Source organism: Chiroxiphia lanceolata, chromosome 1 (assembly GCF_009829145.1).
Source record: "Chiroxiphia lanceolata isolate bChiLan1 chromosome 1, bChiLan1.pri, whole genome shotgun sequence".
Taxonomy (NCBI): domain Eukaryota; kingdom Metazoa; phylum Chordata; class Aves; order Passeriformes; family Pipridae; genus Chiroxiphia; species Chiroxiphia lanceolata.
This window is the reverse complement of record NC_045637.1, coordinates 41,391,054-41,463,142: the sequence shown is the minus strand read 5'-3', so window position 1 is coordinate 41,463,142 and position 72,089 is coordinate 41,391,054. Positions and strand designations below refer to the sequence as shown.

Sequence of the window (72,089 nt, the reverse complement as noted above, 5' to 3'; positions counted from 1 at the left end):
ACAGTCAAAAGAAGGCAGGCATATGGGTAATATACTTAAAATATAGAAAAATTCTAAACACATATCACGTGTTCTCATATCATACGGCATCGGAAGACTTCAAATACCAGCAATGGTTGCACAGTTTCAAGAAAATGTGACAATAAACTCATTGTTTTGGAGGTGGCTCTCCTAGGAACAGGAAAAAAATATCTCCTCCTGCCCTTACCTTCAAAATACCACTTTACTTTCTTCTAACTGAACAGTCCCTTTGACTAAGGGAGATTTTTCGCTACACAACACTGGCATAATCAATTCAAGAGCTGAAAGACAGCTTTTAACAACTTTGCGGAGAAGGGGTCTTGGGTTGTCTGATCTCCTAGACCTGAGTTAACTGTCACCCTACCTATGGCACTGTATGTTGTCAGGTTACCAAGGTTACCAAGTTGATTTTAATATTCATTGATGTGTAGGATAAGAGAGTTCACCTCTGCTGAAGTTTGGACTGTAATGCGTTTCCTGTAATGGAAATAATTAGAAAAGAAAAACACGAGATAAGAAAACATAATTCCAGACTATATTTAACAATTCATGGCTATTTGAAGAGCCTCATCACTTTGGCTAAAAGTGAGGTCGACCATTTAACCTTTACTCTCTTCTGGCTTCTCTTACGACGCAAAAAAGCTTTGAGAGCTGACTACTTCCTCTTCCTGGTATTAAGAGGTGGATTTTCTTTTCCCTGGTATGCAACCCATATGAGGGGCAGACAGCTGTGCTTTTCAAGCCTTCAAACTCTGCTTCCACTCCGCAACTTTCCTAATTTTCCTATTCTGTTTACTTCATTTTGATTATTTGTTCCTTATTGTCTGCTGCCTCCATAACTAGTTAATGAAGAACCATGAGTTAGACTACATGACCCCAAAGTTTCCTTCTAACTTCAGGTACCCTGAAAACATCAATATATTTCACACCTTGAAAAACTGTGCTTATGGTAATCTTACTAATCTTTAAAATATGGAAAAATGACATAGTTAACAAGTCCATGTGTTACATCTGTAACACAGAAGCAGTTGAAACCAGATTTCTGAATATAACAACTCAGGCAAGCATCTTGTTTGAATGACATTGAACCCAACAAGGGCTGGCTTTTTTCATTTATGGATATGCAGATTGTCCTAAATTTCCCTATGGACACTTACATCTCCTGTCCAGTTTGTTTGCCTGAGGAAACAGAAAATCAAAGGTGGATTATAACTGAATCAAACCAGCTTACTGTTCTAACCCTAGGAAAATGCAATTACACATTTCCTCTATAGATGGAATTTGCAAACAAGTTATACTTGACACTTTGACAAAAATTTTTCACAGTATGAAGCATGTGCTCTTTTCTTCCTAGAGTATAGTAATCCTATCTTTCCTATGTAACAATTGTGCAGCCAAATTTTAGGCTTATAAAAAAAATTGTCCTAAATTACATGCAGCTTCACCCTTTGAGTAAATATTAAAAGAATATTTTTATACTGTATAGTAGATATTCTGGATTTTTTTTCTGCCATTAATAATCCATTTGCTAACTGCTTATTCTTTCTAAATCTGAACATCTGTCTAAAATTTTACTTTAGAGATTCATAGTGTGACTGTACTATCTTGGGAATATTGTGCCAATTTCACCTGTATGCACATCCATTTCCCCTGAATCACACCCTTAGCCTTTTATGAAAGACAATTATAAACTGCAGCACTAAACACAGTATTTACTCATACCCCATGTCAAGAATACACAGCTCAAGTCTATGTAAAGAAATATGAGGTCTTTGTTTCTATAGGTGACTGGATTGCCCCGTAATGCCAGTTGTGTTACTGAGGGCTGCAGACATCATGCTTCATCCAGTCACTTTTATTTTTCTTTTGCCATCTATTAAACTTACCAGACAGTTCATTCCAGCTGTTGCCTTACAAGAAGTTTAGAATGTAGCTTTTTGGGCTTCCAGGAATTAATGTATTTTTCAAAAATCTGTTTATTGCAATGTTCTGGCTGAATCTCTGTGATCCCTCAAAAAACAGACAGCCATCACACACTATGAAAGAACAGAAAAACTCCCTTTCTTCTAACCAGGATTCTTCAAGTTCTTCTTGCAGATATCCTGCTTTAATGGATGTTTGGTTCCCAAAACATTGCATAAACATTGCAAGGCGGTTTTGCAAAGTCATGTCTGCTTAGCATAAATAGCATGACCTGAGCATGACTGTCTCAGGTCTAAAAAGCTGTAAATGCATGTCACAGGAGGAAAGGACTGCATGGATTCATGCCAACGGTGAAAGAGTTTTGAGTCAAGCAACATAACAGCATCCTATATAATTTTTTGTTTTAATAACAGTTCCCCTTCCTTCAGGTGTTAAGTGTGCAACTAAAGGGAGATAAATCATTTTGTCTGGGATGCTTCTACATCACTTTCCAAGAGTACCTTAAGTCTGTGATCAAATGGCACACAAAAGCATTTTGCGTGTGAACTTGTGGTTCTCCTTTTTCTTTTTCAACACTAAAATAAAAAGATATATTTATTTTACTCCAACTACCTTCAGTGTTCACTGTTCTATTTAGGTCCAATCTGCTGTGTGTTTCAAAGCTGCATTTGAAACCTGTGAATTAGCCATGCTACCATGTGAAGGACAGTTTCCTGATGGTGGGAAAGAGTTTCAAAGAATGAGAACTCTCAAGATTTAAGTGGTGCTGCAGGGTGTTAAGCTCCATAGGAGAGTCTGAACATGTCAGAAGTGTCAGGTACTTTATATTCACGGACAATTTCACAAAGGAGTTGACGATGCTGTCCTCACGTTAGGAAAGGCAATAGGAATCACATGGTTACTGGTTTAAAGACTTCAAAGAACCGGGCCTGTCATTTTGGTTGCTACAGAGCTATTTGCATTGAACTGTTTTAAGGCAAACAATCTTGTCAGTATTTGCTATTAAATTGTTTAATAAAGACCACATTGAGCTTTTACTCAAGGACTGTAATGTTCTCAAAACACTGACAATTTGCATGAAAGCCTTGCGGCAATATGCTAAGTTGATATAAGTTAAAACATCTGTCGCAGAATTTATCCCTGGGTGATTAACTAGAGTTGGCATGGTGGAAAGAAACAGATTTACCACTCAGCTATAGAAACCTGTTGCAGGGAAATAACTGCTGAGCTTCTCTTCTTCTTAATATTTTTCCGAATATTAAGAAGTACTTTATTTCATTAAAATGAAAAGAATGCTGGATATCCTGTATGTTAACAGAGGAAATTACAAGCTGGTTTCTAGCACCTTTTTCTTTTAACTTTCTTTTACAAGTCTACCATATCATATGAAGTAATGTGCAGTCTATTAAAAACTACAAGGTATTCCAGGTTGGGGCTTATCCATAATCTCTAAGTGAAGCTCTCCCACTTGGTGTAAAACACCTAGCACACCACACTAGCAACTCTGGATGTTACATCACTGAACGAGCTTGGATTTTCTCTGTGCAGTCAGTCCACCTCTAAATGGAACAGTTTCGAACAAAAGAGCTGGGAAACCCTGTCCACATACAACTTTGCCCTCTAACTTGGCAATGAGAAGTCTGAATTTGGCGATGGGTATGAATCGTCCCAAGAAATAGAAGGATTTCAGACTGGACCTTAGAGTGATCAGAACTGACCTAATAGGCTATATTTTTCTCTCCTACTGTGCTTTATTTGGGAATAGCATTATATGCTTATCTAACAGAATGCCTCTCTTCCCCATGGGGTCCCGAGAAACATTAATCTACCCGACACATTAGCTGAAGACATCACAGAGTTCCTCTGCCAGCTCTCTGAGCTCACAGACACAAGCCAGCTGTGGCCTGGAAGCTATAGATCCAATTCAGCATGGCTTTGTGCCCAGACTAAAACATCTTGCCTCAACAGAGCTATGTTAATGCCTAGATAGCTTCTGGAATGCAACAGGCAAGCATGGCCCATTGCAGTATGGGCAGGATGAGATCCCTTGTCTGTGTGAGACACCTCTGTTTGCAGTCCTTCAGCTGTTTAAGCTAATGGAGTTCACCAGTTCTGTCGAGATTTCAAGAGTGCTGCACGTGCCAAGCAATAGATGGGCACACACCCCTGGGAATTTTCTTCTGTAAACTCTAACACCTTGAGAAATTTAGACTTCCCGAGGCAAAGGAAAGGTTTGGGGTGTCAGGTAAGTGCTTAGGACAAGAGCATCTTTGTGCCTCTCATCCAGAGTCTTGTGAAGTAGCTGAAAAACCTTAAAGGCATATTAATGTATTATAACCTTGAATAGAATTTAGACTAAATATTCTGTTTATACAGTGTATAAACTAGTGTATTCTGCTCAGCCTAATTAGGATAATAATTATGAAAATTTAGAGAAGATGTGAAACTTTTAGACAAAACGAAAACTAGTTTATTTCCACCCAGTGTGTACAATTATTGCTTGTAACTTATCTGTCTTCTAAATTTCTTATATAATAGCATGTGCAATCTTGAATGTCTTATTAACCAAAATATAGAGAGACATTGCTTGCCAATAGTGTTTTTCTAATCTTACTCGGCTCAGCTGTGCACCATCTGTCTTTAAATCATAAATACACTAATAGGATTTATTCTTTGAGGTTCTAATCACCTAGACTTGCTGATCTCTGTGTTATCTTTGATTATTTTTTGACATTGCACACCACCCACTCAGCAGCTACTGTTGTTGGATTATTATACAGAAAATAAAGTCTTTTAAATGAAATTAAAGTACAGCTCATTAGACCCTTTCTAAACTCACATACAGACATTTTTGTACATAATATATTGTATTGATAACCCACTATTTTGAATAATTCTCAGATCACAGGCTCATATCCAGCTCAAGTCCACTGCACAAACCAGGTGCCGCAGAGAAAAGATCTGCAAGATTTTGTTGGTGAGAGTAGATTCTTCTGAGAACAAAGTCTAATTCAGAAGCACTGGCTTTTAAGTCATGGTATCCATTTTTTGATAGCAGGAGTGTTCCTTACAATATATATTTTTTTCTAAATATTTTTTGAATTAGCACTTAAATATTCAAGCAGTAAGACTTCCACTATATTCATTGGGAGATTATTCTGCAGAAATCTCTACAAAATGAAAATTAGTATATTCGGCTCATGAGTTTCCTTTAGGTTTTATGTTTTACCTCATTACCCCCTCTTGAAACAAAAGATGCTCATACAAATTCTAAAAATATTAGCAGATGGATGAATAACTCAATGGTTTTAACAATATTTTGTTTCTAAAACACTTCACCATCTTCTGTAGCTCAAACTCCTCTTCTGCAGAAGGAAGGAAAGCAAGAAAAATAAGAGGCTGAAAAATGCCAGAGAAAATATTCATGGCCTCTTTATGCCTTCCTGTCAATACTTCTAGGGCCAGATTTAGCACATGACTCTTCCTAGAAAGTCTGCTTCTGACATGGTAATATTTCCTGTGCAATACATTCATAGGGATATACACATTTGCATAAGACAGGAGAAACAAAGGTATCCTAAAGAAAGGATACAGAACAAGCAGAGAAGCTGGGAAGCTGAAAAAAAGACTGAAATAAAGGCCAGAAGAAAGGCTGGCCTTAGCAGAATGTACCCAAATATTTATATTCACTCCCTATGGAAAAACACACATGTTGCATCCTCCTTAGTGATAGTGAAGCAAGTGTGTCTTTTTCACCTTATATGGCAATTTATCATCTCCATGATAGTGTAAGCAAAAAGACATAAAAACAGAAAAGGAAAAGCAAAGTCAGTGCAATTCTCCTCTATCTTTCCAAGTAATACTCCGTTTAACTGCTAAGATTCCAATTTCAGCTGTCTTCCCCATTTTGCTTTTAGTAGAAAAGTAGTCCCTAATTTTGCTTTTAGTAGATAACAGAGCTTATTCTACAAAGAACACTACCAAAGCTGCTGGCCTGTATTCTACTGTTCTTCACAGTTAGTATTTTAAAGACAAAAAATGAAGAAAAGCACTAATGGATAAGTACCCATAGGAGAGATGGAAAATGAAAGATAGACCATTGCCTTGTATGTTTGATGGTTTGCTCAGGCTTACTGTATCTGTTTTGAAGGATATTTTATGTCCTTTTAATGCTTTAAAAGGACATAAAGGAGTATCTTTTCCCCTGAAGTAATTGAAAAGCTTGGTTTTATTATATTTGAAATATTGCTGTTTTCCTATGTTTATCTTACTAATTTATTCAAAGCTCAATTTTTATTGTAGTATAATTAAACCCATGAGAAAAAAGTAAAGCCTACAGCACTTAGGTAGATTTTAGATTTATATCTTTGCCACTAATTATAATAATATTAATTCAAAGCTTAGTTTCCGTGCCTGAATTCAAAGAGAAGACAATCAGTGACTTGTAGTTCAAATCAACCTTAAGAGATACATTCTATTTTGAATCAAAGTTGCTTTCTTCTGTACAAAATTTGAATTTGTGTATTCATATATTATTTTCTCATTCTTCAGTTTCACTTTGAAAGCTATGGAACCAGATTCAAAACCATTTATCCTCAAAGTTAAACCCCCCAACTTTTATACATCCTTTCAGGACTGAAATTTTAACTGTTGTTTCACAAACTTAAACAGCTTTTCAGTTGCAATTTTTCATGTTCTCAATAGCTAATTAAAGTCTATCTGATCTGGTCCTCCCTGACCTGGCTAAAAAAGACTTTCACATGGCTTTTGGGAAAGGTCTGATTTTTTCCACAAGTTCTGGAAAAGTGTCAACCCAACATAAAACTTCTTCCTTCCCCAGAGACTATTCCAAAGCTGGTATTTGAGATTCTGGTGTACACGTGTAATTTCAGAGAAAATGGTCCTCTCACCAAATAATAATCTTTATTACTGTAATGAATAAGCATCTTAAGGAAAAATGTTCACGTGAAAAAAATTTACCGCCATTTCTCTGTGAGCAGTTGGATTTTCTGCCAAAAAATATTGTACAAAGGAATACCTGCAAGATGAAAACTGAATATAGAGGTGTACATAAGACAATGTAAAAATCACAGAGGTATTAGCTGGAAGGAACTTCTGAAGGTCTAGACCAGTCTCTCAAAGCTGAGCTATTGTCAACATTAAATCAGGTCTGGAAATGTAGAGGTCAGATCAAGACATAGCCACTGCCCTGAAGCCCTAGAGGGGCTGAAAGAGGATGTAGGGATGTTCTGCTAGTTGGAAGAGATCTCAGAAACTTTTACACAAACCAGACTGTCACAATTTCAACTCCTGTCTGCAGTGTGCTGCCTTCAAACTCTTGAAAGTTAGAAGACCCAGGTGCTTGCCCTGAGGAGACAGTAAAGTCAATTGTTTGGTTGAGGAAGCCAAAATCAACCTTCTTATCTTTGCTTGCTTTTGGTTTTGTTTGTTTGCTAAGTTATAACAAAAAAAAGTGGAGACTGATGACTAGTATGACAGAAAGAAATACTCAATTTCAGACAGCCACAAGAATGACATTTATATCTTCTGGTGGTAAAAGTGGGAATAAAAACTACAAACAGTATTTATTTTTAAGCTACTCCATGTTTAAGGTACAATTAACCTTGTGGCTTGAGCAGATTTGCACACACCACCTGGTCTTTAAGACTCCATGCCAAAATGACATCAAAATGTGCCATGTAACTTTGCTTGGCTGCTGGAAATAATAAAACGCTGTGTAGTTCTTTATGCTTTACGTACCCATTTAGTCTAAGCAGATATCCACTATCATTTATTTCCATTTTATCAGCTGACATAGACCACATTGATTATGGTAACACAAACTCTATTCTCACAAAAAGTGTTGTATTTTGTCAATATCCATGATGTGTCAGTCATGAATTTTTCACTTAACAGGTAAGAATTTTGCCTGGGCTCAGCTAGTGATTCATTTTCTGAATTATTCACCCAAAAGTATACATTGAGAGTACCTCTTTATCATAAATAATGAAACCATCTTCTGTCTTAGGTGAACTCAGGAAGTTCCATGGCCATGATCCTCTGCTCCTCTTTCCTCCTCCTTGCACTATGCCTAGTGTCTCTCACTCCAGTCCCAAAGACTTTTTGCTTGCTCCAGTTCTCACCCCACTGGCAGTGCATGTTTTGACACATTCATCCTTTCCTCACCTGCTTAAAGCTGCTCTTTTACTTAGGAAATGAACAGAAAAAAACCAAACCAAACAAACCCCAAAGAAACCCCGTGAATACAAAAATGGAACATGCCCTATGCTACATCCAGTGTATTAAATGGTGGCATTAACATAATCTTCTCCTTAGAAATGTAAATTATTTTCTCCATTGCTCCATATTTTACAATATTTGATATTGTTCCCTACTTCTTTCACTTAGAAGAAAACACTTTCACAGCAATTCATAAAACTCTATACCCTCCTTCTTTCTCCTTAATTATTGTCCTTGTGATACCACTGATTTCTCTTTTTACATGTGCACATCAGGATTTAGCTATCCAAGTTCATCAGTTTGATAGAATACAGTTTTCTTTATAAACTCCCTACACATCAACAGAAAGAACAAGCTCTTCCAGTTAGAGTTATAATGTAGATTCTAGTTTTATGTAGACTTATGGAACGTCTCCAACTTTGTGCCTTTTTTTTACTGTGAAGGGAAATCAGACAAATTTATTCTTAATTTAGCTGAGATGCGTTCAGCCCTAAATACATGACCAAATTCCAGGAGTAAACTCAACAACTCCAGCAAAGCTGCTACTTAGAATATGTTTACGAGTATCTCGGTGTATAGAATTTGAAGCATTGCTTTTGGGGGTAGAAATATAAACAAAAGAAGCACTGCTCAAATTATTTTTCCAGCCTTGCTAATTGATTTTGGGCAAAGCAGCCAGTGACAAAAGTAACTAAGTGGTGTCAGAATGTACAAGTTAGGTGGCGCTACTGAAAGTTTAAGCTAAACTATCTAGGGACTTTGGAAATAGTAATTTTACTGTCTTACAAATCATAATGAATTGTTAAACAATTAACAATAAGAGAACAAGAAAAAGCACTCAAATTGCATAATATTCTTTCTTTTCGCAGTCTGGAGCACAGGAAAAATAAGTTGTGTTTTTAAAGATTGTCTGTAGCTAGAGAACTATCAAACAGATAAAATAAGGGATACAGATTATTATAAATACAAACCCCAAATGCTACTACTCCTTTTTCACAAGAACACAAAGGATTTTCCAGAAAATCAGTTACCAAAGAACTGGCTTCCTTTTAAGCACCCACTACACTGGCAATAATTTCTAGATACACTGTCAGATTAAAGAAATTTTTGGACCATGTTCAGGTACCATTTTGATGCTGAACAGTAACTCTTCTATACAGATATAGGACTTGGCTTTCCTACACTTGATTAAAGATACCTGGAGACAAAGACTCAGGGTGATAAGTTCTGTCTATTGTACAAGTTAATTTCCTAAGATTTCTTGCCATCTTTAAAGTAGATTCTAATATTTTCATCTCTGCTAATATATAACAGAAAAGTACCCTGCACTGCCCAGATATATCCAGATTACATAAGTGGTGTCTGACAACAGAATTTTATTTGGAAATAGCAGCTAAAATATTTAGCATTGCCTACCCACACCAAAAAGAAGAAAATAATGGGAAATAGCTAAGGAAATACAAGACTTCAATTAACATACTATATATTCTTTCTAGCAGCTCACTAGAATTTCATTGGTGTATTCTGAGGAAGTAAAGAATTTACATCACATGAACTGTGGATAGCAAAAAGCCAGTTGTGATTCTTACATGAGAGTGTCACTGTGCGGTGTCCTCAGACAATTCTGGTTACTCTAGCACACAACAAGACATGAGTACAACAGAGAAACACAAGTTCCACACAGCTTACTAAAAGACATGTATAGAACAACTCATATACTACATGTAAGTTTGCTTAATGATAAACTAAGATCTACCCTATTGTTTTTGACTGTCTCCCTGTTCTTGCAGTGTTCTAACAAGTCAGAATATTCTTCATAAGACACTGAAGTCAACACTGATGCTCCAGACCACTGGATTTTTGTAACTGGAGTAACTGGTTTTCAAATCACATCTGTGCTACAGAATAACACATTTTCTCAAATCAGGATCTATTCAATCATCCGTAAGATCGAAGTGGCACAGTACATGTGTTACTACTGCAGAACAGGTCTGGTGCAGTGAACATTGTGGGCAAGTGCTGCTGAGTGCCAGTTGGCATAAACATAATGCTAATGTGATGCTCTTCTTCTGTATATAACTGTAGCTTCATTTTCTTTGAAGACACACACCACTGATGTGAATTAGTGCAAATCTGCCCCCTGCAGTCACCAGGTTTTTGCAAACATGGCCTTCATGTCTTTCCTCATGTTTTATATCAGCTGATCCTTGTCATGATTCAGATATACAAAGGACATATGGTGCAGATCTCTGGCATTCAGGGACTCAAATTTGGCCAAATGGGAAGCAAGCCATGCAGGACACAGAGAGAAGGTTACTTTCATCACAAGCCAAGACTGTGGGAACTGTTCTAGACATTAGCAGACCTTTATGTAGAAGTTTTTCAGCATGGAAGAAGATGCATAGCCTATTCCATGTCAGCCAAAGTAAATAGTGTTAGCATGACTCCCTTATTTCTCTATTTTTGTACTAGGCACCAGAAACATTTGTCAATCCGATGGTGACAGATATAAATTCAGTGCACAAAATGCTACCTTCATTGCTATTTATTGGCAATATTTTAATGCTGCTGGTGATCCTCTCCTGTAGTGACCAGTTAGACTAAAAATTTTTGTACATTTGTTTTTTAGATATATCACATTAAGGAAAAGCATGCTTAGAAAAAACAAATATCAGAAAACTTTATTTTTTATGGAATTATTGAATTGGACTCTTTAGTCATAGCCTGATTTTAATCCTCAAATAATTTAATGTCATGGTACAGCAAGCATTCCAGGGTGATTTGTAGTTTAGATCACTCTGGAGAGACTTTGTCTTTTCTATTTCTCTCTCCATAGTAATTATACAGGACTCACATAGCTGTTCACAGTCAGTCACAAAACACACATATCAAGTGTAGCATTGGAATAATGTTGCGAAAACATGGAAGTGTTTTAAATATTTTTAAATACAAAAAGAAATCCATTGTGTTCTGTCAACTTCAGAAAAAGTAAAGTTACACAAAACAATTGTTTCCTCTATCAGATCTCCTGTAACATACACAGCCACTAAGAGGGAAAGCCAAAACTATGTGGTATGTCATAAGCTACTAACTCAGTCATATAGCAGGGATATTGGCTTGTTTGTGACTGTCCTGTGTCTAGAACAAAGCTGTCAAGAAACAACCTTAATTGTAATAGTTTGGGGAATAGGGGAGGAAAAGAGTAATTCAAAATAGTTTTTATTCTTTATCCTGGAATAACAAAGAGGTTTCCAGTAGAAGTGCCTTTGCATCTGAGATTTTAGATATATCAAGATGCTATAAGTCCAGCATCAATAAAATTGCATTTTCTTACAGAAAGGGGTACAAAATCACAGACATACTTACATATCTGTACAAATCACAGAATATTCTGAGTTGAAAGGGGCCCACAAGGACCACTGAGTCCAACTCTTAAAATGAATGGCCCATTTGGGGATCAAACCCACAACCTTAGCTTTATTAGCGCTACGCCGTAAACAACTGAGCCTATGTTTTACAGGACTACCTAATTATAGAGTATAGCCATTGCCAGTCTCTGGAAGTCTTATTTAGAGAGAAACAGGCAGAGTGACAGGCATAGGCTTTAAAGCCATAAAGGATCATTAGATTATCCAACTTTTTATGTGTTGGGTCTTTGTTTAGCTACTTACTTCCAGAGAATCGAGCATACCTCGATAGGTTAACTTTTTTCACAGATCGTTAGTGATCTAGGGCCATTCCAAATTTGAATCTGCATAGCATCGGCTTCCAGCTTTTGGTCTTTGTTGTACCTTTCCATACAAATTTATGAAGCGGTTTTGTGCCTTAGCCTTGGGAAAGTAATTAAACATGGAAATCTATTCATTACTTGGTAGCCTTTAAAAATCAACTAAGCAGACTGAGCCCTTTAATTCTGTCATTCTAACATACACTTTCCAACTTCCAGACATTTGTATTCCTTCTCTGCTCTCTCTCCACTTATGCAACAAATCTACATATCATGGAGCTGTACAGATGAGATACAGGTATGGAGGCATAAAGATAAGTTAAACACTGTGATGCAACATATCACAAAGGTAGCAGCACTTTTTTCTCTCAGTGAAAAACTTCTTAGCACACCTAATATGAACACAGAACTCTTCCCAGAGTTTTCAGGAAGTAATTCTTCATTCTGTATATATGGTCTGTATTCCGTATTTCTATATATATAGCTTTAGTTTTGCTAATATTAATGCAATATTAAAGCAGACCTGTTTTATAAATCAGTCTGGACATCAAATAATCCATATGATTACATTTTTGTGATTACTTAACTTGATGTTGCCAGTAATAACTTCATACTTCCAAATAATAAATCAAAAATATTTAATAAGCTTTAAAAGCATTAGTTGATGTGTAGCTCCTTTTCAACAACTCTCCCAATTAATAATGAGTTGTTGTTGGCAGTTCCTTTCAGATCAGTCTGTTAGCTGTTTGCAATCTGTCTAAAAAGACAAAATGCAGATTATACAGAACATAGAAAGCAAAATATGTGAGATTGTGGAAAAAATAAAGTTTATTAAAATGAGAAAAGAGCACATAGTGCCTTCTTCAAAAACAGTTGATTGAATTCACCCAATGTAGTACATAAAACTCAGATGGATGAATGTCTAGAATTTGGGGAGGTGGGAGAGGGAAACCAAATCAGAGTCTTTATTTCACATTCGGCCCCTAATGTAGTCATTGTCAGTTAGGATTTCATAGACTGTGAAGCAATGAAGTGAATAGACCTGCGCTACTCCCACTTCTAATCTGTTTTTCCAGACTCAGCCTGTTAAAACAAACTGCACTTCTCTGCTTATTTACATATCCGAGTTTGCTCTGGTAAAAAGGTAGACAGTATATAATTTTTAACAACGTCTACAGCCACAGAAACACCATGAAACCTAAAACCAGAATTCACTTTCCAAGATGTGTGGAATCAGAATATTTTAGTTAAAACCTGTGCTTTTACTTACTTTGAAATGCCTGGGCAAGTCTCTTCATTTTCTCCCCATTCCAAAGGTCCCTTCTTCCATATAATTAGATGTCAAAACATACAACAAATTAATCTAACTTTTATCAGTGAGGAGAAGTGCTAAATCTCAGAGTGAGTCAAGGTCATCTCCCAGTCATTTTCTTACCATTGCATATCCTTTAGTTAACAAGTGACAGGAATATTATTTAGGAACAACAGATATAGTGTACAGACAGCTTCTTTTAGTGGAAGTTTTTATTTTATCTTCTTTGAGATATTTTGCAAATATCATGTTGCAAGTTATTATTAGACTTCATGTTAATTTAAAAATAAAAATTCCACATGACAAAAATATTATCATACATGTGCCTCCCCTAGCTTAAAGCTAGCAATCATCATGATGAAGTAGACATAAGTTATGAGATTTCCATAGAGGAAAGAATACTGGACCAATGAGAGAATGTTATAATCCAGCTGTAGCAATAATTCCAAGCAGCTTTCAGGCAGTGAAGTCTTAATAAACTTAAACATTTGTGTAAGCCAGATTTATTGAAACAGCCTCACATACTGTGGTGCTGGTTTAGGGTTTTCTAGTCTGGGCAGAGCACCAACTGGAAAGAAACCTTGGAATATGCACTCCCTAGTCCGCTAGAGAGTCTACTGAAAACATCATATACCTTTTTCTCTGCTCTTCCCTGTCCTTGCACCACACATATTACTAATATTAAATAATAACATAGTTCACTCTTTTATGATGGAAAAGGAAAAATTAAAACAAATTAATAAATGATTGGGGTTTATTCACCAAAAGAGGATAGAGGATGCATGTTACTGAGCCTACACCTGAGACAAAAGCTTTCTAACAGTTCCCATGTGACAACTTGCCATTGCCTTGTATATCTGGAAAAGCTTTTACAGTATTATTTATTTTGGGGGTTTTTAATTAGGAAAAAAATTTTCTATTTGTATTCATTATATATTGTGTCACTCATATCTGCCCTATATTTCTCCCTCCAGAGTTCTAGAATGGCTTCTATTTGGATTTTACATTTTAGTTGTCTCCAGGAGCTATTGACATTTCCATGATCACTCATTCTGTCAAGAACATAGATTTCTTTCCTCCTCCCTGACTCATTCAGAGAAGTTTTTCCATTGGTATCTACATTTCATTTCTGTTTACAAATTTAAAGGCATATAAATTAATTTTGGGAGTTCTAACCATCTTTCCTTCCTTTCAAACTTAAGCCAGTCTGGAATTCATCTCTATTCTTTCCAATAATAATTTACACACATGAAAACAAAGATTACTTCTCTTTCAAAGCACATTAGTCTTCACTGTACTGTGAGGTCTCCAGGACCTCTTTGAGTTGAGCAATATTCTAGCGCAGTTCTACTCTAATAAACTAGAAACCATGTCTGAAATAAGCTGCTTTGTATCTTGCTACTAAATCTCCAAGCATCTTGCTTCTTCTCCAAAAATCAGTATTGTAATAAGAAGACTGAGTGTGACTCAATCAGTGCTTCTTATTATTATTCAAAGTGAGTGATTATTAAAACTGAAAAGAACATTCTCTCAGTTTGTCACTATCACTGATGCTTTCAAGTCTTAATGAAAAATTACTAGAAAAACCTTTCAATCCAAAGCTGCCTTTGAGCAAAGCAGTGACAAGGACTCTGATACTCTCCATTAAACTCGCGTTGGGCCAGAGGAACTGCTATCCCTTCTGGCCTGAGGATACTGGACAGTGGAGAACAAGGTGGTTCCCTCAGTCTGGGAACTCAGTTTGGTGTCACTCATCAGCCGTGAGCCTGCATATGGTTTAACTGCAAAAATTCAAGCAGTATCATGGACACAATTATTTTTTTTGGGAAAATGCAATATAACTCCATAAACTGAAAAAATCCAGTCTCGGTAGGAACAATTCAGCCCCACATAAAATTAAAAACACATTGTTGTTGTTCAGGTGAGAACTAAATATAAGCCAGTGACTTATGTGCTGTGTCAGTCTGCTGTGTACCCTGGGTTTGCGTGTGACTGGGCATGTTAAACTTCTAGTGTTCAGAACCAGTGTTTTTATACTTTGTGCTTGGTTATCACCTTTAAATACACTATATGCCTGTTTAATCTGCCCTGGCAGCTGCACAATTAATGTAAGAGAGGTACAAGTTAATCTCAGAAATGAAGGAACTCTTTAAGAGCAGGTGAAATTTAAGACCCTTCTCTCCCATATTGAAAACTTCAGCCTCTGATGTCAGTAGTGCCATTTACTACCTTTCTTTGTGGTATAGGAATGTGCAGAATTAAGCTATTATAGGAAGGCATCTTAATAACCTTTAAATAACAAAATTTAATAAATATAATTGAGTCCCATAATAAAATTGTTAAAAACTTCAATTAGAAAACTGTTTCAGAATCTGACAGTTAATTTAATTAGGGGTTTAGAACATTTGAAAACATCATCCTGAAGTTTGTCCCCCAGCTAACTCCTGAAGAATACATTATCATATAGATTTTTCAGAGAGTGAATAATGACAAGGAGTTAATGATTTGCACTGTATGGGAATGGCAGTAAAGATGTGGAGATCATGTGAGGACAAATTATTCCCATTGAAGGTGCTAAATAGCTCAAGTTCCCAGAAGTTTAAAGATACAAAACCTTTCAGTAGCATTTCCATATAGCACATTTACTTGCACCACCCAGTAAGATTTAACACATAATTGACATAAGTTTATTGTGTCCAATGAAAGACGAGAAGATCATTAGAGACATAGCTATACTGGGTGCTAGTTGGAAAACAATAGCTAATAAAACCTTCAAATGAACTTACAACATAAGAGGCAATAATTATATCAGTAAATGTATTAAAAAGATAAAGGTACAGGTTATAGTTTCAATAGAATAGCAGAATAAGGTATAAGATACACCATACATAAACCAGTAGGGTGTGGAATGCAAATGCTCAGTGCCTGTGTCTCTTTTAGCACCTTGTTTCTTATCCTGTGCTCTATAGTATCCCTCCTGCACATACTATACATTAGTGTCATGCCATTTGTAGCAGCAGTTTTGATCTTCTCACAGGAATTTCCCATGCAAGCTATTTTCTCCAAACCAACAGCCATGTTAAACCCTGCCAGTTCCTGATTGCCATAGATCCTAAAGGATCAGAGAGACAGCTTTTTTTTCTTGTACTGTCTCACTCCAGGTGTCAGGAAAATTACCAAAGAGCACTGAGTACCAGTTCTACCACATTCCCAGGAAGCTAGACACATAGAAATAGCAAGGTCCAGGCTCCCTGACAGGAGGAATGTGGTAGCACTGAGGCAGGTGGCATGAAGGAGCTCTATTGGTAGTGTAGACAGAACTGGTATATATCCTGTTGAGTTCCTTGTGCAGTCAGATGCAAGTAGTTGTCACATCTTATCTCCACTCTCCAATTTTTAAATGTTGGTACAGTCCTATCCGTGAACCGAATAAAGGCAAATAGCAAAAGCAGCAGTTTGGGTGCTGGCCCCGTGAGCTCAGGAAATTTGTGGAGGGAAACATCAGCTTGTCTTATTTAAGCAAAAGCATGTTGGGAAGGAATAAATACATATGTCCCTATCCCTTCATCTGAACAATGCACAAAGTTGCTATGGAGAATATGTTCAAGATTTATACCTAAGCATTCAAGGTGCCGTGCAGAAAATGCATGAGTTATATAGCTTCTCATATCTTCTAGTTGAAGCAGGGAGGACATTGTAAGGCAGAGGTATATTTACTGGGAGAATCAGGCTTCACAATGTTCGTTCACTTTCTTAGCGCTCTCTTAATGACCAAATGCAAAATATAGTCCCCTCTTATGAAGCAAGATCAAGAATTTATCAATTTTAAATATTGTTGTTGATGATAAGTCACGGTATCAAAGATGAAAGTTGACTTGTAGAAGTTTGCCAAGACCGTAAGATGAGTGACAGGGCAACGATGAAAATAATTAATTTGATCTGGATAATCATAAAGCAATACATATGAGAAAAGTCATATCTTGTGCACACATTTAATGATGGGCTTCGAGCCAACATTTTCTAAGATCTCAAAGTGAGATATTTCCATTAAAACATAAATTCATTGTTCAGCCGTAATTAAAGTGAATGTTAGTAGAAAAGAAATATCATTTACATAAATTGGAAACATTTATTTTATGTGCTATTTAGAAAATGTGTTCAAACAGAGTCAAATGTGATAAATGGAGTTCATACTGCAGAGAACAGAACACTACTGCAAAATGTGCTTCATAAGTAAGAGTGTATTACCATCAGAAAATATTTCAAATAAAGATACCATTTTTATTTGTAATAAATGAGTTAGTAATCATTCATTGAACTCATTGCTTCATCTATAAAATGCAAAAATTACCATATTCAACGTAAAACTGGACAGCAGTTTTAATGACAGGACTATATTTTCAGAAGAAATGTCTTTAATAAGAGGGCACAAAAATTTTGTAATATTGCAAGTACTCAATCAGCTACTAAAGCAATGGGCAAAATTATCACACTTCCATAGAATTATGGGAGTGATAAGGACAAATGAGCACCAAAGTTAAATTAGTTACACTCATTACGTTATGTAATGTAGTTACATTAATAAAACTCTACATGGATGGTAAAGTGACACTGATATGGTTGAAAAAAATACACATCCTTGGGTCAAAAAGCAAAGTGCATGCTATCAAATGGTATAAATTTGTCTGTCAAATTATTTAAGAATTATTGTCTTACAGTGAAGTTACATGAAAGCTTCACCAATTTTTTGCACTCTGTTCTTTCTCTGGTACATTTTTAATGATAATAGTTTATATCTGATTTTTTTTTAATACCTCTCTGTGAGCAGGTGATAAGGCTTTCCTAATCATGGAGACAGTGAGGAGGTTGTATCCAAGACTGGGTGGTAAATTCAGCTGTTATATGGTTCATGGAGGAGGAAAGAAATTAAATTAGGCCAGCAGCAATTATCAGCATAGGGAATTTAATCCCATGCTCCATGGTATTAAGTGTTGCCTACCCTCACTCTTTATTTGTACCTCTCCTTTATTTCTAAACATCTTTCCCAGCTCAGATCCAGAGCAGGTAGCCCCTGACTATGGGATGATGAGAGCAGTGGGACATATGTTAGGCAGATTCTTTCTTTCCCAGTATGGCAGGCACTGATCCTAGTCTTCTGCACCAACTAGTTGTCAGAGCTCAGAGTCTCTCGTGCCAAATGACCTCGTACTGGGTAGTTGTGACACGTCTGTGAGCAGTGTCTCTGTTTCTACTGACCAATGCAAGCTTCTGACCCAGGTGAATTAGAGATCCCACAGTGGATAAGGAGGATCAGGTGGGATAAAAGGAATGCCTGTGAGGTGCTTATTTCTTAGGCTAAGTTGAAATAACCAGGATTCCTATATCTCCTGTGCCCATTGTATTCATCTGTCTGGTTAACAAGTTTCAACTTCATCCATTTTCTCCCACAGCTGAAAACCAATATAGCCATTTATAAAATTTTTTAGATAAAATCTGAGGACCTATTCGTGTTGTTGTTTTACATTCATGTTACTCTGCCATCACTTTTAGTAGCCTTCCCAGTAGGTGACCAGTCCCTGTGTCGAAGGTGATTCTGACAACAACCAACCAACCCAACAAACAAAAACAACAACCCAAAAACCCCCAACGCTTTCTGTGCTTCAACTTTCATTATTTTCAGTCTCTTGAGGAGAGAATGAAGAAACTTTTTTAAAAATCGGGAAGTAAGCAAACCAGAGTAGAAATATAAAAGCAAGAGTAAAGACAAATGCTTTTCTTGGAATTTCTGACTGTCTGTTCTAAGCCTTATCCTTTTTTCTCTGGTTAAAGTGTTTTGGCTGTTAATCCTTCTATGTAGTATTTTACTCACAGAGAAACAGGAATATCCATCTCACTATTCAACCACGAGGATTTCCCATATGCTACTGTACCTTCAGCATGAATAATGCCTCCAACATGGATTAGAAGGAGACTTGAAAATGTTGCTCTTACCAAAAGAACATGATGTCAGAAAGGTTGAAAACCAACCCAATTAATCACAAATAAAAATAGCACAGGACAACCTTCTAGCTGGGACTACAAAGGGAGTAACTATTTCAATGGTCATAGCTAAGGAGCTGGTTAGAAACAGGTGCTGTAACAAATTCTTGCCCAAACAGAACATAACAGTACCTGCAAGAGTTGTGGGTTGGACAGCCTAGTGCGTCAGAGGACATTGCACAACTTTGGTGTTGAAACACACTGAATAAAATAGAAACATGAAGGAAAATCCCTTTGGATAATAAGGCAGCTGTTTGTTATTTGACTCGAAATCCCAGGGCAGAATTTTCCTACTATTCTGTACACAGAAAAGTGTTGGCCATAGAAGTTAAGGGGCTCATAAAGCCCACCCTGAGAGAAAGGATAGAGATAACACCTAATCTGAAGGGATTATTTTGAACGGTCAATAAACCTCAAGTATGGTGATTTGAGCACAGTAATCAATGTGTGTTGTCAATTACTCTGGGCCTGACCATAAAAACCTCACTTCATACTTAGTTCTTTGTAAAGCAATCATATAATCTTACAATAAAAGAGATGAGACAAATGGATAGTAAATGTTACCAACACAATTCGATTTTGAATAAAAAATATGCAGCAGTTGTGGTTTGGATTCTTCCCAAATAGTTAAGATTGATGTGTCACCTGCCAAATTCATTCATTATACCCCTTAGCATTATGATATTATCCTTTAAAGCATTTTCTTTTCTATTGGACTATCTTATTACCCTCTTTTCATCCTCACTGATGGTTTCTATTGTTCACACTGTGGGAGCATGATGCATTTTTGTTTGCACCTCATTCAGCTGCAGAATAAATGGCTGAATAAAGTTTACCACTTGAAAATTAAATGCTGTAAAATCCTAAACCCACAAGTTTGAATTTCTCAGTGGAAAATTATTTGAAGTCCACCAGACAGATTAAAATTATATATTAAAAAAGTGACCTCTTAATAAATAAATAAAACCTCTTGTAAAATAGTTTATTTTTATGTTCTTTATTCCACCAAAACTGCATTGCAGTTTTCCAGTCTTTATATTTACATTATTTGCAACTCTTTCCATAAGTGCCAGTACAAATGTAACCGATGAAAATCCAGAATAGTCATACAAATGTTCCTGAAAGCAAGGTGCATTTCTGAGCAAATTTTTTCCGATGTGCAATAATATATATGTATATATTAACAAAGCTTCATAATATAAAATATCTTCCATGGCAAGTAAAACTTCCCCACTTACAGCTTATTCAGATTTCAGTTACATAGACTTCTGCATTTCAAGTTAGTGCAAATAATGAGAGTAAGAGCCTGAGCAGAACAATGTAAATACAATGGAACAAGAGAAACAGCAAAATTTTACCAGCTCCCTGCATATGGTTATAACATTTAATCAGTATATCATTAGTATTCTTTATATACAATGTATTTAAATAATTGGTTTGTCTGAACTACAGGCAACAAATTTACAAAATAAAATAATGTTTCACACAAATATGGAATGTCCAACAAATATATGAAAATAAAATGCATCTAGTAACAAAATGTTGTAAATCAAAAAGGTAAGAGACGTCTTCTCCATTTTTGAAGATTTCAAGGCACTTTCTTGGCAAATCAGAATTCTCTCCTTGGTAGAAAGTCTGCAAGAGAAAAGGACATGCCATTTTATATCTAATTTCAAACCAGAGAGGCAGAACGCTTAGTTTATTTCTGTTCATAAATCACAGTTTCCTGCAGATTGCATAAATCTTAACTCCAGAATGCCAGTGAGTCTTGCCCTCCCTGAACACTAATGGGTTTTGTCGTGACAAATCCTCAGTGTCCATGCCAAGAGGTTTAACAGATAATGATCTGTGCTGCTCCATCTTGCAGGGATATTTCCCACGCACATAGTCACGTGCATTTCTGTATTCTGGGTTTTATCAAAAGTTTTACTTCCATTTGCAAAGATCTGAATTAGGAAAAAAAAATAATCAAATCCACCCAAACCTCCAAAAGCCATAAGGGCAGTAACGTGCCGCAGCATATGCATGGCACCCCCCGGCCCGGGAGCCATCCCAGAGGATGCCCGGGGCCCGGAACCGCGTCCCCCCGCCGGGCCTGTCCATGGTGCTGAAACATCGCGCCACAGCCTGCGCTACCAGATCGCATGGGAAGATGATGGGCTTTCCCCAAGCAAAACTTCATTATGAAGAGAAAAAGACCACGTCTCCTTTGTGTACCTGGCCATTTAAGGCGAGGAAGGAAAAGATTTGCATAATAGCAGTGCAGATCTTTTTTATGAGGAAAAGGCAGTCTATTTTAGTACTGGCAGGAGAAACGCTTGAAAATAGCTGTCAGTTCTTTGAGTGAGAGCTACCTTTTGCAAGGCAATCAAGAATATCCAAGTCTCTCTCAGATGTTAAAGTGAAGGCAAATTCCCTTACAGGTAACAGGATCTATGACCCTGTCCTCTCTAAGTTAGTGCGAGGGTGGTGAGAAAAACAGATTCCCCATGCCAAAAGATGGAGTAGAAGCAATCACAGAATCATGCTAGAAATTTTGTGTTATTGAGGGATGAACATGTGTAACTCTTTTGCTGCACTCTCTGTTTGGAGGGAAGAGAGAGCAACTCCTGCTACCCTTCATCCTTCTCAGGAAAATGTTTCCATTCCAAGAAGTATTGGATATGAGTAAACATGAAGATCTGAGGCTGTTTTATTTATAATGAAAACTATCCACTCTGCTTGGTGGAGGAACAGGGTGAGGGAGCACAGAGGGAGCTGGGAAACACTCAGATCATAGCTCTACTTTTCTTTAATTTTTTCTCTATTTTTAACAAAGTAGAGAGAAAGCCAGCCTAGATACAAGTTTAAGTGAACACAGTCCACATGATCAGCTAGCAATGCTTACCATTTAAAACCTCCCCTCCCCATTTGTCATGTCTTTGAGTGTATTTTTGGCAGGCAAATTAAAACACCTGGCTTTGAAAATCCTAGCAACTTTTGATCCTTTTGTATTTTAAAGATGGAAATAGAATTAGATAGATGCTTCTGTAGTGTGGATATGTAGGTAGATCTTTGACTCATCCTCTTGAAAGAAAAAGAAAAAAAGCATTAGAACACCCAGAAATCTTTCTGAAAGCCCTGATACATGAATCCAGAGGTGTAAACAGATACAGATGAGGGGAAAATGCAGACTAAATAGGTAAAAGTGGAGAAAACAAAAGCGTGCTGGGATGTTGGAGAAAGCTGAGTTTTGAAAGAGAACACTAATAAACAAATATGAATTTAGGCTTCTTTTTTTTTTTTAAATAGGGAATTTGGAAAAGGATTCCTGCCTTTAGTCATGAAAAGGAGATCCAGGCAAAGTAATGAGATCCCTAGTCAATCTCCAGTTCAGTGCCCTTGATATAATCATAAGCATCTGCAAGACATGGAAGGCAAGAGCCCAAACAGATTGAAAATAGTTAAGAAAAGAGGAAGAGAAAGAAATTATGTCATTTTTTTTTCTCAGTACTGAAATATTGCCCTATTCTTTAAAGCATTTTCTCACAGCCACCAAAATGAGTCCCACCTCCACTTGGAAATCATTTCAGCTAACACTGACTCATATCCTACTCTTCCTTTCTTATTCTTGATTAACATGAATTGAAGTCTTGATGCAGGAAGAAATGACATACACAACTCCCCCAAACTCCAAGCTTGCAGTGTTTGTCAGGCGGAGGTGGTGAAAAGAAACAATCTTTAAAGAAATTTAAATAAATTAAATGCATTGATTTTATACATTTTATTGGTCAAAAATAATAGTGTTGTTTTTCAAATTAACCTTTGAAAGTGTAACAGTCTTATTGATATTCAAACAATAGGAGAAAACAGTTCACTTGGAGATGTTCCTTATGCCAGTGACAATGCTGTTTAAATAACACACTTAACAAGCTATTCATAATCAAGAATGGACTGGGTTCTTCCACAGACTGTTAAGTGAAGCCTTTAGCTTTGTCACATCTTTATGTGCAATTTCTTTGCATCACCATGAAGTGGCATTAACTTTACAAAAATTCTCAGGAGACCACTTGGGAATGAAAAGGGGTCCTGAAGATTAATGAAGTGACCCCTTGTCTACGAAAATTGCATTGGTAGACTTGAGACAAAGACATCCTGTTTCTTCCATGATTTAACAAAAAAGCCCTCTGCAGAATGGCCTTAAATAAATGTGCTGATGAAGTCTTCAGCATTTTTCTTTCACCAACCAGATTCCTTCTTGAAATTTTGAACAGGAAGAGGCCACCCAATGCATAATTATGGACTGTGGTGTCACAAGTGACTTATAGGAAAGTACAGTGGGGCCTTTCAGAGTATCTGTGCTTCTATGTATTCCCATGAGGAACCAGTGAGTCCTGCAATGCCAAAGCACTCTCTTAATACCACATTTTTGTATGCACATATGTTACAAGTGTGAAGCGAACCACTAGACCATTCCACAAATAAAAAAATGAGCGGGGAAAATGATACTTACATAGCAAACATCCTAGGACTGTGTACACAAAGGGCTCATTGCTAATCTTGTTAGCAACCTTGCACACCTTTTGTAATCTATAAAACAAAATTACCCACAGTAATAATGAATCTCTGTTGCCAGACAGAATTTCAGATGCTCTACACAGTGAAACTGTTATCTGATGGGAATTTGTGAAATTATGTGTGCAAGATGCAATATTAGATTGTACCTTGTCCCAGCCAAGGCTCTAGAGAATGTGAGTGATGGTGGGAGGTAAATTTCTACCAGGTGGTTTCCTTCTAGGATGTGGAAGATCAGGTTCAACTCCCAATTTTATGTGAAGAAATTTAACTCATTAACTGTGAGGCTATTCTAACTAGCAGTCTATGACACAGTAGGAAGTCAGGCTGTTTCACTTAGTATTAACCCTAATGGAAATCCGTACGTCTCTTAATCATCAGACTAGAGATACTAGTGTCTCACTTCCAATCTTCCAATCCCTCCCTCTTGCGCCCTTGGTTCAAACCACCACTTGGTTCAAGTGGACCCTAAGCCACTTCCAACCTTTCTGATTGTTGTAACAAGAAATACTTAGGTGCTATTTTATTCTCTTGCTTGATAGATATTTTAATAAAACTTAATTTAAACTCTGCCAAACAACAAGAAACTGAATGCTAACCCGGTTTCAGTTCCTCAGGGAATATTTTTACATTTTAACATGTAACCATGTAACATGTATTTTTACATGTAACCATGTCAGGAGGAGAGGAAGTAACTCACCCTCAAACAACCTATGGTGTCTAAGGTGTTTCTGAAAGAAAATAACAAGCCTCCCTAAAGAGATAAAAAAAGACCTGGGCTATGATCAACCTTGGTAGCAACTCTAAAACCTGAGTGCTGGATAAGGGGAAGACAATTCTGAAGATTTAGCTCTCCCTTTTAGAACTATGGAACATTTCAGGTTGAATGTAACCCAGTGTCTGCTGGGTTTTGTGAATATAAGGGAGAAAAAACACTCTGATTTGGTTTTTTATTTTGCATTTTGTTTTGTTTTAATAAATCAAACATAAGTTCTTCACACCATTCTAAGACTAATCATAGTCTTGTTTGTAATTTTTTTTTTGAAAAAAGCTATTTAATTAGAAGAGAAATAATATGATTGTGTTTCTTTACAAATAAAGTGAAGCACTCAGGCAATACACAGGAATCCAAATAATATCCACATACTCTGGATCCATGTATCAAAGCATACAACATGCAACCTGCATCATATTTTTGTTATGCATCATGTAACAAACCTACTCATGCCTACTTAGAAAGTTATATGTATACTTTTGAGAATCAGCCATGGACATTCCAGCTTCTGATAAGTGTAAAGGTAGATGGAGATGAGGGCTGCTCCATCCCCTTTCAAAGGCTGGATCCTCTGAGGTGCTGAGCTATGATGAGAGAGCATTGTAGTTGCTCAAAAACAGTGCTTCTAAGTGATGCAGTCAAAAAGTGTCATTGTTCTTTCATGTTAAATCCTGAAAAGTTTCTAAAGCACCCTGGTCCATAGTTTGTGCTTACAAATCACTAATGAGACTCATATTTTCTAAATAAAGGATACTGTGTATTTTTCACTCACTTTCTTTGAACTGTCCATTGCACTAGAGAATGTGTAAGCAATTTCTATTTAAGGGGTTTCCATTTTGTTTTGGGGTTTTTGTTTGTTTTTGTTTGTTTGTTTTATCCATTCAATAACATCTTGGAACACTTCTTTTCCAGTCCTTCTGACAAAATTACATTCAGGCTGTGTTAAAGCAAAGCTTCTTGTAGATCTCATAGAAGAATGTTGTTTGGTAAGAACTGAAAGTATCAATAACAGAAATGACAAATCAATTGATTTTATGTTGTTTAAAAATGGGTATATAATAGAAAATTATCCTCACAAGTTAAAATATACTAAAAACCCAAAATATAACCATACTACTGAGCATTAAGAGAAGGTAAAGAATGGTTCAGCTTTATCTTATTGTACAAGCAAATAAGTAAAGCTAAAGGAAGTAGGAAGGAAATATGGCTTCATATCTGCCCTCTGCCTAAGCATACCCTATGTTTTTTTCAGAGTGTAGTTTTCCTTTCATTTATTTCAGTCTCACTTTGAAGGAATTCCATGATATTCAGCTGAAGGCAAGTGTATTAACAGAAAATCTTAGTATGTTAGAGGACCTTGGGTATGTTTCGTAGCATAGTGCTAAACAGCAAACTGTTACAAAAGGACCAGGACACCAAACAGTAGAAAAAGTTGGTTGCTTTTAAACAAGTATCACAGCTAGCATTAGAAGGTACTTTGCTACTTACAGGTTGGCGTTGAGCAGTCCCTTGTGTTGTGATACAGTCGATGAAAGTGCTTGCTACACTCTGATGAAAATGTGACTGGCCCTGTTTGAAAGTAATCAGGAGTTAACCACAAGCTCTCGGTGTCACTGCTCTGCAGCTTCAATGAATGACGACAACATATAGAATTAAGTTCCTTTTTTCTTGACTAAAATTGCATTTAGTCTTTTACTATACCTTAAGCAACTATGATGCAACAGGTATAATAATGTTACTGAAGTAACAGAAATAAATATTATTGCAATGCTTTTATGGTCACGACATGAGAAACAGAAGAATGACCCGTGGAAATGATGGGCTGGCTTAGCCTTGAAATTCCTGTAATTAAAAATTAGCAGTAAAATTTCTTATATGGTGAAAAATAGAAAGGTGCAACTACAATAGAATTTAGTTGACTCAGTAGCTGCCAGTAGTCTTATTTAAAAGTAACAATGCATCTGGAATGCAAACATTACTTCTAAAGATAAATAAAAGCAACATTTTAAGCAAATATGAGTTTCTAATCCCTGGAAAGATGAAGTACTTTCATGTACTAATGCTTCTAATTTGCACATAGATGGTTTTTGAAGTTCTTAATATACAGTGTGGGTGTTGAGGAAAAACACATGACAGCTGAATAACATCTAGGAACCTGATCTGTTGAAATAATCCTAGTAAGAAAGGATGCAGATGTGCAGTGGCAAGATGTGTTTCATTTTTTGGATGAGATAAATCCCTATGTGCCCAGGATATAATATGCTGCCCCCTTCTCTGGGTATAGAGTGTCATCTGCTTACACTAATATTTGATAAGAAAGGTGCCCCTGCTCATGGCAAGGGGGTTGAAACTAGATGACCTTTAAGGTCCCTTACAACCCAAACCATTCTATGGTTCTATGATTCTATAAAAACATTATAGAATGTCAAAGTTATCAGCTTGCCAAAGAGCCCTTCCATAATTGCTGATGGCCCTGGGAAAGTATTACTGATGACACTGAAGTTGCAGAGAGCAAAAATGTAATACTTGCATCCTGTAACCTGCTTAGCAAGACTATCACTGACAGCTGGGGATGAGCATCCTGTGATCTGGACAGAAAACACTGACATATTGATATTAACTAAGACTAAATTTAAATCTAAATTCAGCACAAATAGGAACCCTGAACAAGAATAGCCTGTTTCAGGTAATGCTGCAAAAAGATCTACAGGAAGCACACTGTGTCATCTAACTTTCCTGCCGGAGGAAATAGCAAGCATTTCTGGGCAAAAAATTACTTATTTCATTGCTTGAAAGGTGGTTTATTAGCCTGGTAAAATATACCAAGCTAATTCTCTCTGTATAGTGAAGCCAAACTGCCATGAGCTCAAGAGAAGATTCCTCTCTATGACAGTGAACACACTTGAAGATTACATATATTTTACAGAAGTATATGGACTTCATTAGATTTTTTCAGCCACAAATAAAGTTTTCAATAAACTGAAAAAGTAGCCTTTGCAACTTCGAACTGTAATATTGTTGCCTTTTTTTGTCTGAGTAATTAGGCTCAAGAAAAAGTATGTAGTTTGAAATTACCCAGACTATGTCGAGACAACACTGGGTTTTGTCACTAAAGAAATTCTATGTCCCTTCAGACAACATATGGTTTTCTAGTTTTCTTCCCTGTCATCAAAAATAGGCTGTTGATTTTATTTGTGCCTTACAGAGCACTCTGTGTCAGCTGGTTTTTCAAGCTAAATTGATAGATTGCTTTATGACTCACAAGATTATTTATGATTTTTCCTAAAGTCAAGGACTGTTACATATGCTTCTTGTTTGGCTTTAAAATGTGTCTACTATTCTTGGCATACAAGAGGTATACAATAGTTTTCTTAACTCTGAAACTGTAAAGATAATGGACTGTAAAGATAATGTTGATTTCAGCTTCTCTCCTTTTTTTCACAACTTCATTAGTCTAGGATGTCCTAACTGCTGACCTAGGAAGGACTATAATTGAACAGTTTAATTAAAGAAAGTTGCTAGAAGAAGGATTATGATTGGAGGTGTAGGCAGAAATTCTGAGCCACCAAATAAACCTTCAGTATTTTAGAATGATCCTGCTTTCCTTATTCATTCCAGCTAATGTTAGTCAAATAATTTCAGCAACTTTGATGGCAACTACTCATGCAGAAAAGGATTATTAATTTAATGAATGGCTACAGAGACAGGCCTTCAATTATTTTTTTCTCTTTCTCTTTTCTATGATTTAGTACTCTCAAAATATATTCTGTAAAACTCATGGTTGTTTTTTACTGGTTTTGAGTAATTAAACTCATTCTGTAATCATTATTTAGCTTCCCCAGATTCTTACGCTGAGCTTTTTATTGTAGCTGAGGAGTTTCCAAAGTTAAAAATTAAAAGGAAATGGATTATGTACTAACATAAACAAATCTTTCTTGTCTGTCCTCCCCAGGAGAGGAATATTCTGTACTGCTGCACTACACAGCATAGCATAGTTTGAACCTCTAAGTAAATTTTTTTCTCATATGGACTGAAAATGGGCAGGTTCATAATTCTCTTGTTTACTGGCTCTGGCACATTTCTTGTAATTGCTCTTAGATTACAGTTAGTCATTGGCAAAAAAATCCTTAAAGTTTTGCTTATCCCAAAGATTTAAGTACACTTCCCCCATGCAAAAGAGACTACAAATTCCTTCCTTTCTTGTCAAGACTGCCTGAAATTTCCAGCAAAGAGGAAATGCATAATTATTTCCAATTCTCTTTTTCATGCTCCAGCTGCCAACTATTTCTCTATCTTTTAGTTTTACTAAAAAACTTGAAAATCACCAACAGATTTGCAGTGTCATATTTTGAGACCTTCATTTTCCTGAATTACAGAACAGTTGGAACTGGAGAGTAAAGTATCAGAGGAAGCACCTTGCCATTGGCAACTCTTATTGCATATATTCATAGGGTACAATATTTTTTCCAGTAGCTACAAAGAAAGTCCCAAAAGTAAGTGCATTATACAACTCCACCTTAGTTTTCAAGTCCTTAACTGTAATCATCATAAACTTTTGTATTTGAAACAACAAGTTATCTTTCTTCTCCATTTACTCTGATTTAATCCTTCCTTTTTCTATTTGTTTCCATTGTTAAAATAAGCATTTGCATGTACACATTATGAGACAGATGCAAAATAGCTTCCCAGATGTGGTGAAAACTTGCTTGGCCATACAGGTCTGTTTCTGAAACATACGTGGGGTCTAATGTGAAAAAATAATGGAAAGCATCAATAGGATGATAAAAATGAAACAAAAGCTTTTAAACAATGTTTTGACTTAGCATGTTTTGAAAGTTATTTGATGCTAGACAATTCAGTTAATTAGTCAACTAAAGTTTTTCAAAAATTTCTAGTCCCAATATATGCATATTTAACTTCAAAAATGTTTGACTTGGTGCTGAGCCTCAAAAAAAAAAAATGGTGTGACTCTTGTGGTTACTTAGAATAAGCACATGTAGGAAAATTATGAGCAATCATCTGCCTTACCTGTAAAGTGTTTTATGAACTTGTCTTTTAGACTGGAATCTCTTGGAAAAATTTCTGAGAAGAGAAGAAAAAAGATGTATTTATGTAGCATAGAAATTACAGTAAAAGCCCTGAAAGAGTATTGTGCCAAGATGTCTGATGTAAAGAGACAAAATAGCTTCCCAAACTGACTATGAAATTAATTTTCATAGTTGTGGGTGGGTTGGTGGACGTGTAAACAACATTGTGAAGTATTTCAGGTAATTCACAGATAAATACCAAATGGTCATCCTAAAATGCACTATCAGATTTTCTGACAGTAATTTCTGCTCATCTTAGTTCTGATTGGGGCTATAAGTTTTGAAAGACCACAAATAATACAAATATATTACCATGTTATGAGAAATACATAAGTCCCTCATCAAATCATGTAAAAATATAAACACACATCAAATACCATTTGCTGGGGTTTGAAATAAGAAGTACCTGAAGAGAAAAGTCTCCTAAAGATCACACGGACCATGCATATTTTTGTTGTACTATTAGTCAAAAAATGGCTCTTCTCCTGTGAACACTGCTGAGAATTTTAATATTGCTCCCTTTCCATTTATGGCGATCTTTTCCTAAAAGTGCAAGACAGTAGAAGCCTCAGAACAGCCAAAGGAACCACGAAGAACACAAATGAGAGCTAACACAAAAACTAAAGTCACTTTTTCTTTTTTTTTTCAATAGGATGTTGCCTCTGGCTTACAGCAGAAAATTTCAACACAAGTAAACATTCTAAGAACTGCTACACATGCCCCTCCAGCCACATAAATTCTCCACTGAAAAACTATTAAAAATTCTTGAGTAACTGTAATTATTGCTGCAGACAGTTACTGTATATAACAGCTGCATTTTATGTCAATCAAAAGAAATACCATTCTAAGCAGTATTACAGGGAACGTGATTAACTTCACAGCATTAGGACCTGCAGTTAAATGTATTTATTCACTAAAAATATTTCCTTACAGCTAATGTAATTTTAAATCTTTTTATTCTCCTACTTTTTTTTTCATTTCCCCATCTGAATTAACATTTAGATCAGAAGATTGCAAGTTTTCATTCATAGTATAGGAAGATGTTGGTTATCTGCCAAGATAAATTCTTACCACTGGCTTTAGGCAGTTTCTCAGAGGTCAAATGAGTGTATTTTTAGGTTGGGATTTTAAGCTAAAATGCCCAAGCCTTACTGCAACTCAGCAATGTTAGGAGACCTACTTTTCTTCAGATTCTTCAAAAATATCAGTTTTAACTAACTTGATTCCTTATTACAGAAGAAATGCCATCCCTTCTCCATTAAACTTTGAATTTTACTGACATAAAATGTCAGGTAGCTTAAAAAGACATGGAATAGGCAAAATGGGGAAACAACCTGTGTGAACTTTGAATGAGATGCCTCGAGCAGACAAGTTCTGACGAATAACTGCAGCTTGGTGAAGGTTGGGCTAGGAACTGGCCATTCTTGCTCTGACAAAGAACATTGAGACACAGGCCCTTTCAAAGTCCACAGAATTTGCTATGAGAACAGTAGCTGCCTTTTGCCCCATACGATTCTTTAGGAAAAATTTGTATACAGTCAAACCCCCACCCCTTAATGCCCAGAAGGTAAAACAGGAGAATTGATTTGATGCTCTGGCACTGCAAGCATAAAATTGCAGTTGTAACCGTGTTGACAAGCATGAGAAGGAACATTGTAGAGTCTCCTTTCCACGAGTAACCCACACTGGCCCAAGGTTCATACCAGCCCAGCTTTGCCTTCCCAAAAGGGAAAACTAGGTCAGTTTTGTGTTGAAAAGCAGCTGAGTGATACTGCTTGCGTGCCTGCTGCTCCCCCGCTGTGGCTGCCGTCCCTCCGGGCAGCAATCAGCTTTTCAACATATGCCCATGTTTCAGCTTTCTTCAAGTGCTCGTTTTCTTAATAATACAGTGCATTTGCTGATCAAACACAACCAGTGAGCCCCCACCCCTGCACAAAAACAACCTAAGCTCATTTGTACAAGAATCACGGGTAGTGCAGGTTACTGGAACGCTTCTGTCCGCTGGCTCTAATGGCAGAGGACTGAAGCCCCTGAACTACAAATTACCCAACACAAGCACAGTCATTTTCTTCCATCTTCCAGCAGTGTAGACAAAGTCTTTTCTGTACACAACTGCGAGGTTGAGGTTTCAAAGGACTTAGCATTTCAATCAAACTAATGAACATCTTGTTTCAATGGAATATGTATCACTGACTCCTGATCACACTGCAGCCAGAAGTAGGATATCAAGTCCATACAGTATGCTTTTATAAAGCATCATGAGAAAGCCCCTGACCTAGTTTTTCCTGGCTTATAACAAGCTCTTAGTTACTCCACTTATCTTTCATGTGTTATCTATCATCTACTAAGGCAGATAGCTTAATATCTATTCTCACAACGAATGCTGACATCCTCACAATGCAAGTAAAATTCCTTTAACATATTAATTTCACAAAAGAAAAGCAGAAACATTAATATAATAAGATAGATTGGTAAAACTACAAAAGAAACAGGGAAATGAAAGAATAAAATGTTTTAAGTGTGAAATCCACATAACAGGAGGTATTGAGTACAGAGAGTTTACTCAATCCATTCTTGCCTCAAGAACATTGTTCTTAATCAGCTGGGTGAATATTTAGACTGTGGCATTCTTGTGCCCAGGCTTACAAAATCTGCTTTGCTCACCAGAGAGAGTATATCTAAGTTAAAAGGCACTTGTGCTATTGACCCTCTGCATAATTCTGGGCATGGCATGCTTGTGTCGAATGTGGGTAGAGACCTTTCCCTAATCTTCATTCGTGAAGCCCAGCCATGAATTCTGGGCATAATCACAGTTTATAACCATAAATATAACCTTAGTTCAAGGATTTATTTCTTATTGATATTAGCACCTCTATGTGTATCCCTAGATAATTAGTCATCTGGGACAAAATGTTGCCAACTCCTCACCCCTTCCACAGATAGTAATGGCCATGGATGACTGTTAAATGGTGCAAGGACAGATCTGCCTACTGGATCTTTTCCCTAAAATAGTAGGAATATTTAAGGATAAATCTAGGGACAAGACAAATTTTGAGGTTTTTCCAGCTCTGCTTCACAGACAGAATGGCTAAGTTTATACTGCAAAGTTGATTCTAAACCATCCATATTGTTAATTTTATCAAGATGACACTTCACAGAAGGTCTCACAGTTTCAGGTAAGAGGTGATTGGATCTGTCTGAGTTTTTCCCTTTGCTGGGATAAATGGGATGATGGGAAGAGCTAGCAAGGTCTGAGCTAAGAATCAGTGAGCAACGGCTGCTCCATCTCCCCGTTCTCACAGTTTGTTGTAAACTTTCTGAAGTTGATTTAAACCTCTGTTGTAAAGCTAATTCCCTAGAAAATTATTATGCACACTTTCCAGTTGTTATTCAATACCCGACAGCTGACATGAATGTTTAATTTTTCACTAACTTGGGCACGATTGAAAAGAGGTGGAAGACTAAATAAACAACAGCCTGGTCTCAAGCATGTCCTCAGATTGTAACATACGACATAGTTGCTTCCCCTTGGATGAGTCATTTTACGTTTCTGTGTCCTCAGTTTCTCTATGTTTTAAGCTGTGATAGCAGGTGCTGATTTTTACCCTGGTTTGCACTGTCTCCAGTATCACAACACCATAATTGTGCCTGGAAAATTCATGTCCTGATGGAGTAAAAGTAACAAAAGCTGTGGCCCTGAAATACGCCAAATCCACACAACAGTTTGTTGTCTTGGGACACGAAATCTCCACATCCTTAGGTGACATCACTGTGGTGGAAAAACATCAAGATCTTAATTTGTTTATGTTCCCAACAGGCAGCTTTTGTGTATTTTTAGTTTATTCAGAGAAGCAACGTCCATCAGATAGCAAAAATTACACCTATTCTTGGTCTAGTTCAGGTCTACACCAGGGGGATCTACGGAGTCTCACTGTACAGTAGGTGAGTGCAGAAAATGTGAAATAATAGAGCCCAGGTTCTGCTTCATTACCAAAGTCCTTTAAGATTTCTAAATAAGGAGGAAAAATTTCTTCATCAAGAATCTGTCTTTGTAGAAATATTTACACATCTTAAAAAAAAAATAAGCAAAAAAAATCCACAGACATTTCTTCTCAATTGCTTAAATAAAAGAAGAAAAAAGATCAACTTATGAAGTATTCATGGAAAACTTCTCCATGGCAGGTAAATGCTTCAGAGGTGTGTCCAATAGAACATAAACTCAGAAATTACATCAGTTATCACTATACCTTTGTCTGCCACCTAAATTATATTTGTCAGACTGGCACGTAGGTGCTAAGTGCTCTCCACAACACACTTCAACTACAGTATTTAAAACTTAACATTTTTTACCAGGTTTAATAATTATCTATTTTCCAGAATATTCATAGTAAATTCAGAATATCCACTGTTAAGTTGTACAACATTCCTTGAAATGACATGACACAGGATGGAATAACAGATGTTTCTTGTTTTTATGTTGTTCTGCACTTCAAGATGTTACTTAACAGTCAGGTGGTGTGAATGAATTTAATCTTGCAGAAATTTATTTACAATATAATGCTTCCTCTGAGATAGTCAATAGTAATGATAATGTATCTTAATATTTATTAAAATGATTATATGATCTGATTTGGTTTTTATTCACTCAAGTAAAGCTATTTTAAATTAATGTAACTGTCTATTCGTCAGCAAGAACGATGTTTTAGAATTACTCTTCTTTGTTTGTTTTTTGCTCTTCTTCCCTACTTACATTATCTCTTACTTTATAGTCCTCTTAAGTCAAATTAATTTTAATACAAAGCAATAAATTTTAACAGGTCTTGCATTACCAAACTAATAAGAAATTTTTTCTAGTCTAAAGTAGATTTATCTAAATTTTGCACAATGGTCACACATACAATCCCACAAAAATCTTAATTCCCACATATTTTCTTTAAAATTTTTTTTAGAACTACAGGAAGTAGGTAGGAAGATGGATGAAAGGAATGATCTTGCAAAGCCAGGATGAAATTATCCTCAGCATGGTTATTTAGAAAATAAATGCTAAGTATTTTCTTCTTTCTATCTGTCAAATAGCAGAAGAAAACTGTCAGCAGTAACATGCAGCTGATTCTTCTATTATAAATCCAGATGCAGGTTTCCAAAATGTTTTAGCATGAAAATAGTATGTGGAGGTTTTTAATTTAAATTTTTTTTAGATCATTTCATCTCATGAAACTGCTTAAAACACAATATGTATTAGTAGAGTTTTAGATAAAAGTAACCTTTTAAAGGACAAGACTCTCCAAAGTTTCAAATTATACAAAGGCTGTATTTGTTCACAGTACATGAACAAATCTTGCAGTGGTTGAAATATCAACCTTCCACAAATATTGGAACATTGCCATCAAAACTGTCTTGCGTACTTACATAGACAAGTCACATTGATTTAGATGGAGCTTCTCTTTACAACAAATTCTCCACAGTGCCTAAAGGTGGCAACCCTTGTTTACTGTGACTATACCGCAAGGTGAAACACTAGTAAGAGGAGGCATACTTTCAGCAATGTTTAGTTTGCACAAAAATAAAATGTTTGTTGATAAAAAAAAGATAGTAAAATCTTTCAAGTATTAATTCATAAAAAAATTGATAAGCTCTCCAAAGAATTTAAGCAACAGAGATGAAACTCGACCAGAACATGAGAATAATACCCAAGTAAAATGATATGGTAGGAAGATGGATGAAAGGAATGATGTTGCAAAGCCAGGATGAAATTATCCTCAGCATGATTGTCCTAAATATACATGAAATCCTACAAAATCAATGCTTAAAAAAACCCAGCAATAAAAAAGATATTCAGAAACCTTCCTTTCTCTATATGATTTCATCTACATATGTAATTATTCCTACAAATTTTAGGAAGAGATGTACTTTCTCAGTTAAAAAAAAAAGAGTTTTGCCACAAATCAAAAATTAAAATAGCAAACAGTAAAATAAGGCATCCTATTGGAGAAAAAAAAAAAATTAATGTTCATTTGATAAGAGTTTAGTGTGGGGTGGAGTAAAGCACAGGTATTTGACTACAGTGGTATACGTGGGAATCAGATGATAAAATACCCTGTGAATAAATAGATTACATGTGATTACAGATTTGACACGGGTATTCCTGCTAGAGCTAGACAGAAACATGTGGGCAGCTGTCTGAGGGAGTTGATCTCAATCCCTGAGACACTTTCTACACTGTGGTTACACAGCACCTGGGAGAACTGCTCCTAATACAGCCCTCAGCAACAGATGACACTAAGTATAGTTGAATCAATTAACACACACTTCTTTCTTCAGTACCCCAACCAATTAAGGTCTTAATTTCCTACTTTCACTATTATGCTTTGGCTGTGACCAGATTCCACAAAACTCTTACTTCTGGGCCCATGGCTGGATAAAGTTTTATTACCTGAAAAACTGAGGACTTCCAGCAGCTTTGGCTCAGCTGGAAATGCTATTTTTTCTATGCTGCTATTCCATTTCTACCAGAATGGTATTATTTTTTGTTCTGCATACAACAGCCATATTAATATAGATTGAAATGTTTCTCTGGATCCCCCTGGGGTGTCTGAAACAGCAGAGAAACAGAGTATGCACTTCTTTGTTGAAAATGTGTGACACTTGCATTCCCTACTAAGGGACCACCAATTGATTCTGGGGTCTGTAAGTGTTCAAAATCCTTAGGATGAAGTTCGGGTTGTATTACAACTGCTCACATATTAATGTATTTAATGCCTTCCCTATTGCAGCCTCCCATAGGGAGGCAAGAAAAAACATTGTTTTCTGCAACAAAGAGAAACTCCTTCCATCATTAACAGTCATAAATCATTAAACATTTTCTATTATTTGTGTTAGAAATAACTGCCATATGAGAAAATATCTGCTTAAATGGTGTAATTAATTCTCTTAGACTACTCATCTGTGATTTCTACTACAGAAATAAATTGTATTTCTTTTTTGTCGTTGTTGTTTGTCTTCCAGTTTTTCACAATTAAAAGCTTTATAATAATTTCTAATTTTCCTAGTAATTTTTTTTGCTTACACACACCCTCCCCCCACCCCCATGCTTCCCCCATTAGATCTGCAATTCATTCCTTTAGGCAAGGGAAAATATCTATTTCTGTGTGAAGTATTCCGAGAAGTCACTGTGTTACTACTCCTGTTAAGTAATACACACACAGTTCCCACTTACTGAATACTTTTGTTTTGAGACTTTGATGTGTACATAATAAGCATAGATGGAAAATGAGTCAGTGCTCCAGACAGACGCATTCCTTTCTGTGTGTAATATTACTGTTTGAAATTCAAAACTTACCAGATTTCTCCAAGTGCTGTGTAATGAAGATTACAATATAGTAATTTTTTTCATTTTCTATCAGTCTGCTCTGGCAGGTGAGGAATTATCTGGTCTCTCAATATTTTCTGGGGAATAAAAGGCCTCAAATAAACCCCCAAATCAACACTGCTTGGATTCACAGAGTTGAGAGTGTCTGCTCAAGAGAAAATCCTGAATTAATCTATAGCTGCATACCACTGCCATCTACTGAATGTAGAATATGTTGAATGTACTCATGCATACCTTCCAGCTCTGAGACCAGAGTTTACTAGGCTTGCCATTTACTCTGTCTTATGGGAGCCCTTTCAGTTCCCGCAATACAAAGTGTACTCTAGAGCTTAAGGGTTACAAATGGAGGGCAATTAAGAATTCATAATGAATGATTTGGTCCATTTATCTTCTCAAAGAGTAGACATAAACAGTATTCAAGTCTCTTTGGATTTATTTGCTGTCCATAAAGTTTTTGTTTGGCATTACAACTTTATTTATAGAGAATATTTGGAATGTACATTGTGATATATGATTGTGCCTCATTGGTCAAGTCCTAAAATGCTAGTTCTACTCACGTGTCTAACAAATGCTTCCCTGTTTAATTATTTGTCCAGATTTGAAACAGTGCTTCTAAGGATACTTAAACTAATGACTTAACATTTACTTTCCCTGGTATTCATTCCAATAATATTTTTCAGATGTGAGCATGGCAAATAATACTCTAAATGCTGATAAACTGATATATCTTCAAATTCTCAGTTTTAGTTACGAATACAATATCTGGTGTTTTATATACAAAATTTAAATCTTTATTCTGTAACATTCACCGGGAACTTGAGTAATGAAGTGGGCTGTGACATCAGGCAGTGTAAAAGTACAATGGTATGACCCCAAAGAGAAAGCCTAACAGGGTCTTCTTTCATAATGGTTGATAAAGTTTACCATGTCAGTCAGCACTGGCAAGAGCATTACAGTAAAGAAGTCAGTGTTACTCTTGAATGTGCTAAAGATGGGCATAAAAGGAAACACTATCTTCCAAAATCTCAGTCTGGCATTTAGTCACAATTTCTATTTTTGTCCTCTTTGCTCTGCCAATCATCACTTGTAATGCCAACCACTCATTCTTATCCCAGAAAGTCTACTCAACTATGTCCTATCTCTCTTACTCATCCCTATAAGCCTTATCTAAATCACCTGCTCCCTTGAACCCAGAGGGATTAATATCCACAGGGCATTCACAGGACCATAACCGCAATCTGTTTGGTTCTACCAAAATTGCAGTATTGCAAATACTGAACATTGTTAAAAATGCACAAAGTATTGTACTAAGGTATTTCTAAAACTGACACTAAAAACAGATAAGGACACCTCCTACAAATGGTAGTAAAATAAGAAAATGATCACATTAAAAACATATAAAGAGCAAAGCCATACTGCTTTCCTAATTCATCATGCCTAATTTCTGTCTGTAGGTTTATATGTCCTCATAACATTTGTTTGATGTATTGACATTCTGCACAGTACAGATGTGAATAGATCTGAAGTATTTCAAATTTCTCATTACTCACCTTTTGCTTAGAATGGAACATGCATTATTTCTTTAGGATTTCTAAAAATAGTCTTAAAATTTAGTTTGAAGTGCTGTCTTTTTACAGTGACCAGGGTCAAATTCCACTCTCACAATGGCTGTATAGTCCCCCTCACTTATCAACACCCCATTAATGTAATTGCAAGGGAATTATGGAAGGCATTTTGCACCCAAATATTTTTCAGCTGTATTGTAATTGTGGAGACCTTCAGGTGGGTATTAAGGAAATAGATGACAAACTAGAAACACTTAATTTCAGTTGGATTTATAACTTTATTTGAGCGATGGGGCAGTAAACTTTAGCAATACTCTGTTATAAATAGTATGGAAGATGTTGTACATACTATAATAAAATATAAATAGTAACACAAAAAGCTAATGTGACTTGGACTTTTCTTCAAGAATACAGGGATATTTATTTATCTCTACTAACTGATAAACAGACAAGACAAGTCTTACATTAACTAGGTACATTCCAGTTCTTTGAAAAAGGTTATGAACAAGATTCTTGGATGTGCTGCCTGAAATAGAAGATGGATGGATTTAATAATTCCAATAGGTTTCAGCCAAATGATTCTAATTGTGAAATACCAGTTTGAACAAATCACTATCTCAGTTATGTTTTACGTGCTATTATCCCCATTGGGTCATAGCCTATGAGGGAGGAATTTCTCCTTTAATCCCTGCTATTACCGCTCACATGGAGTCCTTCTGATTAAATGATACATTTTATCTAAAAGCAAGCCAAGCTTGTAAAAACGATGGTGACCCATACAAAGCATCTTCTTTTAACTTGAGAAGAAATATATCTGTTTGTTATAGTGTTTTGTTCCTAACTTCCCCATTCTTTGTTTACTGCAAAACATTAAATGAAGACAGTTTCTGAATTAATTCAATTTACTTACTACTACATTACAAAGGAGTACATGGGATTAGAAATTAAATGTCTCAAGCTCCTTGTCACATTTCTGGCACAAGGTAAATCCATAAGTAACAACCTACTCATTCAGCTAGTTCTTATGAAAAAAATGTCCATTATATAGCCCCTTTTTGGGTTCTTTGGATTGTAAAACACCAATGTTTTTATGAAAATCAATTGAACTTTGGTGTACATCATGAGATAGATAACTTTTAAAGCAGTCCATTTTTTTCAAGCTTTGCTTTCTGAAGCACCAGAGCTACAATTGTGCTGCTGTCTGAGAAGGCGTTATGTGCTCACTTGTATTCTAAATTTATACTCTAAATTTGTGCTCATTTGTATTCTAAATTTTCCTCACTGCTGCAGTTTTCTCTCCATTCATCTGTCATACAAAATGAATGAAAGTGAAGTTCGTCCTCTTTTTTTAAGAAAGAAGACCTTTAGTTCTGTATTCCTTGTGCATCATTGTTAGACCTCACAGGACATATTGAGAGCAGAGTGCCCTGGACAAAGATCCTGTGCTAATACTCTAGTATTATGACACTCTTGCCAACACAGTCCATCTCAAGCACAACCTGTGGGAAACCTGCCTTCTTTCATGCAAGAAGAGGTAGATGAAGTGACACAAAATCCTCTGAGACAAACTGTTGTCTCCAGATTTTTTATGCTTCAGTTCAGTTTTTAAACAGAAACTTTCACAAAATCAAATCAGTAAGAGCAAACAAAACAAACATAATGATTTCACTTGACTTTGCTCTTTTTCGTTTTATTATGTTGCATATGGTAATATGCTCCTGGGAAGGAGACAGAATTTCTTTCCTTTTTAACCCAGCTTTCTGACTTGAACTTAAAGGACCATCTTTGAGACACCACAACAGCTCAAGTTGTCTCAGTTTCCCACTCTCTGTGATCCACATTACCATATTTTACAAAAGTGAAAGTACAAGGGAGGAGGCTGGAAAATGCATCCAGAGGTAAGAGAACAAAAGTAAGAGAAACAAGCATAGGATCATTGAGGAGTTCCTCTTGTATCACTTGGAGCATCTACAAAGGATACAAGGCACAGGAGAAGGACACCTATTTATCATTCCCATCTTTACCCAAACTTAGGTCAAGTCTTCAGAAGCTATGGAGGAAAACTAATTTTGAACTCAGTCCCTCCAGTAGTCTTAGCAGCAGAAAAGGTTTACTTGCAATCAGGGGAGGATGATAAAGATCTGTTCACATCCATGGGAAGGACCCACTCTTTCCTGCCCATGCCCTACTCTTGCCTTCTCCCCTCCCTTGTGCTCTGTTTGGACTCCTCGCCTTGTCTGGTCTCTGCTGAGCTGCGAGTGGGAACAGAGAGTGACAGGAATAGTTAGCAATCGTTGCTATGAAGACAACTAACGGCACGAACAGTAATTCCAGGGAGGCCTTCCCACCTCAGCAGAGCAATGACTATTTACGGCCTGAAAGGGGTTGCCAGCCTCCCGATCAACCTCCTCTTAAGGGCAAGAGATTATACCTAGAGTTGGCTCCTCCAAGCCTGGGCACTGAACTGTGGGAAGGACATAACCTGAGGCTGGAGGGAGGTAATTCACTCGAGCTACAGAAGAAACATTTAATCATGTCTGAAGTGTCAGGATAGGTGGACAGGGGATGGGGAGGACAGTTTTGTCTACTGTGAATTATTCAGGTTTTACAACACTGGGAATATTATGTTCCTCCTCTTCCCCTCAAACTTCGATTTTTGTTTGCTTAATTTATCACTTGTGAAGGAAACGTTATTGCTCACTAAGTGCTTAGACACTGTATTTTCATTTCTCAGAAAAAGAAATCACACCTCACTGTTGGTTAAAAAATTGCTGTAATGGTATTATTATCATCATGAGATTGGAAAGCTGAGCCCTAGACATTGTACAAATGCAGAAGTCAGCACCTAAAAACTGTCCTATCTAAATCAGAATAATTCCTAAAATATCTTCTGAGTATGTCCAGAAATATGATACTAAATAATTTTTCTATGCTCTTTTCCTTTATAATGTCATCAGTTACATGCTGTATCAAGTTATTCATCATCCAGTCAGAATTTGTAAAAATATATGTGAGTCTGTAAATTGGCTTTAGATATTTTAGCATTAGAAACAATTTTCTTTCTGTCACCTATCTACCAATATTTCACCTTGTCACTAGAACTACGTGAAGGATCTTAGCCAGGCAATGGAAATGTACTTCAAAATGTACACATGTGAAGCCTTCTCCCAAAACCATCCCCTTCTTCCTGAGTGTAAGGCTGCCAGTCAGCTCCACTTAATTTTGATTGTAACTAAAAATTCCTTTCAAGTTTTCAGGTAACACTGTCTCTGGATTCCCAACTGGTACAAGGAATTATTCTAGGAACTGGTGTACTCTCAAATAACACATTTTGAGGGCTGAAAAACACTAGAAGGAGAGTATGCCCTGATTCTGTTCTCCTTGATTTCAATGGGAGCAAAACCAGGTCCTCAATCTGTGTGTAATTCACATGATCTACTTAGCTAAACAATTAAGTCACAGCTCTGACATCTGATATTTATTTTAAGTTCTTTGAGCCAGATTCTCTTCTCTGAGCCAACCCTTTTTTCTATTCTGGTGGCACAAAGGCTATAACAACTGTGGATTTTCCCAGCTGGAGATTCTCCCAATGTGAATAAGTCTTTACCTGTCTGGCAAAACCAGGTTTCACGTTATTTCTTCCTCCATTGCACACTCTGAGTCTTCATCGTCTTCTTACCCGAAAGATTAAGAGGCCTGGCTACATCTCTCATTACCATGCTCCGAATATTCTTAGCCTGCACACTTGCCTCTTCAAATTAAAGCTAGCAGGTTAATTTTAAATAATTCTTAGACTACTGTAACTTAAGTAAAACCATAGCATGTTATGATGCTCCTTCTGTGGTATTTCAGGTGAAATATAAATGAGGATCTGTCCAAGGCATGTTACCAATGAGACATCTCAGAAGCTCTGAACCCTTGAAATCTGGGTCACTCCTCTCTGGGCAGGCCATGCTTAATAATTTAACCATAGTGTAAGCTCATTCTTAAAGGAAAGACCCTCAATCCAAGCATGCCAACTTTTTAAACCTCATCTCCATCCCAAGAGAGCAGAGGTTGTGTGAAAGGGTAGCCTAAAGACAGGTTTGACTGAAAAAAGCCACACAATCTGAATAGTTTGTCAACCACTGCCTGAGTGGGGAACCCTACGTTTAATGGCTGCTCTTTCTACATTATTGTAGGTGATGCACCCAGTGAAAAGATCTTCAAGTGAGATTAGTTTAATGGAGATGAAAAAAATCAGTATGTAGTTTAACACTGCTCTTAGAGTTCAATTTAAGTAATGACACAATGTGGAACTGATCTGCTGGCAAATGTGAGCAACTGCTGTGGGAAGCAATGTAACAATGCTAAGCCACTGTGAAGGCAGCATCAGTTACTCAAACTGCATCCACATCTTTGAATACGTTCACATTGTCAAGGAATTATTCAAGGATTTGACTCCAGTCTCAAGATGCACTCATATCATAATCCCTTATGCCTGTGCTCTTCTTTGATTATCTAAAATCTGGAGCTCTCCAGAAGCATGTGCTGGTACACAGAGTAGGCCGCAGCTCTTACCCAGTGGCTCACAGTGGTCTCAGTGTCACAAACAGATATTTTTGCATTATAGACTCTGCCTTGGACAGCTGAAGAGGCATTGATTTCAGAAGCAACTGGAAGCAGGTAGCAAGAAGATTTACCAAATTAAAAAAAAAAAAAAAGAGGTAACAAGTATGGAAAGTGTGGTTAGTCTACGAAGAAACTGAATGTCTGCTTGGGCATCCAAGCATACTTATTTCATTGTATCCCCTTTAGCTACAATATAGTTGTACTCCATATCTGGGGAGAATTCTATTCTAAGGTGTGAGTTCCAACAAACACAACGTTCGCTAGATAGTTACCTACCACACCACATTTGTCTTCCAGACATGCACTGGAATATAATGGTCCAACAAAGAAGGTTCACAGCTTCACATACCAAGATTGTTGGCCAAGGAAATGAATCAACTTGGGAGGTAAACAACATCAAAGAGAGCAACATTCAGAATGCAGCAGCCCCTTCTGATTCAATGCTTTCTAGTCAACCACTTTCCAATAATTCATTAAGACGTGAACAAAGAGATTGAAACATTGGCTTCTCCTAGGGCTTCAACCAACTGTAATGACATTATAACAGGATACATTTACAAGGTTGAATATCTTGAACTCGGCTATAATTATGTTTATTAGTAATTCTTCAATAGCTGCTCAAAAAGCATATTTGTATTAGTTAATCCTTGCCTGTGGAGACCTTTATATTTGTTTGGCAAAAGAACATTAAGAAGTATGCATTTCCTTTTCTTTTCCTCTCTGTAAATCCTTGTTTCCATCAGAAAATGCTGTGGGATCAAGCAATAAGCTAAACATAGTATACATGATTACTTTTCTGCTAATACTGTTAGAGATCACTCTAGAAAATAGTTAGAACTAGAATGGATAAAGATCTAGATTATCATATTCTGTCAAGTTTTCATTTGAAATGTAAAAAATTACCAACTATGCTTTGCATTATGAGAGTCTGGAACATACATACAGATAAGCACTATGTGCATAATTTAAAAGCATTTTTTTCTTTTCTCCTCCATCAGAGATGTGAACATGGAAAACACTGAAATACATATTTATTTTGAAAAGTAAATGAAAAAAAATCTCAAAAAAATTACAGATATGAGGTATGAGTTTATGCAGAAGAACTCTCTTTATTTTTTAAAGAGAGTCTAATAAACATGATAGCATATCCATCAACTCAAATGAGAAAATATAGGGTATTATGAAACCCTAGCTATTTTGAATGCTAAGCTGTGAATATGTACTTCTCTGTTTCCAAAAGGAAAGATGTATTACAACACTAATTCACTGAAAGGATAATTCACTGAAAATAATGAGACATATAGGTAAGACTGGTAAAACTACTAAAGGCATTATTTACTGAAGCTATCTTTTCCTATTCATTTTTTTTTCTGTAACAGATAACACTTTCCATTTATTCAGCTACTTGAAATCACTAAATTATCAAGGGAGATATTTGAGATGAATCCAGAGACTCCAAATTATGCCTGGAAAGTTATTGGAGGGCTCCTGACTGAAGGCAGAACCACTCTTAGAATGAGATACAGACACTACACATTGATAAATATGAAGAGGAAATTCATATCTTGCAATTCTGCAGGACTCTATGCAAAGTACTCTGTTTTAGCTATCATGGCTGCTAATAAATGTAGATTCTGGAATATTTGCATAAATTAAACACACGAACAGCTGCAATACATCAAAAGCAATATATGAACTAGTGGAATCAATTGAATGAAAGCTGATGACATATGCTTAACTGCACACAAGCCAAACTCAGCACTGACAAATATAGGCAAACTCTGTTGGTGTGAAAGAAAATAGAAGTGAGTTTGCCAGAGCTCAATTAGACCCTGTTCTTTTTTGAAATATGAATAGGCTCCAGGTTGATTGCTGTGCAAATGGTAATGTTTAACTGTACTTTACATTTCCTGTGCTTATTTTAGAAATGTTTCTGTTTCTTTCTGAATTAGAATAGATACAGAACTATCACAATAGATTAATAATCCATGGTTTCTCTCTTATAAGTCTTTCATGCTAAACTACTATTTTAAAGGTGTTCCCAGTGATCATGTGCCAGGTTTATACTCAGGCTAAGGTCATTTTACCCTTTCATAGTTACATGAGGATACATTTATTACAGAGTTACTTAGGCATACTAATATTGGAGGTTTTATCTTTAAAGATCATAAGCAGATGTGAAATACATGGAAACCTATATTTCAGTGCGCCAAAAGGCACTATTCAGAAAGAGCTTAATAAAAAACCTTAAATTAAAATACCAGAAACCTTTCCATATCCTGGGACTGAGCAAGTTTAACGTTTCTCTGATTTTCTAATACCACTGTCATTGTTATAATATTCTGAGATGAAATGTAACTGCAGAGAAAGTGTTACTCTTACTATTCGAGAGGTTTTCTATTTATTCTAAGATAACACTTCTCTTGCTTGTAATATATACAACTAAATGTATAGATTTTCTCTTTTTTTCACTCCTTAGTCTGACAGGAAAGGAATAAGCTATCCTTCTCCAAAGAAGGAGAAGTAGGGCTTTTCTGGAGGTGCTGCTCAATTCTGGGTCAGTGGACTTCAGCATAACATGTAGTTTGGATCTGTTTCAAGGATTTTGAAAGCCCTGACTACAGCCTAGATAAGGGATCCTTCATGTTCCCATGCAGCTGAATCACATATATACACATGGAGTGACTCCACCATGCAGATGATGTAGAGTCACCCTGTTCATGAGAAGTACATACGGATGCAAATCTGCTGCAAATAAGACTCTGCAGGTCTTATCCATGTGAATTATTTATTTTGTAGTTATCCCACTTCTGAAAGTCAGAAAATTGCCAGATATCCTGAAAAGTGATTTGTTACTGAATAAAGGGGCAAATCTGTAAATATTAACTTTACATGTAAACTTGGAATTTGATTGTGTAACAATGGGAAGCAGAAATTGTGGTATCTTGCTAAATTAGTACCAACCAATGGGTCCATTCAAATTTTAGGTCCACAGAATCAAATGCAAGCAATTAGCCTGCTCTAGATTGTCTTCTGCCCCAGAAGATTACTCCGGAGACTACAAGAAATCCTCATATGAGTATGTTTTGGTCATAAGTCTTTTTCTACTTTGTAAAAGACAAGTTCGAATATGTTTTTCCTTCAATTTCCTAAACTGAAATTTCAGTGATAGCAGAGAAGTCTCTCACGTGTTAGGCATGCCATGTCATTAAGAGACAAAGAAGTAATTACTCTATCATGATTAGAGTAATAACACCACGGCTATCTCCTTAGTTATTTTAATCCAATGGGATTTAAGGGTTTTACTAATCCAGTGCACATATCCAGTACCACCACATATACTGACAAGGATGCATTTCCTAACACTTCATTTCAAAGGTTCCTTCTGCTGAAACACATCGTAAACAGTAAAGGTTAAGGGAAAAAAGGTTTCTGACTGTTTTCCAGTAGGGTTTTAATCTGCTTTTCACCTTTATTTTACAGGCTTAAGTGAAAAGGAGAACATAATTAATTAGATATGTGTATGTCACTCTGGAAGCTGTCTAAAACATGCAAGGAACATAACAATTGCTTTTCTGATGCAAATTTAATTTGCATTAAATTGTTTTCTTTAAACAAAAGACACAGATTTCAAATCATGTAGTAAGACAATGTGTACTAAAATGCAATCTAACCAATTTACTTGAATTGACAAAACATGACCTAATAGACTTAAAGAAACCAAAAAAAAAAAACTTATAAAGAAAGTTTAAATATTCTTAGTATGCAAAACTGTGCCTTTACCATGAGTGGTTTTTGCTTGACTACGTACATTTTAACTCAATGTTTAAAAACAAAGTATTAGAATCAAAAAGTAGCCAGTTTTTAACTCTGAATAGCATTTTCCACTGCTGTTAAAGCCTGTATTACACAAACACATTTTTTTTTTGCACTGTTTTAGTAAAATAAGTGGACCACTGCACATCAATGATTTTTGGCACAGTAGACACAATAAAATATAGGATAATATAAAAATGGTCACTAATCAATCAAATGCTTATATCCTTCATGTGTAAAATCTTGTTTATAACCTAGAGATAAGGAATTGTGCCCTCAGTATATAATCAATAGTCAATCAATTCTCTCACTGGAGCAACTGTTTTCCAATTGACCCACATTAAAAACAGGAATAAATAGCCTGTAGGATTTCCAAAGAAATAATAACCTCTAATTCACAAGTGACAAAATGAAGCATTCATCCTTAAATTGAATAGAAAACCTCACCATCAACTGAGGCTGTCATGGGAGATAAGCTGTACTTTTTATAGCAAAATGCTTTCCATCATGTATCTTCATTAGATTTCTAGTCATATTGCAAGTTTCATTTTGACCCATGTTCATCACTAGAGTTAAGTTTCAGTTGTGGCTTCATGGGCAAGGACTATATGTAATTGCTTAGGTGTCAAAACAAAAGAAAAAAATGTCCCAGGAACACGTGCTTTTCCAACTAAGAGCATATATCTCGTCCCATGTAACACTGCTCTTGTGTGCATACATTCAGAAACCACTATATTCCTTTTTAGCAATCTACTGCATTATTCTCTCTCATCATCAAAACCAGATGTAAGAAACAAATTATCAAAATTTATTTGCCAGTACAATATCAGCCAAATGCAGGTACTGAAAAAGAAGATTTTTACCATGGCTATTATAGCGTACTTATTTGATATGTTTTAAAACAAGTCTTACAAATCATTAACACAAGATATGGTCACATTTAAGGTTTGTCTTTTTTTTTACTTTAGTGAAAAGTACTAGACAAGCACCACAGAAAATTTTAGTTCTCTAGAAAACAAGTAAGTGTTATTTTCCCCCTCCTACAAACTATTTTCAGGTCACATGGAGAGATCTTCTTTAAGAATAAAATTATCTCAATGAGGACAGTGGCACTACATGTACTTCAGACATGGAACACTGCCCCCTTTCTCTCTGCAGCCTTCCAGTAGTTGTTTTCGTAGATGGTGCACCTTTCTCATGTCTCTCATTGATTATGAGGTTTTTCTTAGAGCTTTGCACAGTGACTACTGCTATGCGATTATTTTTATGTGGTGTTAAGCACTTTGGAAAATATAATTTACCTTTATAAGGCACGTTTGTAACTTTCAAATCACATGTGGTCTGAAACACTGCATCTTTATTGCTCAAATTGCCCTCAAACGCTATTAATTAAAAGAGGAATGTGTGTGCCTATATGCATGTATGTATAGTTAAACTTTTAATCTTTTTAAATCTCTCTCCCTGTATACATGCATATTTAATAATCAACATCTCCAGACAAGAAATAGTGTATTTTTGAGGCTAAAGGCTATCTATGAAACAATAAATGCATTGCAAAGCCTTACACCTGTGCACTACCATTCTTGTATCTCTCAGAGGCTTTCCATGGCAGATTAACACTTGAAAACATACACCAGTAAAACACAAGAGACCCATCATTCTTTCTTGATTGAAAAATCAAATTGTGCCTAAAGTAAAGAAACTCCCCAGCCCCAAAATATATGAATCAACTCTTCAGTTTGCTCACAGGCTCAGGACTGAGCTAGACTAAATCAAAATGCATACTGTTCCTGAATTAGAGACAGTTATGCACTTAGATCTACTTTGAAACAAAACTTCTGTCTTCTTTGTTATTCACTTCCCTGCATATTGGAGGAGTCCTTGATTTCAGATGCCTTTTTTCAATGGCCTGGCTCTACTATCTCGCAATTATGTTTGCCAGACATGGAGTATTGCTATTAAAAGGCATAATGCACAATACACCTTAAACCCCAAGCAGTCAAGGAAAGAAATATAGCAGCGGTGTGACAGGTCATAAAAGCATCATAACCATGAAGGAACCATGATGATAGATCCAAACACTTGCGTAGAATTGAATATAAAGGAATATAAAATCTCTGCAACATTTGGGACTTAAATAAATTAGAAATTTAAAAAGTCAGCATGCAAACTAGAGGCACTGAGATGATGGACATCTTACAGGTCAAGGAACTAGTACAAAGGTAACACTTTCTGGGAGGAAGTGCAGATGAAAAAAAACAGCTGACCTGAATGAAAGACAGCAAAATCAAGGCTCATTCTATTAAAAACTACAAAAATTACGCAAAAGACAAAATTTTCTTATGAATACAAATACAGTTGCAAATATGCACATCAGAAGTAAACTTATAGATGTGTGAAACTATGTATTTATTACAGGAAGCAGTAAGTAATCGATCAATAAAAGTGGACAGTATCAATTTGTTTAGGAGAATTTATCAAGGAAAATTTGAGGATGGCTTGAGATCAAAATACAACCAAGATATTCAATGAAAAGTGATTCTTTCCCCTCACCCAAATGAAACACTATGTAACAAAAATCTATCCTGCCCACTTGTATTTTTTGGGTAGGGCTGACACCTAATCTTGGTACAAGCAGAGATAATAGTTATGTCCACTGAACTCATTGGGACTGTTTATATTTCTACTTCGTGATGCGTTGAGATACTCAGAGCCCCCCTAATCCTTCCTCAGTAACCACTGGCCTGGGAACCATATTGCCCTATGGCATCTTCACTGCTTCCAGTACAATTCATTCCATTTGTTAATTTATGAGGATATATTTTCTTTTAATCACTAGATCTTGAATATATAGATTTAGAACTTATTTGCATGCCCTGCGTGTCTCAATAAAAATAAAGAAAAACATTTGGAATACGGATTATATTTAGCATCCGAAGGCAGAATACGTTTTCCTGGTTCTCTTCCAGAAAAGCTTACCCACTAACTTCACTGTAAAAATAATTTATTCAAAAACTAGTTGTAGAATCAGTAGCAATTACTACAATTCAACAGAATTGACTTGGATTTTTTAATGTAACAGTTATTCTTTTAAATCAAATTTCATCTACTATTTTGCTAATTTCTGAAGTAATGTCTGTATTGGTAAAAGGTGATTTTGGAGAAAGTAATTTTTATTAACTCTCATCTACTTTTAAGTCACCTGAAATCTCAGCAATTCCTCTTAAAAAAATATACTAAAATAAATAAATAAACAAAAAGCTATTTTATTAATAGGAATAATAATTGTACAAGACATAAGTATTATAAAGAACTCTGTGTTACATTATGCCATACATTTTAATTTCCTAGAGATGAGGTTTACATTCCTCAGTGGTCTCCTTTTTTCATTCCAGGTCTGTAATTATATTCACAGAAGTAGTTTGGTATTAGGCACAACAGGTCTTGCAGAATTAGGGACTTCCAGCTGTAACTATCACTACACTTACAGGAGATTTTTCAAGTGAGCAAAAAGAACAAAACATTTCTCATGCCTTACATACAGACAGATTGTTTTGATTCAACTGTAAACTAAAATAAACCTCAAACATATCTTTCAAATCTAATTCATTATGAATAATTGTTAAACTAGCACCATGTCATGGGACAACTTACAGTTTTCTGCTGATGAAGTGTAAGAAATTTTGACATAAAACTGAATTCAAGTGTAACCTCAAAGTTTAAATACTTTGAGAGATAAATTCTCTTCTAGGACATGTTATTCTGAATCTGAAGTAGATATGCTCAGGAGGCTAATTTGAACATACTGGTAAATTGAGAGCACTATTTATCTTCATTTCTTCATGCTTGAAAATTAACCACTCAAAATGTTGTGAAATTAATGTTTTAAAATGTGCTGGTCTCCTAGCATAACGAGAAATTTCAGGCCCCTAACCCTTGTAAGTTTAGATAGCTCCTTTCTCCATTGTGATGGGGAATATGTATGGAAAGAACAGTTAATGTAGACTTTTATTTCTTGAGATTTCTTTAAGTCAAATTACATGGAAGCTATTCTGGTTCTATGGAAAGTGTTTGGATAAAGGTAACAAAGAAAAATCTGAGAAGAATGACAAACTATTCTAGTTTCCCTAGCGTGACATCCAAAAATAACCTGATGTTAAATCTTCTCCTTGTGAAAATAGCATCTTCTTCATAAAAACCTGACCACAGTTATACACCAGAAGCAGGAGATAGTTAAAAAAAGATTGCACATTGAGGAGCTTTCATCACTAAGCTTAAAAACTCTGAGACACTTCCTAGTGAAAAAAAAAAATCACACTCAAACGTAGAAACTTCATGGAAATTAGGCAAGTAAAGGATGTTATGAAAGAAAATTTAATCCCATTAGATATAATAATTCAAAGGAACGACCTGTATTTTTAGGGACATCCTACCAGAAATCCTCGCAAAAGATAAAGATTGCTTTTTGGTTAGTTGGAATTTCTTCTAAATGTACTCTTCAGATAAGTCCTCACTCTCATTATTCAGGTCACTAAGAAAAGCAGGGACAGATCTGTGTGAGGTAAGACTTTTGAACATGTAGGGATAAAAGAGATAAGAAGTTAAGACAGCTAAAGTGATGGTGAAACTGGTATCTTTATTGCATATATGGGTTTCCTTCTGGGTCCTACAAGAACTATGACACAAATTTTCTTATGGTTAAGCACACAACATAGAATATATCCCTGATTATTAAGGGGGAAGAAAGACCTAAAGAGTCATTTCCAGGCAGGTCACAGCAGCTCAATGCCCCAACATGGCAGGGCAGGTTTGAGTGTCCATCCTATTTCAGTTATGCCCCTTTACCCTGCAACAAAACCACATGAATGAGCATAACTGTTATTCCCATGACATACTTCTAGCCCAGGACTTGCCCTTGAACCACCTGCAAGCCATATCCAGATGGGGCATCACAGACCAAACACTCTTGCTTTCATATCCTATTTTGTATCTATAAATGAGAGGTAAGTGTATGATGTCTGACAGTGTTTTGCTCTTATTTTTCCTGCCTAATTGGAAACATTGCTGTGCTTTTCCATTATGGCCTTAGCTAAGTCCAAGGAAGAGGTCCCACCCACTCTCAAACCTCACCCCTGGTCATGTGCTCTAATCACTTGCCTTGTGCTGCTCCTAGAATTCACCCGGTGGCACTTTAGGCCAGCTCTCTCACTATACAAATAATTAGCCAAGCCCCCAAATGAAATGAAAGAAAGATGTGTGTGGAGATGTGGCTCAGTGGGTTGAGTTAGCTCATGATGTGGCTAGACTAATGCTCAAGTGAGTCTTTACCGTGAGGGAATGAGAGAAGAGGAGAGGAAGCACATTTCAGTCCTCCTGCTATTCAACTGATTGATAATACAGAGTAGCACTCTCAGAAAAGAAAAGAGGAAACACACAGAAGTTATTAGCCTTGCATTCTGTGTTCTGTACACAGTACTGCTCCAGATGCTTTTAGTTTCAAACAGAAGAAACAATTGAGCTGCTCAACTGTCTTTTAAATCAGATGCTTGGGATTGATTTTCAGCAACTACAGAGAGTCCAAATATATAACTCCAGTTTTCAATGCTTGGCTGAGTACTCAACTGAATGCAACAACTTTCCTGACTGAGAGGAAGATAAGCCATTCTTCTCAGTTGATGATCAGGTACTACCAGCTGGAATAAAAAGCTGCCACTAATGTGTTGGTGACAAGAGTTATAAGAAAAGAATTAATGACCTGTAAGAAAAGCCTTGTCACAGTTCTCTATCCCCAAAAAAACAAGCACACATCGTCATGATAGGTACTAATTGGTATCCTTGCTGCTTGTTAAAAATTGAATGAATAAGAAAATGTGACTATTATTTAAACTGTAGATCTGCCCTTTCTAGGCTGAAGAGAAAGGTACCTTTGTGGCTGCCCATAGGACACTGCACCCATGCCAGGGACAACTGGAGAATTTCTCTAAGGATCAGCTGTTCCTTTTGTTTAGGAACAGGATTAGTATTTAGTAACATAGTTACTAAAAGTAACAATTAATAGAAAACAAAACCTTGATGTATAGCACTGATGGCTTCAAGAAAATTCCCCTTCAAAGTTATATAAATATTATGAAATATTTACACTTTCTATAGTTAAAAAAAAATATTTAGTTAAAAGCAAACATCTCAAATGGGAGAGACTGTTGTCCAAACCAAACTTTTGCCTCAAGCCACCTGATACTAGTAATTATTGCAATAAGTACTGCAAAGTATAGGTATGAGAGCAATTCTCAGATTCATACTTTTCTATCTTTCACTCACTTGAAAAGAAGACACGGGTAAGCCTTCATATATTCTGCCTTGTAAAGACCATTTTACTTTTTTTTCCTGGACTGAGGTTTTGTCCACAGCAAATATAAAATTCAAGCCCAGTAAACACTTATGACCAGTCACACGGTCATAACCAGCAGCACCTTTTCCAATCAGCACACAAATCTGTGGCAATCTGTTTTGGGCTGGTTTTCCATAACTACCAGAGACTTAACAGTCTGAAAAAAGCAAGAATATCTGGAAGTTCACTGGGACACTACAACCCCTTACCAATGTATGCCCGGTACCTGGGGCAGATCACACTGAGAAGCTTCCAGGGCCAGAGAAGTGATTACTTTTTGATTGATAAAATCTTTTTTTAGCCCAGTTTCCATACAACGAGCAGCAATCTCCCTGCACTAATGCCTGCACTAACACTTATTCACCTATTAACTTCTGAACTTGTCATCCAACTTCAAGTTTTTCCAAAATGGGGTTCAATTTCCTTTAAAACAGACTACTGAACAGAAAAGAGCAACTCTACCAGTGAGACTTGTGGAGGGCTGCATCTCAACTTCACCCATTACCAGCCATCAGCCAGAAGGGCGCTCTCCAGGGACACAAATCCCTAAAAAAACGAACTTCCCTGGGTTCCCTCAGTTTGGTTTCTCTCCAGTAGAGTCTCTGGTAGACAACAAGAATAAAACTTTTGGCTACAGCCAAGGACAGTCACTATAATCTCCTTTTTGCTGAAGTGCACAAACCTAACGTACACAACCTCCTCAGGCAGCTCCATTCTAGTAGGAAAAGCTTTTGCATGGCTCTGCACCCAACCTAGCTGTGGCAGTCCTCTGGCCAAGGACAATCTGAGTATCACTAGGCAGCTGTGCTTGGCCCTGAACTCTCCCTGCTGTCACAGCCCAGCCTGGCCTGTGCCAGTGCTGGGGCTCCCTGCCCCAGTCTGAGCACCCTCCAAAAGGTGAAACAAGCCACCGTGCCCCTGGATCTTCAGCACCTGCCCTGCAAAACTAGAAAAATGCATCACACGGGAACCAGTAAAGTTGAAGAGGAAGTTTAAAGGAGTAAGTCCAGACAGCTGTCTCTCAGATTAGTCGTTTTCCCTCTTTTGTGCAAATCAGAGGAATGGTACTAAATTTGAGGAGAAACGAGGCTCCCTCAGTGCTGCGTTGCAGTGCAGGGAAGTTGGAAGGCTTTCTCTGAGAGTTTGTAGATCAACGGTGGCCGCAGCTGACCTGCCGGCAGAAGATGCTGAAGCCCCAGTTACCGTCTCCTCCCTTACGTCTCGGATACCCCGCACAGCTCCAGCCGGGGAGCAGGGCTGAGCTGCGCTGCCCTCAACGGGGCTCGAACCCAGCAAAGGCAGAGCCACCGTCGTGGCTGTCCCGGGGCCATGGGAGCGCACCCCCCACCCTACTTTCCACTCGCCCGCCCCCTCCTGCAGCGGGCTGCGCCGCAGAAGGAGCCGTCGGGCTGGGCCGCTGGAGGAGGTGGCAGGGACGGCATCTGCAGGGGGCTGCACCCCGGAGCTCCCTGCGCGGGGCAGCGCGGCGGCTCTTACCTCCGTGCCGGGCGGCGGCGAAGAGCCGCGGGGGCGGCGGGGCGGCGGCGTTGGCGGGGGGTGGCCGGGGGGCGGCGGCGGCGGCGCGGGGGTCTGTCTGCGGGGCGCCGCCGCCGCTGTAGCGCCGGGAGATCACCCGGTCCCTCCGCGGCGGGCGGGGCGGCAGCGGGCGGCCGTCGTCGCCCAGGGCTTGGAGGAGGATGTCGAGGAGCGCCCCCCGCTCAGCTCCGGCGGCGGGCACGGTCCTGCCCTCGGCGCCCGGGGGCGGCGGGGCCGAGGCCAGCAGCAGGAGCACGATGGCGGGCAGCGCCTGGCGCTTCTTCGCCCCTCGCATCTCTGCGGCGCTGGGAGGAGGCAGAGAGCGAAGGCGGTCAGCGCCGGGCCCGGCCCGCACCCTGCCCGCCCGCCCCCCATGCCGCGCCCGGGGGCATCCCCGCCCGCCGCTCCCGCACGCTGGGCCAGGCTCAGCTCTCCCAGTGCGGGGACCCGACGGACCGACACCGCCCGGCCCCGGCAGCCCCCTGGCAGTCCCGCCACGCTCGCCCGGCTCCCCAGAGGGTGCGTTTATAGACACGGATTAGGGGAAGGGTATTAATCCCGCCGCACATATTCGCGGTACAGGGTTTTGCAGGGCATTTGCTGGGCTCCCTTTGCCCCCAGAGCCCCTGTGGGTGCCTCCTTGCTCCGCCGGCGGGTCAGCCTTCCCACCCGCCCGCCGCCCCCGGGTTGTGCCACACGGTGGTGTTCGAGGGAGAGCGCACGGACGGGCAAATGGACGGAGTTCAGTGAGGAGTTACATCGGAACTAATGCAAATCAGGGTGTAAAGGGCAAAAACAATTACAACAGGCAGGGTCTTCGAGAGCGGCGCTTAATGCCCCTAAGTAAGCTATTCTAATTATAGAAAACGGGTAGGATTAAGGGGGAGGGAGGGAAATTCTGTTATTTACAAACTGTTTTATACTTGGCCTCCCGTGCAAATCCTCTTGGGCGAAGAAGTTAATCGGAGCCGCAAGGGAGACGGCTCTCCCCGACGGCTCCGGGCTCTCCCTCCCTCCGCCGCCGCTGGGGCGCACGGCAAACCCGGGGAGTAATCCGGGGAACGATCAGGGTTTCGCTGCCAAGGCAGCGAGTCGCCACGCCGAAGTGCCCTCTGGAGAGCCGATAGGCGGCTGCTTACCTTCAGGCGGAGGCGAGTCCGTCCGGCTGAATGCGTGCGGGCTGAGCGGCGAGGTGCTGTGCCGCCGTCGGAGAGCCCCTGTCCCCGCGGAGGCTCCGCCGAGCGCGGAGCGGGGCGCTTGGTGCTGCGCCCGGAGATGGGGGATGCGCCCTCCAGGGCCATGCGCTTCTCTTATATAGTCCGCACCGGCGTACTCATTTGAGTAGTATCGACTTTAGGTGGGTGGCGGTCGATGGAGAAACCTCTGGTAATCACTCTTGGGCTCAGAGAAGGTCTTTTCTGACAAACTTCCTCCTCCCCGTTTGGCCCCCGGTGGATGGCAACCGAAAGCTGCGTTTGAAGTGACTCTGATCTATTTGTGAAATTAGATTTCCCTGAAGATTGGGAAACGCTTACTAATAAAGCTGCCGGCTCAAGGGATTAAAATGTGCTTTAACTTAGCAGGATTCCCTTGGGAGTACAAGGGAACTATTTTATTCCCCCGATTTCTTATTGAACAAAGAAGCCATGAGCAAAGTCTGAAGTGTGTATAAATTTGGTTCTGTTTTGATGGCAAGGAAAGTGGTAGACTTTGTGAAGTCTAACAGTGGTAGACTTTGATGGGTAGTGGTAGAATTTGATGAGCAAATTCACAAACTGGGGGCCTTGTAAAAGTTTGCCTCTCTAAAACAGCTTTTTTAGTTTTTGACAATAAGACTTAATGAAAAGCTGGCAAAAAAGGTACTGACCTAGTGATACCAATAAACCCACAAGTTAAAAAACTTGCCTCCTAGAGCCCTAAATAAATAAGCAAAAAATTAATGAATAAGATCTCAGCTTTCAGAGAGCAGAGAATGGTCTTGGTAGACTGAAAGGCAATACATATTTTTTAAATTATACCAGGAAATATTTTACGTTATGACAGATTTTACAAGTATAACTCTTTGTCAGAAGGTACCATGCAGATATTTATTTAATAAGAGTGGGAGAAAAAGAAAAAAGATTTGAAATGTCCTTGAAGATGTGAAAATGGGGGATTTAGATTTGAAAGAGATTTAAACTATTCTGAATCTGTCTGGCATATAACATTTCCCTACAAACTGTCTCTTTCTCAAAACTCCATCTTTCATATCCTTCTCTAGTTATCTCAGTCAAGACATACTCTGGGCTGTATCTCACAGGGACTGCATCGTTGGTGGTGATGAGAACCAGCTTCTTCCCCATACCCTCCTATGCTTGGGCCATCCTCACTCACTTCTGAGGGTGGGTGCATGATGCCACAAAGATCAGAAATCAGACCAAGTTTAACTCGGTTGAAGTTACATGAAGGCTTACAAAAGGTTTGATCACACAATTTTTTTAGAGATCAGTGTACTGCACTAAATACACTGGTCTGACCCGTGGATTGCCAGGGTAGCAGAAGGGAGGTTCCTTCTCTTTGTCGCTACATGATTTCTTGCTTTTACATCTATATGGGGGCATATAAGGAGTTTTCTGTGGTGAAGCTGATGGTTAGGCTGAGTGAAGAGAGAAAGAGGAGCAGTAATAAGCTGAGAAACAAAGCAGCATATTAATTACCAGCCTCAAAATAAATGTTTCTCTCCATTTGCTTTTTGTTTCTTTGCTTTAACTTTGCCCTCAGAAGCACATATTGCCACCACAGAATGGAACTGAATTCTCGTCCAGAATTTACCAAAGTATTATCTTAACTCGAGGTCCTTTGCCCACCTTCGTTACTAGTCATGGATTAGGTTTGTATCCTCTACTAGCCCTGGGAGCAGGTCACATGGGAAAGAAATCTATGTGACACTGTCAAGACAGAATGATTTTGCTACTCATAAAAACCCCAAAGTCTTTTTTGGGTGTTGATTTGAGTCAGATAGCAGAGTCCCCATAGGAATTAAAAGTATTGCAACAGGCAAGTGAATAGTCCCTCTTTTCTCCCCCACATCCCGAAAGATCTAAGTCTGCAAACTGCTGTAGCTGACTATGCAATCTTGATGGACAACATGCCGGAGCTGCTGGTTTGAGATAGTTTGTAACTCCTTCAGCAAAGATTATCGAATTGTCACCCATATGCAGTGGATTTCCAAGATACAGATGCTGCTACAGATGCTAAGGCCATTCAATTTTTTTCTTTAATTACATATTGATTATTTAGGAGTTTAAAGCTTTGTATTGGAACCAACTAGGCCCTTTACTATTATGAACCATTACCCTTGCCCTTTACCTCTACTGTAACTTGTTTCCCTCTTTTGGAAGAGATGCATCCTTCTTTCCTTGGATGGACATTATATCCACTCAGAGGACAATGAACTGTTTTATTAAATAATTTTAGGTTAGGTCAAACAGACATGTTGGTTGCTTCATTTTGTACCAGGGTTTTTTTCTTTTTTTCTTTTTTTTTTTTTTCTCCCCTGTATGTTATCCTTTGGTATTTTCAAAAGAATAAACAAGAAGTCAAGAAAGCAAGGGAGTGTCCCTGCAGAGCAGCTTGAGAGGCAGATTTATCAGGCCTGAAGTTAGTGTAATGATTTCCATTCACTTCTGTGGGAGTTGGGACAAATCTTAAAATGAAAAAAAACAATTAGAACAACAGCACATCTAAATCACAAGCTTTCAGTGGCTTTTTCAAATTCTTGTTATGCCCAAGAGCCTTAAAGATCTTTTTAGAAACAAACAAAACCAAGATTTGTTTTCTATTATTTTGCAAAGCCTTGTCTCTTTTTAATTTTTTTTGATACTTGAATTCATCAGAGAGCTATTGATAGAAGAACAATCAGACTGCATCCAGAGGATGATTGTTTTACTAATCCCAGGCAATTCTGGCAGGATGAAAACCCATTCTCATTGACCCTTTTGGTGGTAGCTCTAATGCTCCTCCTCATCATTATATGGAGAAAGAGCCTCAGCATGAGATCTACATCAAAGAGATCATCTTAAGACTGCACTTAGTATCTTACTCAGGAACAGAAAACCTGTTCACAGTGAGCCTAAATAAGTCAGGTTATTTGCTTTCTCTAGCTAATGGATTTAAACAAATAAATAACATTATTTTTCCTGTGCCATGTTTTTTTTATTTTCTGATCTGTCTTAGCCACAGGTCTGTATGAAGTCAAAAGCAAACTAGTTATGTATAAGTATCATAGGGTTGACAGGGACTCAGAGAGATGATCTAGTGCTTTCCGTTCCTCAAGGCAGAGACAACTGTTTCTGTGTCATCAGGGCTCAGTAAGAAACTTTTAATTTTTCTCGTGAAGCTCAACACTTCATCACAAATCCATTAAATGAAAAATTGGTAAATGTTGGTTTAGTAGTGACATTTTACCTCAGGATTTACACTGAAATTTAAAAATTATCTAAATGTATTCCCAAAGCACACAGGCTAAAGCAAAGATTTGAAATTTAGGTGTCTTGCCGTCTCTAAATAAATCTGTCAGCCAAAGATTTTCATGATCACTCATCTAAATCAAGAAGAAAAACAGTGAAAACCTTATTCTGTTGAATTTCATGGGAATTTTCCTGTTGACTTTGTTCAGCAGGGATTTAATGCAGGATTGTTACTAAAGGAGAGATGAGGAAGTGAAAAATCAAAAATATGAATGTATTAACCAAGGCAATAATTTATAGATGGCTGTTGCAATTTCTGATAAGTAACGGGGGATTCCAGCTGGTTTTCAGATCACGCTATTTCCTTAAAATCAGAGTTTTTACATAGTCATATACATATACGTATATGTATATGCCTGTTGAGGCTAATATACTGGATCCTACTTCAAATGGTCTTTTGAATACCTTTTGCAGTCATTTATTTCTATGAATATATAGATTTTTTTGCAAGTGGCTTTTAAGGCACAGGACACGCTAGTGAGCTGTCTGATGGGGGAAGGCCATGCAGTTAAAGAAGCAAAACAGTGTTACTAAGAGAGATGTGAGAATCAGTGTGCTTTATTTATAAATAATCTTAACTTAAAAACTTAGTGCATCTCATAACTTGATGCCATTTTTTGAACATTTTTTGCATATCAGAGAATTGTGATTTGTTCTTAACTGAATTTTAGGTAGCGGCTTACAGTGGTTATTCCACAGAATAAAGATCATCATAGAAGATTAGTTTTATTACTTCAACATATCTAAGTATTTTTAATTACAAAGGTATAATGGTCTTTACTGGCCTTATCATTAAGAAATTCTACCACAAAGTCACCATCTTTTGGGTTTGGGGGCATTTTGCTCCTGCAATTAAGACATAATGAGTAATTTTTTGAGTACCTTTGGCTCCCCTGTGCTCTGGAAAGCTCAGCTGGAAACATGAAGGAGGTTCTGATGCATAGATTTCAAGCCATAACCTGAAAACTAACCTACAAGTTGTTCAGCAGGAAGCAAAGAGATTATAGGGGAGAAAACTTGGAGGAGCAGAGTCTGGTAAGACTGTGAGATAAGTCCTTCTTCCTTCTTTTACTTTTCCTGAAATGTTTTCAGTAGTGAAGGTTTTGTTCTATCTGCTGCTGGGACTGCTCAGCTGAAGGTGGCATACAGGAGAAACTACCACATTCAAAAGCAGAATCTGGGTCTATAGACGTTATTTCACAAGAATCTAATCCAAACAGTTTCTCCCTTAGAAAAGAATGATGTTGAGAACTTAATAGCAAGAAATGAGCATTACTTGCCTTTTGAATTGTTCCCTGGACAAAATCTGCTGCAAATTTTCCAAAGAATTAAAATGGAAAGACTTTAAAACTCTGACAGATTTTGCAGGACTCAAGAGTGGTGTACTGAGGACAACAAGTCTCAAGGGCTGAGCAATAACCACTCTGACCAAAGGACCCTATTGAACTGCTTGCAGTCCTTCACAAATGCTGGAACATGGATGATTTGAAAGCAATTATTTGTATTAACGTGATTCTGAAGACTGACTGTTTAGTTTGTCTCAGAAAATATCCAGTAGTTGCTTGGTTTGTTGTCAGCTTCTGATTTTGTCCAGAATTACATTTAAGAAGGATGTAGCAGACCCTCCTCCCAGGAATCCTGCAGCAGGCACCTGCTCTTATCTTACTCCATCATCAAACCAAAAATAGATACCAAATAGTCCCACTTGTATGCGTTTTTGTCTTTTGAACCCAGATCCTCAGCTCTGTCAGATGCATTGCAAAGACAAAAGTTCTCTTTCTAAGGTAATGACAGATTATTACACCCATCAGTATAGCAATTAAAAGAATTTGTTTGCAGATGCAGCAGGTCTAAATTAAATCTCTTGCCTGGCACAGAAGATATCTTCACCATGTGCCCTTTGTGACAGCAGTTTCATGACCGAAACTTACTGACACCACCAAATAGCTGGCTGGTGACCAGAATAACTGCAAGTGACGTGGCCTCCTTGAAGAAATCTCTCTGCCCAACATGAGGACTATCACCCAAGCATTTCCTTTCAACAACACCAAAGACTGAGTGACATTTTCAGGGCTTAGCAGCAGGGGCAATATCAAGCAGAAGATTTTACATTTAAACCCTGGAGTCTTTCAGAAAAAAAATGTTTAATTTCATCTTGTAATGACAGCCTTCATCAGGGGAACCTGAACCTAGTGATGTTTTTTAGAAGGAAAGGTTCAAGGGCAGCCTTCACTACAGATGGAGAATCACTTCATGTGTGCTGCAGCAGAGTGGCCTAAGTCTAGATCTCACTGACCCCCGCTGCTGAAGTAATCATCTTTTAAAAAAAAAAAGTTATGGAAATATTCTGTCAGTGATGAAAAAGAAGGTCCAAAAAGTTTTAGAAAAAATTAACTGTAGGGACCACCTTAAATAAGAAAGTCCTCTAGCTCCCATTCTTGCTACCTCTAGAGCAGAAGTTCAGATATTTGATACCCTCCCTTACATCAAAGAGATTTTCTGATGATCTGTTACATTTAGGATACATTTCCACAGTGGTCTCTTGTGAATGACCACTGATTTCTTATCTGATTTCTCAGCAGACTGTCAAAGTTTCCAGACCTGCTGCACACTCATAGTTTCAATGCAAAAGTTTTCTAAGAAGCATTTGACTTTGCATGACATGACAGTTTAGTTAAGAACTTCAAAGTTAACATGATCTGAATTCAGTGGATTACGCAGTTCACTGAGAAGTTTCATAATAAAACTGTTAGTGGGATAGCCTCATTTAGTTGAATAAAATGCACAACAGTCTTGATTTGAGAAGAGATTTTCAGCAGGAATCAATGCAAGAGGTAAAAAAAAATTGGTCTCTGTTGCAGGCCAATTTGGGTGCTGGGACCGATAGGTCACAGTCAATCAGAATGCAGCCAAATGCAGAGTGAAGCTACCTGGGGGTGGATTGCTACCTGAAAAACAGTTTGGCAAAGCAATGCTGTTGATATCTAGAAAAAAGAATCTCAGGTAATACTGTTTCTCACTTAGGAAACTGCTTTTCAATTCTTGTACTTGAATCACCAATTCCCACCTCAGGAAGATTAACAAAATCTGGAGACAAATATGGAATATGCTTTTGAGTTTGGAAAAAATAGTTTAAAGTAAAAGACTCAAGCTTATCAGAAATAACTTTAAGCTTAGTCTAAAAATATCTGCACAGAAAACAGAAATTCGATGTTAGGGAACTCTTTACTGTAGGAATATGAATTTGCAAAAGACCGTTGTGGTCTTTCAGTCCATAAACCTGAAGTTGTAAGAGTGCAGTAGAGATCTACTTCAAACAGAGTATAAAACATACCCTTCACATGCTCTCACAGACTTCAGAGGATACAGTATTTTTAAATAGTCTAGGGCAAATTTAAAATGTTTGTAACAGGCCAAAAGTCAAATCTATAATGTCTGAAGGAACATCAGTGAAAAAATCAAGAACAACACCAAAGCCTTAAGGCCTTATAGGGAATTTCTAAAATAAACCAGCTGAGGAGGCAGGTCATATACTTGTTACAAATGTCAGAATGCTTCTGCCTACCTGACCTAGAGGAAAAATTTCACGATGACTCCAGCCCTGGTGACCGATTTGTAGTTGAACCTGTGATTATGATACACTTGTCAAGCAGCTGAGAATTTAATAAATTACTAATGGATCTTTTTGGCATGCTATCTCCAGCTGTGAAAGTCTCCAGTGACTCAAAGGGAAGGAACAAATACCAATCTGTTCCTTCTCTGTCTCTCCTGAGGCAAATGAGGCATCAAAGGAATACCTAGGGAATAGTTCCTATTTTCATCAGATGGCTAGTGAAAATATGGGGTTAAAGCAATGGAAACAAAATAGGTGAGCTGTGATTTTATAACTCATAAATTCACTTGGATATAGTTGCTTGTTATTTTTAACAGACTACTTCTGAGTGTGGCACAGTTCTGCTAATAGAGGCAGTGGGATCAATGGCTTCATCTTCTACCTCTCCACATCGTCCCTTCAGCTTTCTTAGTAATTCTCAAAAGTTAAATTACGGTTCAAAGCTTGATCTACCATTTGATAGTGGATTTTGTTCATTTTTTTAAGATATCCATCCTTTGATAAAAGGGATGTCACGCCAATGACAGAGAAAAATCACCTTATAACAAATTATGTTAGTGTCTTTGGGCCTTATAAACAAACAAACTGTTTAATTTGTTAGCATTAGGTCTGAAATACCTTTAAGGAGCTTGCCATATCCCTGGTCCCAACTAAAGCTTTTGATGATCATAAGTGGCATTAATAAATTACACATTATATAAATCATATGTGTTTTTTCTGATAAGTTTGAAAAGAACAAGCATTTAATTTTACTTTCTCTTCTACTGTTTTGCAAGACTGGACTGTTGAAGAATTCAGCTCCAAAATTATATAAAAAATAAAAGAATTAGATCTTCCTAACCCTTTTCAACTGTGTCTGATTTTGTCCTCTTTTCTTATGCCCTTTCTGCCATGCTACTCCTAAATCTGGAATCATCACCTTACCTATTCCTTCAACTACCTCAGTTTCTCCTTGGTACACATTTGTTGATCCTACCTTCCTCTTTTCAGCCATCCATTCCCCATGTTGTTCTTTTTCTTTTCATTCAAAATGACACATGACACTACAGCTGAAGTATCAAACATGTTCACTCATGCAGTTTTTCACATATACTTTGTGTTTCTAACAAACAGAAAGCCATGTACCAAGCTCTTTGTTACAAGGAAAAGAAGAAGAAACCATATGAAACACACACAAAATTTCTGTTAAACATTAGGTTTTGGTACTTAAACTACAACAATTTAATACACAAGCTAAGTAACACTTTTAATATTTTTTAATGATTTAATTTTAATAATTATTTTCTTTTTGTTGGTAGTGATGTTTTTCTTTTTTTCTGTGGAGTTCTTTTTCCAAATTGACTTGGACATTTTTAAGGGAATAAAGATTGACTGACAGAAAATCAAGCTGTGTTAATTACATGGTGTATTGTTGTTGGAGATTATTTTCAATTTAGTTGAAACTAATATTAAAACGGGAAGTTGTGCTGAGGTTGTACATTCTTTGTTGAAAATTATTGCATCTGTTGCCAGAAATCCTGGCAGTGTGACCCTATGGGAGCTAAACTGTGCCTCTCTACTAGCTTCTACTTGATCCTTTTCTCTTCACTGCTGAAGAGGCTTTGCAATTCAGGTAACCCACTTTACACCGATATCATCTGTCTGTCAAAACTGAGACCACTTCTGGTATAGAAAAGACCAAATGGAGCAGAAAATAAAGACAAAAAACCCAAATATGTATAAATCCTTTCCAATTATTGACGGGATTAATATGAGGCACACCACGATCATAGAGTCATAGAATAACCTGAGTTGGAAGGCACCCACAGGGATCATCAAAGTCCGACTCCTAGTCCTGCACAGAAACACCACAAAAATTTACACCATGTGCCCAAGAGCACTGTCCAAACACTTCTTGAACTCTAGCAGGCTTGGGGCTGTGACCATTTCCCTGGGGAGCCTGTTCCAGTGCCCAGCTACCCTCTGGGTGAAGAACATTTTCCTAATAACCCACCTAACCCTCCCATACAGCGTCACATCATTCCCTCAGGTCCTGTCACTGGTCACCAAAGAGAAGAGGTCAGTGTCGGCCCCTCTGCTTCCCCTCGTGAGGAAGCTGTAGACTGTGATGAGATCTCCCCTCAGTTTCCTCTTCTCCAGACTGAACAGAGCATGTGATGCTGCATTAGAGATTAAGACAGCCCTGAAGGTACTTGCTCGGCTGCTCAGAAGCAGCCTTACCTGCAATGTGGCCTCTTCCAAGACTCAAGGAAGCCGTTGATCTTGCTCTGACAGACAGCAAAATGCAGGTGGCGGCAAGTGGCCAGGGCATATGATTTCCGAATGATGAATCAAAGACACACAGGTAGGGGAGGTTTGCCCTGTCTAAGGTAACATCCCAAGGCACTGGAGAAGGGTATTTATCAGTTTTGTTGGTGACTGCTTTTTACATGATAAATGCCTATTTGGAAGGCTTTTTTTTTACCAGAATGACCATAGCAGTTACATGCTTGACCAAAAGGACAGAGAGGGCAGTCTATAAAGTTTACCTTCAGGGATTTACCCAGTGCTTAGTTTTGCCTCTCCACACTACTCCACTCTTCATAACTGAAAAGTAACATGAATATTTATTATGCTTTGTTAAAATCTCTCTTTGTTTGGGCTGTTTTCCTGAGACAGTGAATTCTCACCTGATTATTTGTCTGTAGCTTCATGCATAATTTAAACCAATAAAATTTGGAAGAGCTGCCAAAAAAGATCAGTGCCATACTCCACATTCTTCCGGCCACCAAATTTCTGCCCCTGAGCTGCCACATCTGTTAGGTGGGCACAAGAGTTCAGGTGGTTGCTTGCGGAACTGCCTCAAGAAACTGATTTGAGCTGAAATTAATTCCTAATGTCTGATTCCTCCATGCAGCCCACTGTATACCTTACAACTCCTCTTGTGGCTACAAAGAAGTGGATACCGTCAAGATGTCTGGTAGCAAGGGGACAGCAGGACTGCATCTTCCAGAAGCAAAGTTGACTTATAGTGTTCACAGCTTTGTGGCTTCAGACGAGACTGTGGTGCCCTCTGCCCATCACAACAATATTTGAGTGCACCGGACATTTCAACCATTTTAATAACTGTATAATAACAGTTAAATATATTTTCATATTTTTCTAAACGTAAAAGAGAAAGGTGGAGAGAACAATTTACTAGTGCATGGAGAGCAAAAGGAACTAAAGATTTTTATGAAGGGTGTCCTGGTCCTCTGTTGTCCTTCCCGTGTCGGGAGAGAATTGACTCAGCAGGATGTGGACCCAGTACTGCATTCACTACTGCTCCATGTCTCCTGTCTCATCTCATTTCATTATCTTTGCCGGGTTTTGAATACGCTGCTGAGTAAACTGCACAAGGCTCCTGCAGCAGCAGTTCTAGTACCCACCTGCTAGGCAGCAAGACATGTAAAACCCAACAGAAGGCTAGACAAAGGTTATATTTCCAAAACTCTTTCTTCCCTACACTTTTAAAGAAAAAACTATTAAATAGGTTCCATCTGCCAGATGTGATGGTTCAGACAGTTCATACAACACTGTGAAACTGTGTTACTATAGCTAGTGGATCTAAGATAAGCAGATCTTCTTGGCAAAGACCTTTAGCTGTTTGAGGAGGAAGACTAAGATTAGGGATAGCCTATCACACTGCCTGCCTGCAACATATGGACCTTTACTAAATCTGATTTGAGCTGGTTTAACTTATTTGGATATAAGCCCTACTAAATATTTGAAGAGCAATTTAGATTAAAAAAACTAAAAGACAAACATCCCCCTTTTTTTTTTTTTGTATGACAAAGTGTCAGTACTTAAGGCAGGAGAATAAATACTGTAGACAATGCTGGAAAAGAAAGAATATAGATGTCTCTGACAAAGGACTCCATTGACACAGCTGAAGTACTCCCACTCGGCTATCTGAAGCAGCTACCTATCTAAAGTGAGTTTTGCAGCTACTTTAAACCTTAGCTCAACTTTCCTCTAGCAGAAGATTACTTAAAGAACAAAATGATGGAGAAATAAAAAAGGACTTCATTGTCCCATTAGGTATCATTGCCTCTTTCAGTCCTATTCACCTCACTTTGGTCTCTATATTCTCTTTTTATATTGTCAGGTTCATTGGCAAAGACCTCTTTCGCTCTCTATGGAAAGCTTCTTTTCTACTATTATTATTAACAATAATAACACTAAATGAGTCAAGAAGAAAATTTATATAGGAAAGATAACAAGCTGAGTGGAGGAGGTAAAAAAAAAGATTGAAAAGACTTGAGTGACTGTAAAAGCAATGATTCAGGGAGGAGGAAAGATGCAAGGCACAGAAGGGTTAAAAGAGGAGGAAAAGAAAGTCTGAGTCAATGCAGAGTAGGAGGATGTGATTAAGAAGAAATCAAAAAGTTGAATGTTAAAAGGAAGGAAGAATTTTCTTACAGTGAAATCAGAAGGACAAGGAGAAAGAAATGGAAAGAGAAAGAAAATCCCGAATACACTGAAGGAAGGAAATTGCGCTTCACACCTTTTCTACAATGTGAAAAAACTGAAGCAAATTAAGAAGACATGAAGGAATTTGAACAGACTAGATAGAGAAGAAGAAATGGATAGTGAGCTAGGGTAGGACAGGATATTATGAAAAGTAAAAAATATGTGTTTGATATATGGAGGGGAAAGAGCTGAGGTACTGATCTAAATACTATATTCACCATATTTTCTTAGAAAATGATGGGATCTTTTCACTGGAAGAGTAAAGTTCGAATTGAACAACTGAAAATAGAAATAAAAAACCCAAGCAAACAACTTTTGTAAGGAAGGGGAGAGGGGTTTGCAAGAGAAATACTGCTTTAAATATAATAATTTATGGAGAAAGACCATTGTCAAAATGTCAACAAATACGTATGTGCAACACACAGAGATAGGTCAGATACATTTCATACATTCTTCTCAAATATGAATTGTCTTAAATAGATTTTTTTCATATGTTAGTTGGATTTTTTGCTATTAACTAGCTGAAAAAATCCCAGAGCAAAACATTTTCTCTGGCATAGGGCATTATAGTGGCATTTAGTTTGGTACTGAGATAAAATAAAGACGATGAACTTGGTTTTGCTCTTACATAACCATAGGTGATGTTCTTTAGCTATTATCTGCTCATACAACAACCCTAAGCTTTTATAAATTGACTCTGGGCATTTCTGAAGCATGACACATCCATAGCTTTCTAATGTCTCAAAGCTAAAGACATTGGTTCATCAGGAACTCCCCCTAAATTCTTCCCATTCTCCTAGATCATTCTTATCCTTCTGAAATGTTCTGCTTGCTCATTTCTCACAATATCTGAGTGCCTTTCACTCTAGTCAGCTTTCAGTACCTCTGTGTCTCTCTTTTCATTTTTCTTGAGCCATATTTGAATCAGCACATCTTGAAAGTATGTTGAGGACATGTTAGTGCAGTTGTAGCTAAAGGACACATTTGAGAAAAGCACTTCTACATGCCACAGAAACACAGAAGTGCACTAGTTTTTGTCCCTGAAGGATTGTTGCTCCATCGGAGAGCACTGATTAAACAGGACATATGGCTCCTGCAGGAGTCCATAAAAAATTCAAGAGAAATAATACAGTTTACCTTTGAAAAGGCTCTACCCAATTGGCTGGCAGTGGGGTGGGCAGGTTGCCAGCTCCCAGGAATCCTCCACTTCCATGTTGGCACCTGGCTCCTCGGGCAGCCAGCAAGTCAGCATGGCAGCTGGGCATCTGAGCTTCCAGAAAAGCAGTTGGAGGGGTGGGAAGCAAAGGAGTTTGGCAGCTAGAAAATCAAGAGAGACATTCCCATAAAAAGTATCAAGTTTCTGACGTTTCATCCTGATCCAGGAGGAAATACACGCACGTGTGTGTACATATGCAAAAAAAAGGTCATATATATGTATGCCTATGTATTTGTACACCTATTTTAAAATGCTATTTCTTGTGAGAAACAAAATCCTTATTCCAACTGGCCATAACGAATTGTCGTTGTTTTCTGCCATGGAGTTTCTAAGTGGGCAACTAAAAGCCAAAATTAGGGAAGATGATTTCAGGGAATCCAGCTGATTATAAAAAATGTCATGACCTTGTCACTGCACAATATTACAATTAAATATGGTCCAGGGCATGGGCTTAAACTGATAGAGTGCAGCTCTTTTAGTCTTGCATTAAACAATCATCACTAAATGCTTTTTAAAGCTTTATTATGTATGAGGAGAATAGGAAGACAAGAGGAAATAAATATAAGTAATATAATTAAATTTAAATATATATGTATATATATGTGAAGTAGGTCATCTGTGCCAGCAGTATTTGTTCTTACATTTCTCTTATTCCTATTCTTTTTAAGAAAAACCATTCCTCAGTTTTACAATCTTGAAGAAAAAAAGATAAAACATGAGCTGAGAGGATCCTGAGCTCTTTCTGAGGACTTTCTGATCCTGTTTCTTTAGACCAAAGGACAAATTAAGGGAAAGATTAACAAAAAGAATAGCAAAGACAGAAAATGCTGTGTTTTGTCTCTAATGTGTATATCACCACTTCAGACAGAGGAGCAAGCTCTTCATTTTGGCAGCTACTGAAGGAGGTGGACAGCAGTCAGACCCACAGGAATATGCTGAGGATGTTGCCTTCAGCTGGCCAAAAGCAAAAGCAGTATTTTGAGGCGTGCAATCCTGTCTGGCTGGACCAACATTCTCGATTTGATCTAGCCAGTGTACAGAGTCGGGGATCAACGTAAGACTGAGGCAGAGACACACAGGTGTCTACTGTGCAGGTGACTCTGCACTGGAAGAGATTGTCCAGAGAGACAGTGGAGTTGTCCTCACTAGAGATATTCAAGAACTATCTGGATGCAAATCTGTGCACTGTTCTCTGACGACCCTACTTGAGCAGGGAGGACCAGATGACCCACTGTGGTCCCTTCCAACCTTACCCATTTTGTGATTCTCTGTGATTCTGTGTCTTGAAAGCACAGGTGACAGGTCAGAAGGATAAACAATACTAAGCCACAATTACTGCATTTTAGAAACTGTTTTCCTCCCCTTGTATGTATGACAAGAGGAAATTATAACAAGAAAGAAGTGTAAAAGAAGCAGGAAGCCTACTCATTTCAAGATTTGGTTGCCTTGGATGTGGAAACCACTCCTTCCCCTAAGCCTTAAGCAAGTACAGAAAAATGTTACATTTTGTTTTCTTTGAAAATTGAATCTTATTTCACAGAATCATAGAAACACAGAAATATGCTGGGTTGGAATGAACCCATCAGGATCATCAAGTCCAACTCCTGGCACTGTGCAGGACACCCAAAGAGTCACACCATGTGCGTGAGAGAATTGTCTAAACACTTTTTGGGCTCAGACAGGCTTGATGCCATGACTGCTTCCCTGAAGAGCCTGTTCCAGTGCTCAACCCCCCTCTAGGTTAGAAATGTTTTCCTTGTATCTAAGTTATACCTCCCCTCATTCTGCTTCATACCATTTCCTTCAGTCTTGTCACTGATCACAAGAGTGAAGAGATCTGTACCTGTCGTCCCCCCCCCCCACCTCGTGAGGATTTTGAAGACCACAATGAGGTCTCCCCTCAGTTTCCTCTTCTTCCAGGCTGATTTTGGACCAAGTGACCTCAGCCACTCCTCATAGTTTCTCCTTCAGACACTTCACCACCTCCATTGCCCTCCTTTGGACCTTTTCTAATAGCTTAATGTCTTTCTTACATTGTGTTGACAAAAACTGCCCACAATATTCAAAGTGAGGCTGCTCCAGTGCAGAGCAGAGCGGGACAATCCCCTCTCTCAACAGGCTGGTGATGCTTTGCCTGATGCCCCCAGGACATGATTGACCCTCCTGGCTGCCAGGGCACTGATGACTCACATTCAACTTGCCGTCCACCAGGACACCCAGGTCCCTTTCCACAGCACTGCTCTCCATTCTCTTGTTTCCTGGTTTTAACACACAACCAGGGTTATCCTGTCCTAGGTGCAGAATCTGGCACTTGCCCTTGTTAAACTTCATATCACTAGTGATTGCCCATCTCTCTAATTTGTCAAGGCCTCTCTGCCCCTGAAGAAGTCAAGAGCTTGTCCCAATTTGCTGTCATTGTCAAATTTATTAGAAAATGGCAAATTAAAGACACTCTCCTGAAAAAGAGAAATAAATTTAAACTAGAGTTAGCAATATAATGTTTCTTGTATTGATAGTGAATTGTTCTTTCACTTCTGAAGTACCTAAATAATTTAATGTGGTAAACTGCAACATAAATATATCTACTAACACCAGCATGCTTTGATCTCCTTAATACTGGCAGGCCTCCGTTGCCTCCCACTCTGGATTTTGTTAACAGTAATTTAAGCAGCAATCCTTTCAAGATAAAAGGGTTACAACTTTATGAAAATATTCTCTTACAGAGTTCAAACAACTATTCATAAAGCTTGTCAGGCAGCTTTGCTTCCCTTGTACTTCCGTAGCACAAGACTCTGAAATCCTGGGTCTGTGTTGAGCAATTTACTCATGTGAGCCAGTAGCAGTTCCTGGGGACAGTCAGAGGCCGGTTGTGAGATGATGCCAAAACCTCTTGCTCTGCTAAACTGCGGGTGTGACATCGCCATGTGTGCTGGTTTTGCATAAACACATGCTGCAGTAAGTGCCACTGTGAATGCTCATGCCTTGAGCAGCCCAGAGCTCTAACAAGCAGCCCCTGCACTACCTCTGCAGGAACAGTCTCTTCCCTGGGCTGACTGCAATTCCCAGGGTCAGGGTAGAAGCTTAGTGCACTTCTACCTGGATAAAAAAAATAGGCAAGCACACATGAAATGCATGGAAATAGCATGTTAGTTATCTTAGAACAGATTTTCCTATATAAAAATGAATAAAATAAATATTTCTTAACTATTTTCCCTATAGTCTTATGACATATGGCTGCTTAATACTGCTAGAAAAAGATTTTTTTCATCCATTTAGTTTTTGAACTCCAAATCAGCAC

General features: G+C 37.8%; 1 protein-coding gene across 1 annotated transcript; it reads right to left on the bottom strand.

Annotated features, from left to right (window-relative positions):
• Positions 1 to 20,254: 20,254 nt before the first annotated feature.
• ALKAL1 (ALK and LTK ligand 1) lies at positions 20,255 to 56,189 on the bottom strand. Its single transcript, XM_032700397.1, has 6 exons — positions 56,103 to 56,189; positions 54,925 to 55,268; positions 29,620 to 29,673; positions 26,080 to 26,160; positions 23,755 to 23,831; positions 20,255 to 20,897 (listed from the first exon to the last, which is right to left on the bottom strand). The coding sequence occupies exons 2-5, from the start codon at positions 55,256 to 55,258 to the stop codon at positions 23,767 to 23,769; spliced, it is 534 nt and encodes a 177-aa protein (XP_032556288.1). The 5' UTR covers positions 55,259 to 55,268; positions 56,103 to 56,189; the 3' UTR covers positions 20,255 to 20,897; positions 23,755 to 23,766.
• Between the last annotated feature and the right edge of the window lie 15,900 nt (positions 56,190 to 72,089).

Bases quoted from the DNA above. Each gene is read 5' to 3' on its own strand.
- ALKAL1 (XM_032700397.1), bottom strand. From the start codon at position 55,258: ATGCGAGGGGCGAAGAAGCGCCAGGCGCTGCCCGCCATCGTGCTCCTG. The intron at 29,674-54,924 runs GTAAGAGCCGCC...TTCTCTTCTCAG, and splicing joins CGCCGCCGCCCGGCACGGAG to AAATTTTTCCAAGAGATTCC. The intron at 23,832-26,079 runs GTAAGTAGCAAA...TTTGTTTTATAG, and splicing joins GGACTGCTCAACGCCAACCT to ATTACAAAAGGTGTGCAAGG.